Source organism: Bemisia tabaci, chromosome 4, assembly GCF_918797505.1.
Source record: "Bemisia tabaci chromosome 4, PGI_BMITA_v3".
In the NCBI taxonomy this organism is placed as follows: Eukaryota; Metazoa; Arthropoda; class Insecta; order Hemiptera; family Aleyrodidae; genus Bemisia; species Bemisia tabaci.
In genome coordinates this window covers 12,235,662-12,307,750 of record NC_092796.1, presented here as the reverse complement: position 1 = coordinate 12,307,750, position 72,089 = coordinate 12,235,662, and the positions used below count along the sequence as shown (strand labels likewise).

The following is a 72,089-nucleotide window of genomic DNA, read 5'->3' as shown; positions in this document are numbered from 1 at the left end:
AATAAATGGCTATTCGTCGGTACCGCATCGGCGACAGGTGAATTCGTTTCCGCGAGTTGGTGGACCTGAAGTTTTGGCAGTTAGAAAAACAAACAGTTCAAGAAATTCATAACAGTGGCATTCATCAACTAAATCAGTGCAATTGAAGTGGCATTCGCGAAAAATATGCAACAAATGAAGAGAAAGTTTACGTTGCTGCTCCATCTGACGAAAATGTCAGTGCAGAGAGCTTCACGAAGCTAAAATTTAAGAGTAAAGTCATTTCACGAGGGCGACCTAAACTGCCAGCAAGACAACTTTGTTCCTTTATTCGCACCGTTGCCGACCGACAATCTGTGGAAAATCCCCCCGAAAAACGAAAACGAAAGAAAGCACCTGCAAATGAAACTAAAGGCCCCACCACCCGAAAAAAGAAGCGTTCTTGATGATTCTTTTGACAGAGTAGTACATTTCAGTATTATGATGATTCATTTGACAGTGAAGTACATTTCAGTATAATGATTATTTATTTGACAGAGTAGTACATTTCAGTATTATGTGAGAGTATTAAATACATAAATTAAATTTGGAGAATATTTCTTTACAACTCGTGTTGGGTTTTTTTTTCCATCTTTCACCCAATTTTTAGCTCTTAACTTCCACCAAAATATCATTAAGAAATCATATCTTTAATATAATTTACGTACTAAAATCAAAGTACGGTACCGACGAATAGCTATTTATTCATCGGTACGGTACCGACGAATAGCCATTTATTCATCGGTACGGTACCGACGAATAGCCATTTATCCGTCGGTACCGTACCGACGAATAGCCACTTCGATAATTTTAACTTCCGCCGCCGCGCCGCGCTGACCGCACTGTGTTTAGCGCAATGCGTGAAGTATTTCTTCAGTCTTGTAGGCGCTATGCGTTTCACGTCGACCGCTGCTGACCGCACTGTTTTTTACGCAATGCGAAATTGCTGCACTCTCAGGAAATGAGAGATTTTGTCGCCTTTTCTCGTTTGTATTTTTTTCTGAATCCGATTACCTTCATACCTTATGTTAAAACGCAAAATTTGCCGCCATGGGCCGCGGCCCATGTGGCCACCCCCTTAATCCGGCCCTGGCGGTATATCAGCTTGACATTGTGCTTGCACAATTTTCTGATAGACTGCAGACAATTTTTCATAGTTTATTCTTTTTACTCTCGACATTTTTCATATTTATTGTACAATCTTAATTCAATAGTACGCATAGTTTAAGACCACTCTGAGTCGTGCAATCAAGGGATTACACTCCAGAGATCATGAAAAATGTAATTGCGGTTGTTGAAATGCGACATGACAGTCTGTTGATGCGACTATTTTAACTTCTAAGATGTTTTGTTGCCTATACGGCTAACTGAAGGATCAATTGGGCGCCCCATCCGCCTGGCCTGAGTTTGGGCTGCTTCATATTGTAATGATCTACAGTCACGGAGCAAAACAAAAAAAAATGATCGAACCTTCAATGATAGATCAAACCTAAGTACCGAATGTTCTTCAGATGTTTGACCCATAATTTGACCTATATTTTTTGGATACACCATAATTCGACCTATATTTCTTGGATACACCATAATTCGACCTATATTTCTTGGATTTGGAAAACTTCAAAGATCCATATGATCTGAACTTCGGATCCCAAACATGAAATTTTTTTCTCATATTCTCTCTTAAGTTTTTTTGCCTTAACTATGGTACAGAGCCATCGACAAGCAAGTCCATTCTCCGACAAGTCTTGGTTTTTTCAATCCTCTATGGCAGATTGTTGCGCTGATGCTATTTGACACCGGTCATAAATTCACGAGCTCGTAATTCATGAGCTTCGCAGCGAGAGAGAGGCCGAAAACGAAAGAGGGTACGAAGAAAATTGGACGAGAATTAGACGGCAAATATTGCGGCTATGAACGAATTAAGACAGGCTCAAAGTTAAAAGCGAGAACGGGCCCCCGAATAAATCCTTTTAATTAAGCCTCGTTTCGCGACAAGTTCATTTCAGATCGGCGCAAATGAATTATACGCACCGTTGCCAGAATCGCCGTGGTTTCAATTAACATGATGCTTATTTTGAAAGTACGCAGACTATGAAGTCTTACATCGTTTTCGAGTAATTTCGAAGAAAATACCAGATGAGTGATTTGGAGCCAATTTTCGTCCCTTCAAAGGAGAAGAAGTAAATTAAGTAACAAATATTAAAATATTCTGACATCTTCGGAGGCAAATTAAGACTAATTAAATTCAAGACCTAATAAGCACCATCGGGTGTTACAAAGATAAGGCAACTGTTCCTCTTCTTTAACAGGAATCCGGTGACCCGGAGAAAACAGTTTTTGTCACGAAGATAAGAACAAAATGTAAAGAAAATTTCCTCAAATAAATCTATTATATTAGATCAGATTACTCGTATTTTATAGTGATAGACATCTAACACTATGCATAATTTTAGCAACATTTCATTGCGTTTTCTAGCTTTTGACTTTCCTCTCTTCAATTCAATTACACGGATATCAAAATAGTGGTAGGCACTTGACTGACAGTCGCATTTGATCCTCCACGGAAAAAACTGATGTCGCTGATTTAACAATTTCGCACTTAAAACAGACATTTTTCAATGTAGATTTCACAATATCACAAATTCAGCAGTCCTCGCGTGGTCGGGTAGAAAGTGATGCTGGACCACCGGATTATCATAGAGATCATTGGAAACGACTCCTACGTAAGGGATACACTGGCACCTGGAATTTTTAGAGCATTATGTTCCTTATTTTTAGGTCTCTTATCACTACCATTTTATGTAAATTATTCCAGCTCTCTCTCATCATCAACGTTATAGTTCCAATGTGTTGTTCGGTAGGGACTTGGATTTCAATTCACTTTCAACTTCATCTTGCAGTTCTTAAGTCTTTTCACATTCCCAATAGATCGACGAAGTTGCCGATAAGGGACAAAATCGACCCTATCTGAGAATCATAGATTTCCATCCTTACGTCTGCACGGTTTAGTCCAAACTGCATAGGAATATAGGATTGGCATTTTCTGCTCATACACTAAGGAAGTTGTTCCAAAAATTTGAATGAAGAGGAGGATATTAATGAGGGCCCAGAATCCCGAGATCGGTCGATATTTTCCGATTGACGACGAACATAATTTTCTGAAATATTTGGATTTTGGCCATTCTCATATTTTTAAGCCTTAAGAAAGAAAAAAAAAGTTTTCGTCTTTAGGCTGAAAGATGCCAATTGACCATCTAAACATGTCTTATGTCTCAAAAGGTCCTCGAAAACATATCCAAACAGCGCATCAACTGTTATCTTATGATCGAGCATGGAATCTGAAGCGGTGCGCTTGAAAAATCCAATGTTTCACCAATTCCTAAACTTGGACCCGGCGTTCAGGTCCAAGTTTAAGGCGCCGTTTTTAGGCCAAAAACTGCGAGCCGTAACCCAAGTATTTATGAGAGATAAGAGTATTTGTCGTTAGCTGCAAGAGATCTATGAACTACGGGCTTCTGAAAGTGGGCTGACTTTGGCCCTTATTGATACCCACGGACAAATGGATTGCTGATGTAACAATTAAATCGTTGAAAAATATGTCCGAAATGTTTCAACTGTACATTTTACAATAGCGGAGAGCTAATTTAACCTCGCTAATTTTTTATTGTAAAATCTACATTGAAACATACCAGACCATGCAGTGTTCAAAACTCACCTTTTAGTTTTAGGAGCCATGTGGCGCGTCAAGCCCGATTTTTAGGCGCCATTGAAGATTTTTTAGGAGCAAAATTTACTTTTTGCCCATCTATTACGGCGCATTTAGTAAAACTGTAGACGCAAGATGTTTTCGTAAGAGAAATAGTAAGTAGTCGTACCTTTGGGAAGACATAAGCACAAATGATGAAATCGTGAAGAATAGAAAAAGCTTTCACTTGTGGTGCTGAAAATTTCGAATAATCACCTATTATGAAAATTCAGATATTTAGGGGGCAATTTTTAGGGGCCACGTTGGCGCAGAGTCTTCATTTTTTAGGCGCCATGGCCGATTTTTTAGGCGCAATTGGCGCGTTGGCGCCTGTGAGTTTCGAACACTGTGTCAGACTCTTTTTTTAATCCAAAAATTGTTAAATCAGCAATATCATTTTTGTCCGTACCCTCCTCCTCTTTTTTCGAGGAGCCCCTTCAGCGTTCGTGCAGAAAACGGGAATCTTACGCGGTTCGGACCACCGTGCGTAGCTCGAAATACTTAAAAATCTATTTGGGCAGGCTGCGGCTCCGAGCGCGTGCTTGTCAGATCCTCGCCGGTGACACTTCCCGAGACAAATGACTTTCGTTCAGCTCGACCCGCTCCCGTCTTCGGAGCCACCAACTGCGACTCTGTCTTACTTAATTAACCCGCACCACCAAATTAATGACGAATCCCGCACTTAATGGAGAGAGCTTTTCGGGAGCTTTCCGTAATTTCCCCGTACTTTTGCGCCTATTTTTACCCGCGGCTAATCTATGGCGTTCCGCGCCCGGGTTAGGCGTCTCGCGGAGGAGGGCGGACACGATGGGCGTGACTAAATCAACTAATTTGATGAAGCGAGGAGTTAGGAAGGACGCGTTGTTGAACTCAACTCCTCGAATCCTTGATGCTCCTTGATTCAGCCTTGATTCTCCGATTGTCCGCTGAACACAGGCAAAGTATGTGTTGTTAAATCTTCACCTTTCGATCAAAGTATCACAAACGCCATGCTACGTTTCAAAATTTCCGCCGCTATTTTATTTTTTACAAAGAAATTGTTAGTTGAAGCTGTTTGAAAATTTCATCGAAATTTCTCGGCAGCACCAAAAAAATTCCGTGAAATTTTCAAACAGCTTCGTCGAACAATTTCTCTGTAAAAAAATTGCATGGTGGCGGATATTTTGAATACTTCACGCATTGCGTCCAACACAGTGCGTTCAGCAGCGGTCGGCGTGAAACGCATAGCGCCTACAAGACTGTCTGAATGCTTCACGCTTTGCGCCAAACATGGAGGGCCTTGTCCACACAGAGATAGGTTTACGAAACTTAACTTTCGCGCAAAGTTCCGTGAACTTTTGCTAGTAGTGTTGACAGGGCTTTCCCAAAAAATGTGTTCAACACGAGTAAATGCGTCTTATGCACCCCTTCCCCGCTGGCCCTCCAGTTTCAAAACGAATGAGAAGGGGGTGGCAAAATACAGGCGGCCCATGGGCGGCAAGTAGGTGAATCCGGTCCTGAAGGTGACCAAATCCATTTATGCCCTTCGAAAATTACTCGGTGACCGTTGAATGGTAAAACAAGAGTTACTACATTCTGTGAATAGAGAATTTGCAGGTGTCTGAAATTTGATGAATTTTGTATTTAAGTGGAAACTACTGAGTGAACTGAACACGAGGAGACCCTTGGTCCATGAATTGAACGATTATTGGAGAAGATATGACAGAATTATCTAATCCGTTAAAATGCATGTGTATAAATGGGAAATGCCAGGAAACGTCACTTGGCGGTGCATGCATTTTCTCACTTTTAAATCTATTTTTATACCATTTCCCATAGAAAAAAAATTATAAAAAATTCTGTGAAATCAGCCCTTTAAGCACTTACAGATGAAGCAATAAAAAATTTGCATGCAAATTCTACATTGATCCGATTATCAAAGTGGCGGCCTAATAATTGCCCATCGACTCATCGAGGTTTTGGTTTGTTGGCTGGGCGCAGGACCTTAATTTGATATTTATATACATCTACGCTATTTTCAAAATGACGTATTAGTCAGGTAAAATCCACATCTTTTTGTTTAGAATGATACTTTGGATTCACGCGGGAGGACTTTACCGTCCTTTCTGCAAAGTTCAAATAAGTTTTTCGGCTAAGAATTTAATTCCTCTGTCGAGTGGACTTTTTAACGTGCTGATTGCTGAAATTAATGGACAGAGCTATAGACAAAGGAAAACGAAAAGGATATGGGGGGATCCTATTGGCGGAAGCGAGTGGTCGCAATGGACAAATGAGGTAGATAATAGACTAACCAACGGCAACTCACGAGAGACGCTATCGTTATAGTGCATCATTTTCTCCCCTAGTCCATAAGAACCAACCATTTCAACCGTTTTAGGATCGCTCCATACTCCCTACCTCTGCTATGTCTATAGCTTTGTCTGTCAATATCCATAATCATCCCGCCGAGCGAAATGCACGTGGAGATGGGATCGGGACTGCGGAGCAACGGCACACTATGGTCTGGGAGCGCCAAATCGTGGCCAAAAATCCGATTTTTGAAAGTGCGGAAATCTGGCAACCTAGCATGCAGCCCTTATCTACATCCCTTGGCAAGTGTGAAATGACCGATCGAATTTTTTTTAAGTGTTTTTAAGATCGGATATATGGTGGCCAACTTCACAGACTTAGAGGTTAATGAAGAAATGTGAGAATTCGAGGTGAACGTCATCACATATTACCTTGTGCTGTTTTGTTAAAAGTCGGCATAGATCCTCGATCAAATATGGAACAGAAAGCTCGAAGGGAGCACTTTTTGATGGTTTAATCGTTTTTAGTATTAAGATTAATTTTATGACCACCACGAGACTTCAAAGTTTTGTCCTAATTTAGGCAAAAAATGACCTTCACCTTAACTTTTAGTTATTAGTAACAAGAGCTAACACGTTCTTATCGGTGCCAGAATGTAGCTCATATATTCCTCTAACAGGGAATAATAGGTTTTTTTGCGTATTTTTGCGTCTGAGGCCTTTTTCGGTCATTTCAGTGCAGCGGTTTTGTGATTTTGTGAGTAATCCGATTCCGCTGTGCAACAAGATAAGAGAGATGAGGCAAGGTCAGCGTTGGACAAAGGGTGGATCTTATGTAATTTTGGCTGCTGAATCCGAAAATGATGCCCATTTTCTTCCAGCAGTTGCCAGTTTTCTGGAAAATGAAGTTTTTTTGCGGGAAAACGCATTTTTGAGCAAAATGATATTTTCTCCACAGAAGTGATGATGACTGGATAAAACGGAGGTCATTTTTTCATTCTTGAGATTTCATATGCATACACATTTACCAACTCGCCTTCCTGTGGTGTAATGGTTGTAGTGCTAGCCCTATGATCAGAAGATCCCGAGTTTGACTTCCACCCAGGCAACTCGAGCTTGATGATCGCAAGCCATATTACTGGGAGCTTATTGTTGTGAAGGGACTGATGGGGAAAGGAATTCAAGCACGGATATTAGACCTTAATAGCAATTTTAGTTCCGTTTTCTTGTATTTATTTTTTGAAATGGTTCAAGTTTATCATTCACCTAAAACATTTATAATAACATTTGTAACCATAAAAATCAGCGCAGAATGGTTGAACCGCTTCCAAGAAATATAAGAATGTCAAGGCTATTAATTTTTAAGTGTTCTAAAATATGTCCCGAAACTTTTCGTAGCAGGGTCTGGCGATCAAAGAGTTAGGCAATTTAAAAAAAACCGCCAGAAATGAAAATTTTTGGAAGAAAATTTTTGTTCAGGGAGGGGACAACACTCTATACCTAGGCTTAATACCCCCCCCCCCCCATAATATTATCATGCTCTAGTCAGGACCAATAGACTAAAAAACATAATGCTAACTTTATTTAATTACGATAATGTCTTATCTTTTCCAGGGTAAAATACTCATTTTTAAGCCTTTTGCTCTGGTAAACGCTTCATTTTTGCAAAACTGAGTTAGAAAAGTGTAGTCTGGCAACCTTCAAAACACTAAACTGTCATTTAAAATGGCATCCGAATCATAGTTTGAATTTTTTTCTAGTTTTTTGGTTTATAGGTCCGCCGCCATCTTGGATTTGAGAATTTTGTAAAACTAAGGTCAAATTTGAATTCAGCGACCCTAAAAACATAAGCACACCAAATTGCATGATAATCTGACCATTTCCTGATTTATGGCCACAATTCGGCGCCCCCAGACCATAGTGCGGCAGTGGGAACGTGAGCTCGCAAAGGCGCAAAGGGCCAGAGGCTGGGGCTGCGGACTACGGCGCGGCGCGGAGGAAAAGTGGCAGATATCGTTTACAACTCGCGCTAAAGGAGGCTAAAGTCCTCCCTGGGGACTGGCTCACACATGTTCACTCGGTTCATTATAATCGTGTCGCGAGTGGAGCCCTCCTAATTTGCTACTTTGTCCCACCTCGTCATCATCTCGTGTTGGCACCCTCCCCCCTGCCCGACCGCCCTCTATTCTATTATTCCGCCCGGGCTCAAGGGAAATCGAAAACGATCCGATTCCTCGATTCGATAGCTCCACCGCTCCAACCGCCACCCCCTTCCCCCCACCCCCTGATCATCTCGTTACGTTGTTTTCCCGTTTTTAACGCCGCTGCGGCGTCGCCGTTTTTCCTATAGTGCCCACTAAGATTTTTATTCTTTTTTTTTAAAGATCGGCAAATCTAGAGTCCCTTTATACTGAGAGTCAAGACAATGTGAATCCATTTCTGATTGGTTCCCGTATTTTAGGCCTTCACAGTGTCACAAACGGGAATAAAGATTACATTTTCACCGATTGCAAAGATTATCATCTGAAATGGACCGGGGAATTACGGGTTCGGCAAGGAACAAACGGAATGAGAGAAGGAACGGAGAGAGGAATTTGAGAATGGGCCGATCAAAGATCACAAAAAACCAACAAAAAACGTTCAATTTCTGTAATCTTTATTCCCGTTTGTGACTCCATGAGGGGTGTTGTCTTGACTCTCAGTATAAAGGGACTCTAGGCAAATCCATCGGTTGTTCTAAATTGATCGTCGTGTAAGAATGCCGTTGCCTCAGATCCAGAGAAAATAAACTTGGATTATAGTTTGCAATGAAGAACCACTATCTCTGGCGCTTCCATAAACGCATTTTTCTGCAGAGGGAAACCAATGGATGTTGTCCCTAAAATGAGCCAGGAATAATGGTTCCTTAATGCAAAACGTGGTCCATTTGATAGACACCGTGCTGACAGTCCGAGCAATATAATCGTGTGAAGAAAATGATAAATTCGGAGGACAGCGCTACTTTTCGCTTGATGATGAGCGACTTGTTAGAATGAAAAAAAAATTAAAACAATATTGGCTTATGGTGACCGATGAATGTCGGGGTTGCGCACTTTGCCAGGCGCGGCCAGGCGCGTTTTTTACAAAGTAGGTTAGGCCAAGCCATTTGATCAATTATATTTGGCCATCAGTTTAGGCTAAGCCATTTGATCAATTATATTTGGTCATAAGTCATCATTAAGCGAACCTGAGGGTTGATTCCTGAAAGTAGCGTTTATATTTTAGGCAAAATGGCAATGCGGGGTCTGCAAAAATTGGCATCTAGAGGTCAATAGAATTCATGAAAAACAAACCCACAGAATCGGTCGATTAGTTTTCGAGATTGAAGGCAAAAACTTTTCCAGTGGTCACCCCAAAACTCGCCCATTAAAAGCCAGTGAAATTTTGCAACGTTGGTCCCAAAAATCGAAGAAGGGATACTTGCACATCTACAGGTGGGATTCCTACGTTTAAAACAAACCCGAAGTGATTCAGTTGGGTAGTTCCTGAGATTTAAGGCGGAAAAAAAACAAACAAAAAATAAAAAAAAAACAAACAAACCTTAGGATTTTTAAATAATAGTATGGATTTTTTTCGAACTATGGAAGTATTATAAAGATGGGTTTTCAAAAGTTGCAGGAAGTAGTTCTGGATTGATCTAAAATTTTAACATTAAAATAATTATATAGAGTTTGGAACTTGGGCTATTAACTCAGAATTACTATTAGAGATTTAGATTTTTCTCTTGATTATTTTATTTTTTCATTTTACGGTAGCATTCTTTATCTTTAGAGGTAATTACACTGAAGGAACGTTCCGGGCCCCAGAACTATAATTAGGTGTTTTTTTTTTTTTTTGAAAAATATACCGTCTGCATTTTTGGGAAAGCGGTTAAAGTTACAGCTCTTAAGTTGGAGATCCATCGTCACAGACTTTAAGGCCAGGGTGAGGTTACTACCGTGCTACAGAGGAACGATGTATGAGCATTCAAATTTTTCCGAAATTCCCCGAACCAAATTTATATTTATGAAGAAAGTAATACATATTTGTCCTTGCAACATTTCGATACTGTTTATCCAATTGCAAACGGAATTCTCCGAAAAATAGAAAGGAAAGATTCACAGTTTTTTCTGTTTATCGCAGAACGTAACGTCGGGAGGCTCATACACTGAAAAAAAAAATCTCGATCTATTTACTAAGAAAAGGGTAAAATTACCAAGAATTCAGGGTTCTATTTGATCCCAGTTTTTTCTTGGTAAAATTACCATTTATGGAATTGGTAATTTTACCGAGAAATCTCGGTGAAATTGTTGAACATTCTCGGTAATTTTACTGGACCTTGGTAAAAACTCCAATATTTTTTGTCGACTGTGGTAGAATTACCGAGATAAAATGGCAAAGTTACCGAGAATTGATTACCAATAAAAGTGGTATTCTTACCTGAAAAAAACAGTAAAAATACCGGTTTTTAGGTAAGCTTACCAGTCTGTCTTGGTAAAATTACCAATAATTGGTAAAAAAAGTGAGATGGTAAAGGTACCAACGGACCTTGGTAAAAACGCCGAGAATTTTTTTTAGTGTACGGCGTTTTTCTATAGCCCGGCAGAGTAGCTCTACACAGCATGTAATGACAGGAGGCCTCAGACCTGGAGCGTTTATTCAGCGCGCGAAGTAAAAGTCATAATTTTCAAGACCTACCTCATTTCCTTTCAAGCCGACTCACTAGCTCTAATAAACTACATCCGGGACAATAGTCAACACTTGGACGAAAAGAAACAGCGAAAACAAGCGGGAAAAAAGAGCGAAAAAACCGGAGCGAAAACCCCGGGAAAAATTACAGAGCGGAATGAATAGGGGTTGAAGTACTTAAGGTAAATTAAACCGCAAATTGCATCTTTTATTCACCCAGTGAGCCGCGGCGAGCTGATACTCAATTTCCATTAAATATGGCCAGACACCAACAATAGCCGAATATACATATGTATCCGCCGACGTTGCCGGACTGCCCCTCTCTTGGCGGCAACAATGCCGTGCTAGGGAAGAACGCCGTATGAACATTCGAGAGTTGCCAAGTTTCCTTCGATAAAATGTTCATTTTTGAGGAAAGATACGAACATTTTTACTTGAAATTCTCTGGGACTTTAGGTGAAATTGCGAGCAAAACTATCTGAAAAATTGAAAGGAAATTATTCACAAGTTCACCAGAAAACTCGTGTTTCATCGCAGGAAATTTGGCAACGCCTGAAGGTTGATACGGTGTTCTTCCTCAGCACGGCGGAAAGCGAGTGTTTTAAAAGGGCTTTCGGTGTGGAGCTGGCTCAGGGCCGCGGGCGGTGGTCCCGTCGGAGCGTAAGAAAACAATAGGACTCATACGGGGATTTCTTTTATTTGAATTTAAAAACGTTTTATGTCAACACTCGAGAGAGCGCGCGCGCGGCGGCCGAGGCCGGGAGTCCCGCGGGAGGCGGATTCGATAGCTTGTCCCGCATTACGGGGCGTAATGAAGCGGCCGCTCGCTATTATGACGGCAACTCGCCAGGGACCGCCCGGGTCCGAGGCCCGGTAAATAGGGATATTATCGTGGATTATGAATCATTTATAAATTACACCAGCGCGGCAGATACTGCCGCTTTCATTATAAATATTAATCTATCTTGTTTTTTTCGCCTGCGCCGCGGTGCGATGCGGCGCTACAGTCGAATTTTCACGGGGTTCTCCGCGCCGTGGATTCGTTATCGCCCGATTATCCCCTCGGATCCGCCGCGACGCGCAAGAGGTTCACCATAAGATTTGCCCGACTATACTCTCAATTAAATACATAAAAATATTATAAGTAGAGCACATTAAAAAAGTTTAAAGACTGTATTAAAACAACGTGGAAGAGAGGAAATTTCCATCATTTCAAAATCCGATTTTTCAATCCAATTAACAAAAAATTTGCTCGTGAATAAGAAATTTGTCTCCTAGAACTGAAGTTCTCTCTTCTGTAGATGGGCACATCGGCACAAGCCTAATCTGACAAACAATTATTAGTTTGTTGCAGAAAAATTATCCTCCTCTGACACAGGATCCTTCCAAAGTTACCACAAAAATTCAGTCCACTAAAAACATCGAAGAGCATACTAATAGTTGGACGTGTTTATGATAAAAGGAACTTTGTGCATAGGATTTGCGTGCAACATAGTTCCTCTCAGCATACATACGTCCAATTTAGCGATGGATCTCATTTAAATAACTTGTTTATTATTTATTTTTTTTTCACATTATATATAAGTTGATTTTTGTATTCCACACATCGATGGTGAAACTACCGACCCACGTATCTCGGTTTACGACGTTGCAGACTTCCTATCATACTTGATTTTCTAAATAGCATACTACTCAACGTCAGTTCTTAAAAACATCCATGATTTTTCTCCTCTGTGCGAAAAAAAACTATGTGAAAACTTCAAATAATGATGCTGATTTTATTCTCTTTTAAAAAAATAAAATCGGAGTGGCGATTTTTAAACACCGCAAACGAGATGCGCGGTTTGAGTGTTTTACCGTCGACCCGCTCAACGTAACGTTCCACCGGAAATTGTTTTGAGAAAAAATTATGCTCTTTCGCTTTATTTCATTACCATCTGAAGTAGGTCCTGGTATTTTGTTCATTCATTTTTAAATTAAAATTAGATTTGCAACCAGCTAAATCTGCCATTTGCTCTTTGTTGTTGAACTATGTCTGACCTCCAGCCAAAAATTCCCAATCGATTACAATACCCGACGGTGAAACTACCAAACCACGTATCTCGGTTTGCGACGTCGCAGACTTCCTGCCATACTTTATTTTTTAAATGAAAAACTACTTGACATCCAGCCTTGAAAATTTCTGTGATTTTTCCTCTTTGTGCGGAGAAAATTCCGTAAAAATTTCAAGGCATGATATTGATTTGGTCTACTTCAAAAAAATAAAATGTGAGCGTAGATTTTTAAACACCGCAAACGAGATACGTGGTTTCGTAGTTTCACCGTCGAACCGTTCCTAAAAAGCTTGTCTTTGGCCCACCGAGCGGTGCCCGCCGCTTAATTTCTAGTATCGTGCGTCGCTCGTTTGATCCGTTTAAATTACGGCTCATTTTCGCGGTTTATTACTCGCGGTCCTTCGTTTCTTTATAACACTTGTTGGCTATTGTTTCGCTCTTCGCTCCTTATCTGAACCACCCCTCGCCCGGTAGATGGGGAGCGCTACCCGTTTCAGAGTATGGAACATGAAACACTATCTCAGCATTTTCGTCGAAAGGGTTATACACGCTATTATCCGATTGGCTTGGACGGTATATCCTCTCCAAGTTGGTACAGAATTCAGAATGTGTATGACTCTCACGTGCGCAATTCAAAAGGTGTTTTGTACAGTCTTTACCCAAAATTTGATTAGGACTAGTCAAAATCACTGATTCTACGAAATCTCTAATTTCTGATAGTATGCCCACAAATAAGTTTATTTTGAAAAATATATTGTTCACTCTTTCAGGAAAATATTTTAAGGAAACATTTGAAAAATAATTCAAAAGTTTTTAGAAAACAACTGGGGCGTTTGGTTAACCTCAGTGGGTTAACCTCTTTGGGATGATGAAAACCTTGTTTTTTTTAAAATAAAAAATAAAAGTATTTCAAACACGGGTTGTTTCTGGGATGTTGTACTACGCGTATCACGTGACCACAGGGCTATATCTGTAATTGATGGATCTACCCATACTTATCAATTGGTAAGTTATAGTTAAAATCATGGCAGGAATTATTGTTCTCACAGGTTTCTTAATTTAAGAATATCGACGGTGAAAGTCGGCAATCACATAACTCGATTTGCGACGTCGCAGACTTCCTGTCATACTTTATTCTTTAAACGGAAAACTACTCAACGGTAGTTCCTTAAAACTGCCGTGATTTTTCTTCTATGTGCGAGGAAAATTCTGCAAAAACTGCAAGGAATCATGTCCATTTATTCTCCTTTAAAAAAATAACATAGTTGCGGAGATTTTCAGACACCGCAAACGAGTTATGTGATTGCCGACTTGCACCGTCGATATCTCAGTATTTTCTCAGTGCAGGGGCCTGTTACCACTATTACGACACTTGGGAGCGCATGCTGCATACTTCGCGCAATTGAAGGCGGTTGACGCTATTACCAAATGAAGAAAACTTTTCCGATCTAGTAAAACAATCCGTGCTTAATTTGCCTGAAAAATAACTAGTCATATTCAGAAATGCACTGCGGGCTAATTTCAAAGGACTCCAAAACACTCGCTACAGTTGCAACTGATTCAATGGTAGTAGTTGACAAAAAATGCCGATTCCGTCCGTGCCATAAAGTACGAAAAAAACGCGTCTTTAATTCATTGGGTCCAATCTTTTTTGCGTTCAAATTTTTTTCCCTCATTGTGACATGAAAGCACAATATTTACAAGAATTCTTCCGTATTTCATTTCCTTGACGCTCACAAGAATAGGAAACGTCAGACTAAGTTTTCATCAATTAATTTATTAGTCCAAGAACAGATGCATCAGAGTCGATCAAAATGTAAGGATACGATCTCTTCCTTTATTTCAAAAACATTGCTATCAACATGAGCATCTTTTTTGCAGAGTAAGTAGTTTGCGTCGAAACTACTGTATTCAAGCGTCTTACATTTTTTCTGTACGACTGCACATGCTTTATTACTTATTAGTTTTTATTTTTCAAACAGAGGGTACAGCGAATGAAACCGGGACTTTGTGAAAAGATTGAGGTATTAATAATTTTGAGCAAAACCCGTCCAATGGTGTACTCTGGGAACATATCCGAACGGAAGGATTGGTATTTTTACCTCAATATTTCAGTCTACAGTAGTTCATTAGTTACGTATAGTTCCATTTTGATTTTTCAACTTTATTCGCAAATTCCTTGAGATAAAAAGAAAATTAAAAAAAAAACTTTTTCTATATTTTGTATTATAATATCAGTCAAAATATAGGTACTAGTAAAAAACTACGACGGCGACAGTGTGGGATTATGAGATGTGGGTGTATGTATGGACCCTCCTTGGAAGTCCATTCAAGTATCAAATAATAAAATAAAATAAGGCGCTCACGCGAAAGTCTGAGGGTTTTCGGAGAGGGCGAGTGATGATGAAATCAAAATTTGTTTTCTTAAAATTTAGAATTGGGAATGAAGTTCTTAGTATTTCGTTAGCACAGGCGCCATGTATACTACTATTTCGACACTTAGGAGCGTATGCTGCATACTTCGCGCAATTGAAGGCGCACTGAAAAAAAAAAAAAAAATCACAATCTCAACTATACATTTCCACCTGATTTTTGCGCCAGTCATAATTATGAGCAGTTGCACTAGTTAGAAGTGCAAAGGCACCAACCAGCGGTATAGTTAATCCAACCACATTAATGCTGACTGTGAGGACACCAGCTGGAGGTATGGTTGATCCAACTACACTTTCAGTTAACTTAATCATACCTCTGGCTTGCGCAACCACTCTAATATCTGGCGCCAAAATTAGCTAGGAGTATAGTTGGGATTGTGATAGGTACTTTCTTCCCCGCTTACTCCAATTTGCCGTCGTACTTCTACTATAAGTACTTAAACTCTATTTTTTTTTAAAAGTTGTTTAAACCCGAACTACAAATCAAAGGGTTTTTAAGCAGGAATTTTCTCAATTTCATTTTTCAACTAGAATCCTGAAATTTTTGTTTGATGTTATGTTCCATTGCCTTGAACCAAGCGACACATCAAACTGCTATCGAATCCGATCTGTTCAGTTTAAGAATCGAATAGCTCAGGCCATTTGTACTGCCGTGCTAAGGAAGAACGCCGTATGAAAATTCGAACTTTGCCAAGTTTCCTCCGATAAAATGTCCATTTTTGAGAAAAGTTGTGAATATTTTTCCTTTAAATTTTCAGAATCTTTAGGTGAAATCGTGAACTAAGTTATCTGAAAAATTGGAGAAAAAACATTAATAAATTTACCAGGAAATTCGCGCGTATGAAAGGAAATTTGACAACGCCTGAAGGTTCATACGGCGTTTTTCCTTAGCACGGCAGTATAGAGCAGCCATCATCTCCGCTACGACTTAGAAATAAAGACATCATAGATTAGAACCCTCCACTGTTGTTGATTTTATGCTTTCTTCAGCAAATAATTGGCAGACCATCAGCCAATTTGTACAAGCGGTGTTAACAAAGGAAATACGTTAAGGGCTTGTCTGTCGCAACTGTCATCTCAACATACCGAAGAAGTGCCTCACTTAGGCCCTCGTGCCAATATCTGTCAATATTGGTTTCAATTTGTATGCTCTCTAATAAAATATTATGTAAAAAAAAAACAAAAAAAAAAAAAAAGAAGAAGAAGAAAAAAGTATAGAGCACCCAACGTTCGGTTCGCGAAAAAGAACTTTTCTTGTCAACGCAACCGACAAAAGCGACTGTGAGTACCAAGAAAAGAACCAGGGACGAGGGGAACTCACACTCCGGCGGATGGAAAGAGGCGAGGGGGGCGGGAGAAAGGCGGAGAAATAAAAACGACGGCACGAAGGTGCGACGGGGCCGGGACGCCTCGTAGGGATCCCATAATTAAACTATTTAAGAGGAAATTATCAACCAAAACTCGCGCGCGGATGAATGGAGCGAATAAAACGGGAAACGGGAGAGCAGGAAATCAACACCCCGCTAAGTGGCGGCGGGAGGGATGGCTGGCAGGGGGAGGAGGGGCGGCTCCTCCCGCGGCCCAATGAGGAGTCGCCGAGCCTCCGCGGAGCAGCCAATCGCGGATTAGACGCGCCTCCGCCCTCCCGCCCGCCGGATATCGCCGCGATTCCGAATAATATTTTCGTTCCGACTGGTCCCGCTCTTTAGTTAAACGTTCCGTTGCCGCTGCCATTCGCTCGAATCAGTTCGCCCGCGGTCCTTTCGCCGAATCAGCGTCCGAGACCTACTCGCATGGTCATCTTGTGCCTCATGGATGCTTAAACACGTGACGAACAGGTTCACAAAGTTCAAGCCGGTTTCCTATCCGAGGAATTGACGTTCGATTGTGGGATTGATTCAAACCAACAAGGAATGCTGGGAATCTGTGCGTGTGTAATCATGTACGGTTGAATGCCTGACATTAACATTTTCGTTCAAAATGCGTGATGAAGTGCTCGTTCAGTTCTAAAAAATCAACGGAATGTTTTTTAGAACAGCGTTAGTCTCGTGGAATGTTTTCACTCGCGGATGTGTTTGCAACGTGCCTACGTTTTGAATAAAAAAAGGTTTTTTTGAACGCGTTATCCCAGTGCAATAAAGGAAGTTTAATTGTTCAGTAAGTGAAATGTAAGGAATGAAAACTTGAATTCAAGCGTGTAAAAATGCATTTTAAGCGCCGTTCAAGTTTATGCGTGGTAGGTTCTTGACTCTTCAAAGTGACATTTCGGTGTAACATAATTTGACGCTTGAATAATTACCGGATATTATTTTGACTTCAGGGAATGCTATCTTATCAATGTTCAAACCGTGATAAAATCGCGTTTAACGAGGAAAAAAATGTGTGCAATCGGTTCTGGGTCATAAGGTTTATCTCAAACCCTTAAAGGTCTTAACTGTTGTTTTTATTTTATCTGCTCTAAACGATTTTGTCAAGAATTTGTGAGTAATTTGGTGCAATTACAAAATGCTGCCTGTAATTTTCGGAAAATACTCGAGCTGATTGAAAGACAATCTTGTGCAGATCAAAAACCGCAAGACGGATGTTAAAAATGCTTTCCACCGACTTTGATAGTACACCGAAGCCATCGGTAAGAATGCCCGCGTGATTATAATGCCTGAAATTTCCTCCCAGAGCCTGCGAAACGACCCTCAAGAATGACGATGATGATGATGCAGCGATTACTTCAAGAAAGTAACGACCACGCGGAGGCGGACCTCGCCAAGTACTCGTACCCGGAGCCCAAAGGCCTGGAGCCCCCGGTGCCCCCGGTGCCCCCCTCGAAAACCCCCCGGGGGGAGAAAGCCCCCGAGCAGAAGCGCGGCCTGAACCACCACCCGAGCTCGGCCTTCCTCAAACCGGTCCCCGCCAACGACTCAACGCTCAACTCACCGATGACCGAGAACCCGGCGGAGGGTCATCCGGACGATGAGGAGATGGCCTGCGACGATGTCAACGGCGACATCGAGGTGGGCTCACCGGTGGATCTGACGAAGGGGTCCTCGTTGGCGGTGCGGCTGACGCTGGGATCACCGGTTCGGTCGTCGGCGGAGGACTTCTCGGCGGACGACTCGTGTCCGATCGCGTCTTCGGACGAGGAGGCGGCCCGCGACCACGAGACGTTCCTGAAGAACCAGAGTTCGGGGTCGAGCGAGCGGCGCCCGGGCGAGAGGCGGCTCGCGTTCTCCGTGGAGAACATCCTGGACCCGAACAAGTTCACCGGGCCCAAGCAGGAGGGACCGGACGCCTTCATCCACCGCTTCCAGAACCCCTGCCACTGGCGACCCCACTTGGATCACATCGGCTCCGAGTTCAGTCACTCAGGTTAGTATCATTGCTCCATCATTATCAACTTGGGGGCTACCCTCTCTGACCGCTTTGTGGTCCAGCCGCCTAGAAAATTCGCGCCGCTATGGGAGAAGCGTGTGAACTAGTACGGGGAGGAACCGGCACTTAAAAAAAGTCGTGGGCTATATGGACATACCGACCGTTCCGGGTCCAGAGGCCGAGAACTCCGGGTGCTGTAGCCATAGCTTCGACTGCTCCGGGTGCCAAGCCCGGAACTTTCGGTCTCTGAGCCCGAAACACGGAAGGTATGTCCAATTGTCCATATAGCCCTCAAGTACGGCTTCCACGGCCGGAGTTTTGTTTCAGTATAGCGGGACACCCTCAGTCCTCAGTGTGACCAGCTACCCTTACGATTTAATATTCTATTCATAATTCCGATTTATAATTCGATTTATAATACGATGTATAATTCCGAAAGGAACTATCGAGCACGAAAATCCTTTGCACTCAATACCTTTTGACATATTTCATTTTCACATGCATGGTTTCTTTTTGCATAAACCGTCCAATTCATCTTTTCCGTTCCGGTGTTGTTTGATAAAAGGCAGTTTGCTCGACGTGGATACCTTCTGATAGACAGAAGACTGGTAAGTACTCTAAATGTTGAGTCATATGCACCGCTAGGAACACGCACACGCCTCTGTTGGTACGTGACTCAATGTTATAGGATACTTTTAGGGTAATTTTTCAAAAATGCAAAGAGAGAGAACTCATCCATATGTTATTTACCTGCTAATTGCCATAGCAATAATTATGAAAATCGGCCCAGTAGATCACAAGAAAGATTATGACAAGAAACGAATATTTTCGGGGTCAGATCGGCCTTATCGATGGCTAAAGTGGAAAATCACGTATCTCTATTTCGGTGTTTCAAAATCTCTGCCCCTCATTTTTCGAATAGAAACAAGTCAACTCTGTTATTTGAAATGTGTATAGAATATTTTACTGATGGAGAAGGAATATCATTAAGGGTGTTTTCAAGAAATTTAGTTGACCAGTTTTTCAACGGAATAATATGGCCGGAAGTCTGCAACGCAGCATCGCAAGCTGAAATACGTGGTTCCACATTTTAGCCATTGTCATTTATTTGATATGATAATGGTGATATTTGTTGGAAAAAAGACGCAGAAAAACACACAGGTTAATCCCTATGAACGTTAGCCCGGCCCCTTCCAACACAACTTCCAGCGTGCACTTTCCGTTTCCCAGGGATCGCATAGCGGCAATAAAATCCCGGGTCATAACTCACAAATTTTCATTTCTCTTTTCTGCCTTTTTTTGCTTCTTTATTAAGTTTCAAAAATCTTCAGTTATTCCTAAATAATGGAAATTTACCGAAATTTTCTCCAAATATTTTGAGAGAAAAAATATTCACAGAAATTGTTGAGACAAACTTTTGGTAAGATTTCTCAAAAAAAAAAAAAAAAAAAAAAAAAAAAAAAAAAGTTGATACTGAATACTTCTTAAATAATATTTTCTCGCTTAAAATTTTAATGGGACAGCACCAGAAATTTTATCACATTTTCAGAATAAAAAAGAAGAATGCAAAAGAACATTGGTATCATTGTTCAACAAGGTATCATTGACTATATTTTGGCGTCCATCAATTTTTGGTTTGAAAAAGTTTCGTTCTTAACGACTTCAAACTTACTGACACATTTCTGTGCATATAGCTGCGGAATTTCATAAGTTTCTGTTTTGAAAACACACTAGTTATTTAAGATTGTGAGTCGTTATCAAGTTTATAAACAAAATTTAAACGCATACATCTTTAAAATATTTGTTTATAACTTTATTTTGGCAGTGCTCATCGTTTCTTTTTGAGGTTATTTCAATTTTTTTTACTGAAAAGCTTTTAAATCGTTAATAGATGTAGGGGCTCACACAAGAGATTTACCTCTTGTCCAAATCATTAAAATGAATACTAGACTATGTTCGGACCTCTACGACAGCAGTATTGTGATGAGTGAAAATCTTGTGATGGACGCCAAATCTGTATCTTTTCATTATATTTTCATTCCAAAATAAACTGAACGAAAGAAATAACAAGGATGGAGTTATAAAAAAGATGTTTAGCTCGTATTTAAATTCATAATTTCCAACATCATTCCTCATAAAACAGTCAATGGTTAAGATTATTATATGAATAATTTGCCAGCAAAAAAAATAAGATTTGTTTCCTTTCATATTCGTGTCGATATACAATTTTCTTATATTTTTAATGTAGACAAGGCCGCAGACCTAGGAGCTTGCTTGAGTTGATCAAAATAATAATTTAAAATGAATCAATAAATTGTATAAATAAATTAATGGGTACCTCTGAGACTTTATGTAAGTTAGACAAAAATCTGCTAATTTGAATTATAGGGCCTCGGATATTGGCAGCATTCGATTAACGAATAAAATAATTTAGCACTGGAAATACTTGAGTTGGATTGCATTTTGCAAAAAGGAACCAAGAGCATTCCAGTGTTGCTAAGATTGTGCAACCATTTTTACCTTGCAAGTATAAAATGATCATCTAAACAAGTACTAACTTTATTCCCAAAAAATTATAAATTCACGACGAAAATTCCCCTAATAAATTTAATTTTTTGCATGATACAGACATTTTATTGCAAATAATGTAAGTTGCACAATCGTAGCAACATTGGAATGCTCTTGGTTCCTTTTTGCAAAATGCAAGCCAGGTTATCTGCAGTTAGTTTTAGCTCATAAACTTTTAGTGTTTGACCGTTTTTAGCTGTTAAACAGTTTATTTTAACCTAATTTTTGGGTTTTGAGCGAGGCGTATTCTGAGAGGCAGCAGCGGTCGGAGACATGACGGCGTCTGTTGGGCGGCGCTCTAATAATCACAGAAGTTCTAACTCTCCGAGGTCGAATGAGCCGTTTCCAGACTGGATGAATGATTACCGCTTGTATTTAATTTTTACACAAGAGGCGCTAGCAGCCGCCTCATTAGTCTTTTAAGGTGATAGGTCCTTTTGTCGGTCTTTTTTTTTGGACAGGGAGAGGAAGAAGGATGCAATGTGACGCACACATAACATCAATAGGATTGTCCCGTCCCACTATTAAAATTGTGTCTATTAGGAATATTCCCACTAAGATAACAATTTTTTCAATCATTTTTCTGGCGATTTTTTTATCAAATGAAGAGAGTGAGAAAAATAAAATAAAAATGGATCTTAGTATATGGATAGCTCAAGTCGAAAACTATGTCCCTCTATACTGCGACATTTAAATATCTCCGTTTTTGTTTTATTCATTTATTTTTATATTTAAAACATAACCAAAATATGCCCATAAACTTTTCTAAGAATATTTTTAGGTGACAGAAAAAATTCAAATCGAATTTTAATAAAGTACCGTAGGTTGCTTTTCAGTTTGCTTATGGTCAGTTTCGAGTGAAAAATAAGTGAGGCATCACAACGTCGCAATCGGAGGTGTGCACTTTTTTACTATATCCATCGATATATTTTTTCGTTGTTCAGCAATATGGAGGAAATATATCGCACTCCTGAAACGGTGGATGGTATTTCAGCAGGTTATAATTTTCATGTCCTTATAATTTATATCCTTGTAATCGGTGAGATTTAACTACCTATATAATCCGCTACAATCTTGACGGTGTATATCTATCGGTCAACGAAGGTGCATTAGAACTCCAGTTTGCAAAATCATTCAGTTTCTATTTGCGATGTCTACATATACCGGCGTCACCTTCCGGTCAAAGTATCACAAGCACCATGCGACGTTTAAAAATTTCCGCCACAATTTCATTTTTTACGCAGAGAAACTGTTGATTGAATCTGTTTGAAAATTTCTCTGATATTTATCGGCAACACAAAAACATTCTGTGAAATTTTCGGACAGCTTCGTTGAGCAATTTCTTAAAAATAAAACGGCGGCGGAAATTTTGAAACTTTTCATGGCGCTTGTGATACTTTGGCCGGAAGTTGACGATTTCGCGGCAATTGACGGAGTCATTTTTCGGCTGTTTTTCCCCTGTTTTTGGCGACTGTGCGCTGTGCTTGTGCGGCGATGATGATAAAAACAAAAACAAAAAAAAAACCCCGGTGTATTTGCGGTGCGAAAAGGCGGTGCCGCGGCCGATGCAGATGTCCGGGGCGGCAACGGCGTGTGTCCGGGGCCAATTACCACTGGATGATTGATTTTGTCGTCATCAAACAGCGATTCCGAATGCTCTGACACAGCGCCTTTAACTGACGTTGCTTCCCAGCATCCCGCTGTTGCGCAATCAATCCCAGCTAAAAAAATATCCTTCTCCTCAAGCAATTGTTGTCAGCCTTGTTATTTATTTTATTTTTTTTTTTTTTTTTTAAAATGATTAACTAAAATTAAAAAATGCTCTATCAATGGCACTTACATCAATATCGATGCTAGGAATTCGCACAGCATCAATTGCAGCTGTTAGGAATAAGGATACCTACACATGCAGTTACAAAAATCGTCATTAGGCAGGCAAAGGAACGTTACTCCATTCCTATGTTGCAAAATCAACTTTAAAATTCAATATTTAACAAGACTATGCGACTTGTCATCATGTATGTCTAAAACTGTGCTCGTTTTTTGTACTATCAGAGAAACTATCATTGAAACTTTAATTTAGAAACGTCCAGTAGTTTTCCAGTAAAAAAAAAAAAAAAAAAAAAAAAAGATTTGAAAGTAAAAATTTAGTCTTTGAAATGTATAGTTACGTTCTTAGAAGAATGAAATTGTATGAGAATGAAAATGACAGGAAGAAAGAAAAAGAGGAGAAGAAGAAAGGAAGATGATAAAGGAGATATGAAGAGGAAGCAAAAATAAGAAAATCAAGAAAAAAAGGAAGAAAAGGAACAAGAATAATGAAAGGATAGGAAGAAGACTGGGAAGGGGGCAAAGATTATAAGAATAAGAAGAACAACAGGAAGAAGGAGAGAATCGAATTCCTTGGTTTATCGAAATCGATCAGTATATCTGAAGATCCATCGATATAATCGACGTGTTGACCTCAATACACTCATTTCCGATTGCATCCTTCTTCTTTGCTAAACTTGATAGACCAACGTGCGGAGTCTTTACGTCGATTATTCAAAAAAGGAATCCAGTGCTCAAAAAATAAACAGGAGTGATTATTAAAATTATTCGCTCTAAAAACTGTTCACACATGACTCTCCAATCCGGAAATGCAGGGAGCATTCGTCGGAGTCATTCAGAAATCATTTTGAGGAACATTTCGGTGAGTCGCGCTTGAGTTATACGCCGGGCCCCGCCTGGGAGCGTATTCAACAAGAGAAGCGAAGCGATAAATAACTTTTTAAACGGGCGAGGGCCTAAGCCGGAAGCTGCGGTGGGACCCCCAAACTCGGCGGAAAGAAAAATGGTTGCCGGGAAAGCTCTCGGGAGGGCGGAGCGCTCGGCTGCAATAAGTCGGTGAAAAATTCAAAGGCAGCGATATCGCGGCGCGTCTACACCTTTTTGGAAGATTATTGAATGCTCTATTATTCAAGGGACGGGTTTCGCGGCCCGTCGATTTCGCCTTAAAATAACTCCGAGCCGCGGTTAATTTCCCGGATTCCCGCGGCACCTCGCGTGTGCCGCCGTTTTCTCTCTCGCTCCAACAATGGTGATTTCGATTCTTTGCACCACACCTTGAACTCTCTGTGCACGTGAACTCTTTCAGTCGTTAGTTCGTTACGTTATTTCTTGCTGCAGCCAGGCAGCGACGATATATTTTAGAGATCTCGCGATAAAAAGTCAAGTAATGCACGGAGAAAAAAATTTCGTGCGTGGGACCCGAAGTTTAGGTCATATGGATCTCTGAAGTTTTCGAATTGAGCATCTGAACACTTTAGGTCCAGCTGCTGAGGTTTGGGTCACACATCTGAAACTTCAGTTCTTACATCTGAGGTACTTTGTTTTTCAAATCCGAAAAACTTCGGTTCTCACATCTGAAGTACTTCAGATGTAAGAACTGAAGTTTCAGATGTGTGATCTGAACCTCGACAGCTAGACCTAAAGTGTTCAGATGCTCAATTCCGAAAACTTCAAAGATCCATATGACCTAAACTTCGGGTCCCACGCACGAGGTTTTTGTCTCCGTGTGTAATGGAGTCGGGCAAAAGTAAATTCGGAGATTACTGCTTTTTCTCGCCAAATGATGATTGATTAGAAACTTGTTGAACCCAAAACCAAATAAAATTTGTCTAATGATTATTACTGAATGTCGGGTCCAGGACTTTTCTGGACAAGTTCATGCAAATTAGGTTGGGATTGCTAAATTAATTGCTCAACTCTTCTGATCATCAGTTCCTATTATTTGGCGAATTTGAGCGTTGACCTACAAATGTAACTATTGCAATAAAGGGAAGATAGCAAAGCGAGGACTTTGAAATGTTGTGCCTCTGCGGCCAAGTCTTTTTTTGGTTCCAAAAAAAGATAACCTGTCATCGTCAAAATTGCCTTCTCTTTTATTTTGCTGCTAGTACATTTCGCGTAGTTTGGAGTCTTGGAAGTGGATACCGGAGTTCACGCCACTCCCTGAGCCATGATACTAAAGAAAACCGTCGCGCCTTCATTTTTTTACGTATGCAAGACATATATTTACCGAGAGGGTTTAGTTGCATCAAGTTAGTTGTCCGTGTCAAATTCCACTTTTCACTCTAGGAATCGCTAATTATTTCAACTTTGAAATTTGTACGAAACTGAAAAGCAGAGGGTATTTAAGTACTGCACTATCACGTCACAAAATTTGAGATTTTATCGAACGCTGCTGGAACGTCTATTAAAGCTCATCCAATTGAGTTTTTATCGGTAATGAAGTTTGAAGCTCATTAAACATGCTGTCCTTCTTTCAAGCAAAATCTAAAAATAATGTAAATAGTGTAAAAGATGTGTAGCAAAATTATGAAAGCTTTACTCCTCGATCATTTCAAGGGGGTCGAACCCTCAAGCATCAGATTTATTCAAGCAGTAGTTTTCCCCGTCAGAAAAAGGCAACTTCCCTACGTCGGAACGTGGACAATTAAGGCTGCCACACAGTAGATGGAGTCAATAGGAGAGGTTCGACAAAATATGAGAACTTTAAACGCCTATAACTCCGTTTATACAAAAATTTGAGGTTCTAGAAATGATTCCATCGGTTTCCTCGTCAAATTTTCTTCTGGCAACACCCTTTGAACTTTAAAATGTGACGCAGTTTTGACAAAAATTCATGCCAGACCTCTCCAATTGACTCGATCCACTGTGTGCCGTATCGGAGGCTTACACGCTGAGCGTTCCTCAAAGCCGGTCATCAGAAAACACTGATCTGGAAACTCCGGCGGAAAATCGGGGCGGCCCACTCTCCTGTGAACCCAAGTCGCTCGGTCAAGGAGCCATTTACGTCCGACGTGCACTAACGGATGAGGGCAAGTGGGCGATAAAATCGAAACATATAAATCTGTTTAACTAACTTTGATGGGACGGGGAAGCGTGGAGGACGGGCGGACACGGGGGAGGAGGGAGGGGTCCTCGGAGCCGCAATCGCTTTGAAGTAATCCAATTGAAAATTCCGCCGTAGGGGAGAGCTGAGTGGGGGCGGGGAGGGGGACGCCTAAGCCCCGTGGATCAGAAAACAATTGGTAGCAGTTTAAATGTCGTGTTCTCAGCCTTTCCTCAATTTTCCCACCCCAGCCCGACCCGACCGACCCGTTGCTCGTGCCTTGGCTTGGCCCCATTTCCTCATCCTGGTCCCTGCCCTGCGCGTGGAAGCCCCTTCCGCTGTTTCAAATTCGACGGTTTTCTCCCGACATTGATCGCAAGAAATTATTGTTGCTTACTGAGTATGGATATAGGGGCACTAGTGTCATTTGGACTGCGTTAAGCAGGAAGGAACCAAGCCACATCAACTGGGCAGTTTAATTTTTTAGAAGGGAACGTTTGTGTGGATTCCTTTGAAAATTTTGACGATTTGCCTCACACGATGCAGAAAATTCACTGCTTGCAAAAAAAAAAAAAAAAAAAAAAAAAAAAAAAGAAATCCGCACAACTGTTTTCATGTAAAATATTAAATTGCCCAATTTAATTTGGCAATAGCTGATGTGACTTGGTTCTCTTCTGCTTGACGCGGTTTATTTCGACTGATTTCAGTATAAAAAATCCGTGCCGCTTCCTGATTGGACTGAGAGCCTTCATGGAGTTCAATGAACTTGATGTAAACAAGCATGCAAGTGCAAGTTTCAGACTTGATGAGAAATATGTAATTACCAGCTTTCGTAATGAGTTCTGCACAACCCTCGATGAATATTTGTGCCAAGAATTACAATTGTCTTGAAGTTACAATTCATCTCTCTCTGTGAAATATGAATTCACTTTGCATGGGCTCGCTGAGGTTGGGGTCCAAGAGTCCCACGAAGGTGAATCATAGCCACTTTCTGATAGTGATATGATAGGCCACACTCTGTGGGGACAATCTCGGATTTTCCGTCGGAGTTGTAGTGTGGCACCAATCTCTGTGGGGCGAATCAGCGTAGCCACTACCGACAATTTACGGGGCTCAAAGAGCTTAATTTACTTGAATCCGATCTGGCGGATTTTGCATCCTCTTTGGCGTAATGAATAATACTACCGAAAACCAGTTGTTCTCGACAAAAATCTGTATTAACTTTTTTAGGCCTTCGAAAGCAAAAAGAAAAATACGAGCGGTTATACAATTTTGTCAAAATTATGTTAGTTGTCTGTTTACATTAAGTTTTAAGAGCTTTACGGAAGCTTGAAGCTCTTGAGCCTGGAACCGATCAGAAACAGAGGCGGATTCAGCAATTAGGCAACACCGGATTTCCTCCATTTAAACCTATGCTAAATAATCGATTCTTGTCTGAGCACTTGACCCCTCCAAGTATCGATACATTTCCATAGGTTTAAATGGAGACGGACATTGTGGCGCATTTGCTGGATCCGCAAATGATCGGAAAGCAGCGATTTTTTTCTGCGCTGCATGGATTGAAATCGCATTTCGAGAATGCGTAGTCGAACGATTGTAATGCATCTGCCAAAAATTCAAGATCCCCGAAATTGAAATGAAGTGCACCATTCTCTCTGCAAGTGAGAAAAGAGAAGAGAAAAATATGATTGTTTCCCATTCGTGGCAATTGATTTGAGACATCCTACGTAACACACTTTAAAGTGGACTGTGTTCAAAATCCGAGATTTTGAATTATAAATTTTTGCAACATCAAATTATCCATACGCGGTTTTCTTTCCAACATAGCTGTCATTTGCCTGTAGTGTACTGAAATAAATAAGGAGCCTTGAAAGTTCTATTGATCGAAGTTGTAGGTTTAGTATGTACGAATTCGGGATTTGGGCGCCTTCAATGCGAGTGATACTTCCAGCTTTTCCGGAGAGTTAGTTTAGTTGCGTGACCTAACTTAACCCAACCAGACTCTAATACTCTATTGCGATCGGTTCCTGAGCTTTGTGACCGATCAGTCGGATAAAATAACTGCAGAGAAACAATTCCCTCAGACGTCCGGAAACACTTGCCATCTTTTATTTTTTACAAGGAAACTCCTCAAATTGTTTTTCTCGAGGTTATCTGTGCGCTTTTGTCACTTTGTAGGTTCGGCAGGTAAATGCTCTCCCGGTTTCTATTCGATTGATTCTTTTGTGACTTCATCAAAGGCGGTTTATTTTTTACGGGATAATCGATTTTTCAGTTGAAACTATGCATGTTTCTTTTTTTCTTACATCCTAAAATTTCCCATCGATGAAATGGACGCACACTAACTTTTTGAGACAAAAAATAAAATAAACGTGTAGTTGTTGCTATTACAATCAATGACAGTTTAACTTATGTTATGAAAAAAATGTGTGTAAAACAGGATCTCGCATACAAAATAATAAAAAAAACAAGCCGGTTTATTATCGATTCTCTAAAACCGCTCATGATATCTTAGGAGCAAAATAATGAGATAGTAAAATCAATCAATCAGTCATTATTTTGTAAGTTACCGTTTTTTAAAATAATAAATCAAGTTTACAACCCGATTATCAAAAATTAGCACTCCTCCATAAAAATATGAAACAATATTATTCCCAAGAACAGCTTAAGAACAGCACAACCCTTAAAAGAGATCCTCCATTTTCCACCAGTATCATTCAATGAGAACAAAATGGCCATTGAAGAAGCGATACCCCCTCACCAAGGGGGCTCTCAATCCATTTTTTTTTTCAATGAACCTGTCACGGCACAATATTTCAACGGAGTGTGATTGTAGCGAATGCCCACTCAGCCTCTGATTCCGGGGCGCGATAACCCCCCCCCCCCCTCCTCGGCCCACCCCGGGTCATAAATTGCCGCGGAGAGGAGAGGGATCGCGGTTTTCGACTCGGTATAAATCGTTTAACCGCGGCTGAGTGATCGTGAATAATTGAGGCGTGTAAGTTAAAGAAACTTGGCTCGTACATCATCCCGGCCGGGAACTTTTTCACTCCTTTCCGCCGTGCCCCCCCCCGCCCCCCCCCCCGCCCCCCCCCCCCCCCCCCCGCCCCCCGGACCGCCGTCGCCGACACCGCACCCCCGAAATTCGCGCTTTCAGTGGTTGCGCCGCCGTGTAAAGCCGCGAAACTCGGGATGGAAAAAGTGCCGAGGTTGAGCGATGAACGTATACGCGTACACGCTCGCCTTCATTGTATCAAGTAGGCAACTTGGTTCTTTCGAGTGTCGAAATAGTGGTATATAGCGCCGCACAGATGTAGCAGATTTTAAAGCCATAGATACAAATTTTTACGCAGCAGCCCGTTTTCATGTCGATGCTTTTAAGAATCTGAACTTCAGATCCAAGTGACTTTTTTCCAGTGAACGCCTCAATGGAGATGTTGCATGTGTGAGGAATCTGCAATTTGACTGTTGATTCTTATGCAAAAGTTCGCGAGAAACATGATGGTGCCACTGGTTTCCTCTGAAATCAACTCCCAAGCTCAAAAAAAGCTCTCAAGTTGAGGCCAAAATGGAGGGGATATCCCAGGCTACCCTGAGAGTCCACCTCTACATTAAGACAAACTCTCCATGCAAAGATAGGGAGCAAATACATTAGCAGGGTTGCCGTGTTTTCAGTTTTGGAGTCCCCAAATAAAGTGGCAGCTCTGTCAATGTATTTGCTCCCTATCTTTGCACGGAGAGTTTGTCTTGATGTAGAGGTGGACTCTCAGGGTAGCGTGGGATATCCCCTCCATTTTGGCCTCAACTTGAGAGCTTTTTTTGAGCTTGGGAGTTAATTTCAGAGAAAACCAGTGGCATCATCGTGTTTCTCGCGAACTTTTGCACAAGAATCAACAGTCAAATCGCAAATTCCACACACATGCAACATCTTAATTGTTCCTGTTAAATTTTGCTTTCGTGGAGGAGGGTCCACTTTTCCGTCGACGGTAACGTATTTCCGTGGAAACTTGCTTTAATGTGGTAACACATCCGGGCCCCTTCTTCGTAGAAGCTGCATTTTTACTTCATCAAAGGGAAGCTCGCCGTCGAGATGAGGCGGAGCCTGGAGTTTTTCGGCGGACGAGTGCCTTCGGAAGATCAAAAAACTCCTCGCTCCGGCCGGAGCCTCAGATCAATAACGGTGGTCGAATGAGGCAGCGAGCGCCCAAAAGAAGCCATTTACTCCGTTCAGACACGGCCCTTCCAACCCCTGCCCGCCGCAGTTATGCTGTCAAAAATTAATAATGTAATACACATCCGCAGCCCGCCGGGGGACGAGGGGAGCGGCGGGAGGGGGCGGCGAGGGGTAGCGGGAGAGTTTATTTAATAGCACGGCGCCGATTGGCTGGTGGGTGGGAGTTAGTAACTATGACGACCGCATTTAACGCCACAATCGTTTTGACTTGTTGACGTAGCCCCCCCATTGTTCTTAACAAGGGTGTTTTCATCCCTCCGCGCTGCGCCGTTTTCCGGGCCCCCACCCTCCCTTTCCACCCCTCGACCGCTGATGAAGGTAGCACCGGATGGCTCATCCTCATTGTTTTGTCCTCCTCTTTCGTCTGTTTCATTCTGCTACTTTTTCCGTCACTTAATTTTCTCACTCTCTCGGCGGTCCTCCTCTCCGCCGTAATTACATTTTCTTTTCTCCCTTTTCAACCTGCCCGTTTTCGCTCCTTCCATTGGCGGCCTTGCGAAAAAAAAATCGCTCACTTTTCCTAATTAGCTTCTTCTCTTTGCTCTGGATTATCGAAACAGCACTATTCCAAGTTGTAGTCTTTGAGGTAATCTACCTCTTATTTAAACTGTGCTTGTACTGGTACTCATTAGAGCTCAAGTATTTTGACTCTATATGAAATTTTTGGAACTTTTGGGCTTTGATTTCCCTGCAAAATAGTATGGGCCCAGCACCACTTCATCACCTTGTTACATACAGTTCGGATTAGTGTGATTTTCCCCCACTTATTTAAAGGGGTGTCATGGCGTATTTTGAGAATACTCGTTGCTTAATTTCTGGGGTGAACTCTATCAAGAAAAAAAGGATATGGTTAAAAGTCAAAATAATAGCTTTTCCTATTTTTGATTCCGAACAAAATTAATGATGTGCCAAAACTGGGTTTCTAAACTTGCTGCTCAACATTCTGTCTTGCACACAGGAAGCAATATGTCGTATGATAAACCCACGTATTTATTGATGCTACTTTTCAGTGATACTTGAGTTGAAAATACTGATGATAATTGTAGATAAAATTGCAATAATACTGGTATCAGCTGGTGTCTTTATGACGATTGATTTTTCATACTGGGGACAGGACAAAACCGAGATTCATGATTATATAAATTCGGATAAAATCGCCTGAAGGTTGATAATGGAGATGTCGCACGTGTGAGGAATTTGCGATTTTACTGATGATTTTTATGTAAAAGTTCGCGAGAAACACGATGGTGGCACTGGTTTTCTCTGAAATCAACTTCCAAGCTCAAAAAAAATACTACACACAGAGTCACAGACTTGATTTATTTTGTGCCGGATGTTTTAGTATGAGTATGAAACTATAAATGCCATCGGAAACCCACTTGGATCCCATTTAGCAATAAGGAACCAGTGAGATTACAATGTTTTCAAAATCGTGCAACTTCCTCTTTCCTTTTAAAAATACTCAATATATGCACAGTTTCAAAATTTAAACAATTATTTTCCTTTAAAATTAACAATTTTTTGATGGAAAGCAAAAACTTTTTGCTATTCTCAGAGATCTTTTAGACAAAAATGAAGAAGCAAAATTTTTACAACACTGTCATTGCGCTGGTTCCTTTTTGCTAAATGCGATCCACGTATCAATCACCCTTTGAAATAGTGATAAAATTCCTCCGGGTTATTTCACGCTTCCCTCAGAAAATTATGATACTTTCATTTACCTCTCTCAATCCCTTCCATCTCACTTCAACTCTTTCCCTCTTCTCTCCTTTCCGTTTACTCTCTTCGTCCCAGCCTGGCGACCTTCCTCCACGTAAAAAAAAAAAAAAAAAAAAAAAAAAAAAAAAAAAAAAAAAACCCGATAGCCTTGTCTCAACTTAAGAGCCCCTTCTTGCTCTCTCTTCTCTCTGTTCTCCACCCCTCGCCTTCAGCTGATGGAAGGGAGGGAAGCGACTCCAGGGATCTGTACCCCTGTTTACCTTTATGTCGGTATAATGATTTGTTCCCCCGCCATCTCTTCTCGTGCGGCAACGCGGCGAACTTTTATCAGCTACTCCTTTCTAGTCCTTTTCGCTTGGAATGCTTCGTTCATCCCCTGGAGCGATATTGAATTAGTTATTCGCCGTCTCATTAAGAGCTCGTCATTAACGATTTAACGAGACTGTGCGATGGGGTCCTGTCACGGCTTATTTCGAGTCGATCATGCCTAATGGTTGATGAGATTAGAAAAACAATGATACGCGCCAATTTGCAGCTCGTTTTTATTTTCTTGGTATCACATGGAAATCTCGTCACTTTTGCTGACAATATACACCGGTGCACTGCAGTGGCGTGGCGTGAATGAGCGATTATCGATATTTTCCTATTTGAATCCGTAGTAAAGAGTGGATTATTAAGGTGTTCGTTGCAAACACTATGTTAATCGATCCTTTTCCGTAGGTTTAAGTGACAGATCAATCGATATATCGCAAAGCAGGCCATGCCACTGGTGCACTGAAAATAAAACTTCGGCCGTGGAAGCCGTACTTATACGGGCTATTTAGATATACCGTCCGCAATCCGGCCTCTAAACCTGGAACAGTCGAAATTTCGACTCCAGAACCCGGAACTTTCGACCTCAGAGCCCAGAACGGAGGGAATGTCTAAATAGCCCGTAACTTTGTTTTCAGTGCGACGTATCTAAACAAAAGGAGGCATCACTATTTTACACCTACAATTTTCGAGGTAGGCCACAAAACGTCCTACGTGCAGCTATATGGAATCTACAGTTAAGAATTTGTGTATTTTACGAAGGCATTAAGAAACAAAGAAGATTTGAACCTAGAGGAACAGGAATTTTTGAATTTTTTGTCTTATTTTAAAATATTAGGTGTAAAAGATTCTCTTAATTACGTTGGTTTAATCGAGCTATAGTGATTCTAGCTCAATTTTTCTCTTCAGAATAAGAAAGATTTCTCTTCAGATAAAGAAATTACATCAAAATAAAGATTGCCTCTCAAAAATTTCCCAGAAAGTAGCTCCTTCAAACCGACTTTCAAACCGATATCACTGCCCACTGCCTCCTAATTTTTTTACGATAACCCAACAGAAAATCGTTTAGGTGAAATTTACGATTTGGTTCCCTCCTTAGCCACCCTGTAGCTGACCGTGCGGATTTTACACCAGTTCAAAAATGGACCGATGACGTTCTCTTGCTGATGAAGAATGCCAACAATTTTCATTTCAACGTCTGGGGCTTCAATGTTTCTACTTTCCTTTTTTTATCGCAATATTTATTTAAAACATCAATTTATTTTTATTTTTCTTACATTTCGGCTGGGGTTTTCCTGTTAAATACTTTTTACCTTTTGGATTAAATTATACTAGCAATTAAACCTTAACGACACGTTTCTACATGTGCAACGTGTCAAATAATTCCTGATTTTAATCTATGTTTTGATGGATGAGAAACTATACTGAACATTTCTCAAAAAATTCCATGATTCTTCTGTTTTGCGTGAATAATATTGATCTATAAGAGGCGAAACTGATAAATTGCGTCTTTCAAGTTTTTCTTTTTAAGAAATAGCAGCCCTGGTAAAAATTGGCGATACGAGCTGCGTTTCAAAATACCATAGGAGTTCTTATAGCCGACTAAAGAAGGCTATTGAAAATCATATAGCTGGCTGTAGAAAGCGGAGCAAATCATATAGCCGGGCTATACGAATCTATAAAAAAGTATACGGTCGGGCTATTAGTTCCTATCGCCGGGCTTTACACTTTATCGCCATTGGCTATAAAAGGCTATAAGAAATCGTGTAGAAATCCGTGTGCTTTGGAAATCATTAAATTTGATACGGAACTACCTTAATATTTACAAAACACACATTATATTTTCCTCTAAAACATATTTTTTTTTCATCAATTAAAATGAGATGGTCCATACAGCGTGTGCAAATATTTCAAAATCATGAGTTGAAAAACGCTGACTCCGCGAGATTAAATATTAGAGCCTAACACAAAGCGGAGCGGCGACGCATTGGCGCCTACGAACCTAACAGGGATACTTCACGCATTGCGCGGCGACTCACTGGCGCCTACAAACCTAACAGGGATACTTCACGCATTGCGCGGCGACTCACTGGCGCCTACAAACCTAACAGGGATACTTCACGCATTGCGCAATGCGTAAAGTATCCCTGTTAGGTTTGTGGGCGCCAATGCGCGTTTCGCGCTCTCTGCCCGCCCGCCGCGCCGCAGCGTGCCACGGCGTCTGAAGCAACTATTTCACACCAATGGTATTACATAGTATCATAAGAAATTTAAGGCGCTCCAATATATTAAGAATGACAGGCACCCTTCAAAAGTAAGGAGCTTTCCTCGCAAAATAAATCAAGATACTATGGAACAAAACGAGAGCGGTAGTCCAAAAACTAACCAAGTCCTAGTGTCCGTATATAGTAACGTTTAGCATAAACTTTATCGTCTGGCTGTTGCTTAATCGCCATCGGCTTTAAAAGGCTATAAGAAATTGTGCAGCCGGCTATAGGTCTATAGTATTTTGGAACACACATCCTACCGCCAATTTTTACCAGGGAGTGTTGGAACATTTTTGGTAGAGTAGTACCGCATGCTAAAATGATTAGAAAAGAGAGAAGAATCTTGGTACTAAGTGTTAGTGCTAAGATTCTTCTTCTTTTTCCAATCATTTTAAATAGCAGTGTGGTTCAAATTTTCGGATATTTTAGTCCCACGATTCCAAAGTTTAGTCGTGAGTTACCTGAGACTTCATCTAGCCGAGATTAAGATCCAACCGCGAATCCTTAAGCTAATGTTCCACCGAACAAATGTTTATCGTCAACAACGATCGTGTACATTGTCCATTACACAAACTGAGACCGAGAAAGAAAAAAAGGGCACACCCTTGTCTAAACTCCCCTTCTCCGCCCCCTCTCATCCGAAGTGCTCCTGCACGCAAAGGAGCAGCCATCCATCGAGTGAATCTGAGACGCGCTTCGAGATCGAGGAGGGGAAGGGGGAGGCGAAATTAGCTGCAGAGCAAAATAGTTTAAATAAGCGCAAGCATCAAGCTTTCCAAGTTTAAACAAGGCAAATTTATTATTAATTACCGCTTTCCCCCTCTCTCCGCACCTCCACCTCGCGACTCTCCTCCGTCCGCCTCCACCTCCGGGCGGTGGGAGGCCGCTCCGCCAGACGCCCCGCCCCCGCCACCACTTCTCCCGGCAACTTAGCGGCGGATCTAAGGAGCTAAGAGGTCCCGAGTTCGTTGTTTAACACGCGGAATGAACACGGTTGCCGCTCACAGCGGAATTTCAAAGTCACGAGGAGCACTGAAAAAAAGTTACGGGCTGTAGTGCCTTGCTAAGGAAGAACGCCGTATGAACATTTGAGAGTTGCAAAATTTCCTTCGATGAAATGTTCATTTTTGAGGAAAGATATAAACATTTTTCCTAGAAATTTTCAGGGACTTTAGGTAAAGTTGCGAACAAAAGTATCTGAAAAATGGGAAGAAAAATATTCATAACTTTACCAGGAAATTCGTGTTTTATCAAAAGAAATTTGGCAACGCCTGAAGGCTCATACGGTGTTCTTCCTTATCACGGCAGTATGTAGACATACCGTCGTTCTGGGCTCAGCGGCTGAAAGTTCCAGGTGCTGGAGCCGTAGCTCCGACAGTCCCGGGTGCTGCGTCCGAAAATTTCGGCCTCTCAGCCCGGAACGCGGACGGTATGTCTATGTAGCCCGTAAGTACGGCTTCCACGGCCGGAGTTTTTTTATTCAGCGAGGAAGAGACACTTTGGTTAATTCTGGTTCGGATGACGAAAGTTTCGGTGACCTAAGTCCTTCATGCCTCAATACTTATTTTAAAGTAATTTTAGGGTAACAAAATTGGCCACTAAGCAACTAGGTGTGATTAAAGCATAACGCAAAATGTTTTCTTTTTTCAAGTTTTGAGGAAAAAGGAACTGGAGATTAACTGATGAACAAGATATAAGAGTTTACAGTAAATATTGGCTAGGTAAATTAAGTACATAGGATCACGAAAAAAAAATAGGATAAGTCGTCACGACCAGCGGCTGGTTGAAAATGCGCCAACTACCGTGCAGTATGGGACACAACTAACCCGGTAGTTGTTGCAACTACCGCCCGGTAGCTGGCGCATTTTCAACCAGTGGCTGGTTGTTACGACTATCCTAGTTTTTTTTTCGTAATACAAGGTGAAAACATGTGATGTTTTTTCACAATAACCTCCTAAGGTGGCGCCAAAATAATCTAATCGTAAGCTTGAAACGTTTGGATTTAATGCCACCAAAGTGGATGTCTGCAACTCAAATAAAATACCCAGCCGAGAAAATAATTTAGAACCGCGAGATAAAATTCTCCTTATTCGGCAAATAAGACCTAAGAAGAGCAACCGTGTTGGAAAGCTCTATTTTACCGTTGATTTGCAACCATAGTCGCTTGTATGTGTGTGGGTCTGTATAATTGTGCGCGGGGCCGAATCATATGCTGCGATAGACATCCTAATGAGGTCGGTTTTGACAATATCAATACCCACCCCCTCTACCTCCAAACTCTATCCTAACTTCAGACGACATCGACTTTCAAAAGTTTAAATGCTTCGAGTTTCTAATCGGAGCAAGGATACAATCTCCATTGTTGGAGTCACTTCCTTCCCATGTTGTCATAGTAAGTCAATAAATGAATGCCCATCCTCAAACACTGTCACATGCACATCGTGGCATAATTTATGACGAGTTGCTATGGGAAAGAGTCTTTTAGTTGAATATGAATGGTATTAAATGAATGTCCATCCCTAAACACTGTCACATGCACATAGTGACACAATTTATGACGAATTGCTATTGAAAAGTGTCTATAAGTTGAATATGAATGGTATTAAATGAATTTCCATCCCCAAACACTGTCACGTGCACACAATGACACAATTTATGTCGAATTGCTATAGAGAAGTGTTTAAAAGTTGAATATAAACGGTTTAGTTTGTGTTTTGCTCATATTCAGTACGGATGTTTTTGTTACATCTATTTTCCAAAGATTAAGTCACATGAAAGTTAGGTAATATTTTATGGCGAATGGCTTAAAAGTGCTTTTCACCTATCGCGTCTTGTGCACCATAGCAATTTGACAATGAAACCTCCAAACAACAAATCTAGATCACGGTGTTTAAAATGTTTTATTTTTTCAAGAAATTACTGGTCGACATTTTTGGGCAGCATTTTCGAAAAATATAATAGAAAGTACGTCGGGCAATTCAACGATATTTTGGAAAAAAACCACGATCAGCATGGAAAAAATAAACCATTTTCACAAGGAATATTGTGTTTTTCACAAAAGAGCGAATAAGACATGAAGTTGAACCCATGACAAAAATTCATTACTTCGACAATAATTTTTCTCGTCATGAATATCCTTTTTTTGTAGTAAAAAGGAAAACATGCATATAGAACTCATTTTCGTGTGACAACAAAAAACTATCATCATGATAAGAATTTTTTGTTGAGATAATGGCTTTTTATGATGGGTTTAAATGTCCCTCTACTCTTTTGTGACGAGGGCGATTTTTCCTGCATGCGATTGTATTTTATTTTATCGGGTCAAAATTTCTAAACCATCACGCGGAACATCGCGAGATAAGTTATTTTAGCAGTCTCATCATCGATTCAACAGATTCGTTTTGAAAATTTTACTATAATCGGTGAAAGCTCGCTAAGTCGAACTGTGTGGGGACCGAAAACAAATTCGACTTAAGCAGCAATTCGTCCTAACCGATTCTCCATTTAACTTATGGACGTGTCTAGGGGCCGAAAAAAAATTCGACTTAATCGGCATTTCGTCTTCACCGTATTCCGACTTAGCGAGCTTTTACCGTACCACACTGGGGAAAAAAACACATGGGATCTAGAGTCCAGACTCTTGAAATCATTGACAAGAAAAAATACTCTTGATTCAATCGGATTTTCGCTTGAATCAAAACGAAATCCGCTTAAATTAAGCGGCTTGGTTCTTGATTTAAGCTAGATTCTGATTGAATCAAGAGTACTTTTTCTTGTCGATGTTTTTAAGAGTCTGGACTCTAGATCCAATGTGTTTTTTTCCAGTGTTTTACTGTCATGTGATTTAGACCCCCTGAATAATGCGAAGTTATGGATAAAGAAGGAGGTGACAGCCCTGTCGGGGCCACACCTCATCGATCTCGTAGCAATGGTTGCGGCGACGGTTTCTTGTATTGTGGGGAAGACGTTCCGCGCGTGTGAATTGATGTTTCAATGCGCGATGGAAGTTTGCGGCGGAGAGATTTCACGCGACAAACGTAACGAGCGAAAAGTTCCGAAGTTCCATCATTAGCCGATGCAGAGACGTCACCCGGAGTCGGAATGATCGAGTCTTTGAAAGTTCTCTCTCCATGCCCTCCGCGGGTACCGCTTTGATATAAGTTTCAACTTTTCACCTTCGGCTTAACCGCTACTCAAGTTGTCTCCTTCAGCTCGTCATCCTCCTGCATGTCGTCATAGAATGAGTGAGGCAGTGGCGTGGCGTGGCGTGCTTTGCGATATATCGATTGTTATGCCATTTAAACCTATGGAACACAGGAACAGGATCGATAAACAGGGTGTTCGCAGCGATCACCTTAATAATCGATTCTTTACCGTAGGTTTAATGACATTACAATCGATAAATCGCAATTCACGCCGCGCCACTGGAGTGAGAGGAGTCATCGGATTTGTTGTATGGACGGACAATTTGATTAAGGAGCACATGCTAAGAGACAATTTATTTTATCGAACAATACAAATATTAATATTTTTTTAAAAAATGCGTTTTTGAAAAATAAATTTTAATTTAGAAAACGATAAACTGAGTAAGAGATATACTATCACATCATGACTTAAATTATATTGCACTTTATTCTGAGGAGTTGGTGCAAAATATCCTTTAACAGGGCAGGAAATTCATCACCGAAATATATATTCCTAACTTCCTACATTAAAATTGAATGGAAAGCACGATGAACATATTGAAAATTTCCAAATTCAATCGAGTGAAAAATTAGCAATTGAAATTTTGCAAGTATTTATACTTCATAATCTAGGGTCAATGAAAAAATTAAACACTAAGAAGTGGCCCGAACTGTATATAACAAGGTGGAGAAATGGTGCTGGGTCCACACCATTTCGCGGGGAAACAAAGCCAAGAAAATACCAATAATTAAAATTCGAGTCAAAATTAAATTTTTTGAACTCTAATGCGCACCAGTACGTCCTAAACCTAACCGTACCAAACCTAATCTTCATTTCGCAGAGAGTTTAAAGGCATTACGTAATTTAGCTCTCTGTTCAAAAAATTAAACATGATAGGAAATTGGGAAGCGTGCAATGGAGTAACGCTGTTTCCGTTGAAATCCGTCTATTTAATAAAAATATGGGAAGGAGAAGGAAAAAAACGATCAAACTCTTAGACTTTTGAGTTATGCATAAGTACAGTCAAAGCAAGGTTACGCGAATTGACTTCTCTTCTAGTGTAAAGCAGAAATGTCAAATTACAAGGAAAATGGATCAGATTTTTTGAGGATTCTCCATATGTGGATGGTTATGATTGAGCGTTAATGAATCGAACTTGATCGCATATCGATGCGTAACATATCAGGGCTTTGCACGAGAGCGGGCGGAGTGCGCCGGGAAATCTTCCTAAGCTTTCAAATTGTTACGATAGAATTAGCATACTAATAGCATTACGCTAAGCGACGGGGAGGGAAGGCGAAGGGTGTATATTATTTTCCGCACTCAGCGATAGCATTTGAGCAAAGGAAAGGGCCCCCCTGCCAACTCTCCGGATATTCTCTCAAATTGTTTAATTCCCCTTTGATGAAAGTGTTTTAATTGATTCTTTCCATCGGAGTGTTTTTCCTGAAAATCGCCTTTTCCCGGCTGAGTAAGTTGTCGTTACCTTCCGGCCAAAGTATCACAAGCACTATGCGACGTTTCAAAGGCGGCAGAAACTTTGAAACGTCGCATGGTGCTATCAAATTATAATAAATATAAATAAAATTATTTTTTTTTCAAAGACATTTCTCAACGAAGCTGTCCGAAAATTTCAGTGAATTTTCTTTGTGATGCCGATAAAATTCCGGGACATTTTCGAACAGCTTCAACCAACAATTTCTCCTTAAAAAAATAAAATGGCGGCGAAATTTTTTAATGTCGCATGGCGCTTGTGATACTTTGTCCAGAAGGTGACGATATATCGACGGTGAAACTACTAGACCACGTATCTTGGTTTGAACGTCATAGATTACCTGCCATTCTTTATTTTTTAGATGGAAAATTACTCAAAGTAATTTCTTGCAGTTTCCCTGATTTTTCTTCTCTGTATGAAAAAAAACCTGTGAAGTTTTAGGCAGGATTGCCGATTTTTGAATTTCCTCCCCTTTTACACAAAAGGCCTAGTTTTTACCATGACTTTGCTTAAGTACAATCATTGTAGGGGGTACTATGTAATATTCCACTGAGATAAAATAGCACAGTTTTATACATCGACCACACTATTCAACTCGTGTAATCGCACTCCCGGGACTAGAAACCGTATTCTTGGCTCATACAGCCGAGTTTTCAAACTAATAAGGTAAACGATAGAAAAAAAGCTGTGTCGAATGGACTGAGGAAAGGTTCCTAAAACCTGGAGTACGATTATATGAACGTATTTCTGTCAAACAGAACTATGTGCATTAAGACATGAGCCCTTAGACCCATAAGAATATATGCATAACAGGGCTCACGTTATAATGCACATAGTTCCGTTTCGCAGAAATACATCCATATATGAACCGAACGGTACGGCATATATAAAACACCGTGCTTACGGTTCACATGATTGACAACTTTTGTCAATACACATATTGATAGAGAATGGCGCAATGAATGAAATTAAAATCCATAGATCGACTATATTCTCTAGATCAAAATAATTATTCAGGAGTCTTCAGTAGGAAGCCCCTCCCCTTTTCGCTAATTGTTATTTGCCGGCAACGGTGTGAAAAGTGTCAAGTCCGGAACATGGAGAGGGATTGGGTGAGGAGGAGAGCACAATTACATAGTTGACTAAGCTAACACCAGGGGCGCTAATTAATTGCGAGCTCCTTGCTACCCCTGTCACCCCTAAGCGTTCGTTCAAAAGATTAAAAGATTACCTGGCCTTTGTTTCTGTTGTCTCTCTCCCAAAACTATTCCGCTTCAGGTTTGTTTTGATGAACTCCAAATGCAGGGCACTTATCAGCATTTTGCAAAAATGGAGATCGTTAACGATCCTCCGGTTTCCACAATCATTGCCCTTCCCCTCTACTCACCCTGAAAAATAATTGGTATTTATTATGATTAATTTTCTCAGGAAACTGTTTCGTGACCGGTGAAAACCGAAGCAGATTGCATTTGCTTACCAACGTGATCACAGTGATCATCCATTTTCTTTAATAAGCAGCTCTTGTATTTGCTGTAACCGAAGTTTGCAACAGCTCTGCTAGCCTACCCCCACCTCCATCCCTTATTTTCCTAATCAAGGTCTTATCCGACCATCAGAGTTATTTTCAGTCGAAAATTAAATTAAATTAAAAAAATATCGAAGAAAAACCTGAGGTCACATGCTAGTTTTTGTTTTCCTCAAATCTCGGCCACCAACATGTAGCTCTCAGGCTTTTTATTCGATATGCTTTAATTTTTCATTTATTTTCCGACTGAAAATGACTCAGTTTTGAGTCAAAACGTCTCGCCTTGGGAAAAAATACACATTAGATCTAGAGTCCAGATTCTTAAAAACATCGACAAGAAAAAAAAAAAAAAAACTCTTGATTCAATCAGATTTAAGCCTAAATCAAGAAGCAAGTCTCTTAATTTGAGCGGATTTCCTTTTGATTTAAGCTGAAATCTTATTGAATCAAGAGTCCTTTTTCTTGTCAATGTTTTCAAGAGTCTGGACTCTAGATCCAATGTGGTTTTTTCTCTCTTGAATTTTTAACGTATTTTTCGACTGAAAATGACTCAGTTTTGTGTCAAAACGTCTCGGGTTTTTAGTGTTGAATTATTAGCATTGCTTCCCGTTTTACCCCCACTGGTAAAAAAACACATTGGATCTAGAGACCAGACTCTTAAAAACATCGACAAGAAAAAATACTCTTGATTCAATGAGAATCCAGCTTAAATCAAGAACCAAGCCTCTTATTTTAAGCGGATTTCGTTTTGATTCAAGCAAAAATCCGATTGAATCAAGAGTATTTTTTCTTGTCAATGTTTTCAAGAGTCTGGACTCTAGATCAAATGTATTTTTTTTTCCAGTGCACTTTTTTCATGTTACCATTGTCTTATAGGCTGCTTCGTAAAAATTTGTATGAATCACTCTTTGACCGGATGAATTTGAGTGTTTCAGGCGGGGACATCTCGCGGCCTTTCTCGGACTCGCTGGTGGACGACGAGGAGGAGTCCCTGGGCGACGGCGGGCTCTCGGACGGGAGCGAGGAGCGGGAGGGTGGAGGACACCCAGACACGCCCGGGAGCGGGGGTGGGAAGCCGAAGAAGAAGTCGCCCTCGCACAAGGGCGGGGGTGGCGCGTCCGGGCCGGGCGACTCCAAGGGCTCCAGCGGCGGGAAGCCCCGGCGCGCCCGCACCGCCTTCACCTACGAGCAGCTCGTCGCCCTCGAGAACAAGTTCAAGACCACCCGATACCTCTCCGTCTGCGAGAGGCTCAACCTCGCCCTCAGCCTCAGCCTCACAGAGACACAGGTGAGATTTAGAATAGAGAAATCATGAAATTATGATTCATGCCTCAAGCACTCATCAAAAAAAATGTTGCATTATTGCCGGAGCAAAAAAAAAAAAAAAAAAGAAAAAACCTAAGAGACGGGGCCCAAACTAGGTAGGAATGTTTGGTAGAAATACGTATAAACTGTTGACTGCATGATAGCTTCGAAGGCGTTGTCACCCCTACATTGTCAGAACGCAGGGTATTTTTTGTACTTCGATAATATTCCCAAAAGTTCAGGAAACAATAAAAAGTTTTCATTGTGAGATCATATAGTACCAATAAATTGTATACCTATATGGTTAGGTAAATTCTTGGTGAGATTTCCGATAGAGGGAGAATTCAGAAAATATGGCACTGCCGCAGGGGACTAAGCGACTGTTGGCCGTTTAAAAGATGTCTTGTCAACCTCTGGTTACCAAGCCAGTGGTCAGACTCTGACCAACAGTCAATCTGCTAATCAGCCTAACTACTGGTTTGCGAGAGAGAACTAAGGCTTACTGGGACTTGACCTGACAAAACCGGGAGTCATACACTCCTACCTCTAGTCAAGCTCTGGTCAGCTCAAACCACCACTTTGACAAGCACCTGACCAGAGGTCTTACAATCGGCCCTAATCAGCCTAACTACTGGTTTGCGATAGAGAACAAGAGCTGATCGGGATTTGACCTGAAGAAAACTGGGAGTGTTATACTCTGGTCAACCTCTGGTCAGCTCAAACCAATCATTTAACAAGCACCTGACTAGAGGTCTTACAATCGGCTCTGAGTAAGTGGAACCGTCATGAGGTGGCCTCTTTTCCAAAAGTTCCGCCCAAGAAACCAAACCATTTTTTTTAAGCCTTTAATCAAAACAGTTCCGATACCGTCTCGCTGATGATCGTGTTGGTTGTGCAGGTGAAAATCTGGTTCCAGAACCGGCGGACCAAGTGGAAGAAGCAGAACCCGGGGATGGACGTGAACAGCCCGACGGTGGCGCCCTCTCAGTCGACGACGGGGCCTCCTTTCTTCCACCCGCTGGCCTACTCGGCGGCCCACCACTACCCCTCGTCGGCCTCCTTCGCGGCTGCCGCCTCCGCCAACCAGACCTACGGCGCGGTCGCCGCCGCCGCCTACTTCCACCACCTGGGCGCCCACCACTCCAGTCTCGGCCACGGACACTCCTCTTGAAACTGAAACAGGAAGGAGAAGTTGGAGACTTCCATCAAGGTCCCTTATGGTCAATCATGGTCCCTTTTAATCAAGGGCTAGGTTGCTGCTCCTTAATAAAAGGTCACACATTTGGACCACGTGAAGCAGAGAGGAACCAAGCCACAAAAGCTATTGCCCAGTTTAATCGGGCAATTTGATATTTTACATGAAAACGGTTGTGCCGATTTTTTTTTGCAAATTTTAGTGAATTAGCAATGTTATTTTGCAAGTTATAGCAAATTCCTTAAATTTTCAAATGAATCCGCACAAAAGTTTGCTTGTAAAAAATTAAACTACCCGCTTAACTTTGGCACTAGCTGACGTGGCTTGGTTCCTCTCTGCTAAACGTGGTCCATTTATAGATGGGCATTTCTATACAGCCGTGCTAAGGAAAAACGCCGTATGAGCCTTCAGGCGTTGCCAAATTTCCGTTGGTAAATCATTAATGTTTGGGAAAATTTGTAAAAAAATTTCTTCCAATTTTGCAGGTAATTTTCCTCGCAATTTTATCTTAAGTTCTTGAAAATTTCTCGGAAAAATATTCACAACTATCCTCAAGAATAAAGATTTTATAGAAGAAAATTTGGCAATTCTCGAATGTTCATACGGCGCTTTTCTTTAGCACGGCAGTATAGGTACGAGGCTAAACAGAAAATATGCCTGGTAGTGACTATACCAGATGTCTAACCGCGGATGCTTATCAGAAAATCTAGTAGCCAGTGCCCGGAGATTTACCAGATGCGTGGTTATCACCACCAGAAAATCTAGCACCGGCTCCTAGAAGCGTATAAGGCCGGTCCGTCAAGTTTTCTATTTCCCACCCTGTCAGGAGCGGTGTAATCAAGGGATCATCTGAATTTTTAAATAAACTTATACCCTTCTAATAAAAACCTATGACTATTGGAAATTCAGCAAAATTCTTCTCATATCGTTTATAACCGATGTTGTAAATATAATCATCATTTGCCTCTCTCGAAATCAATCCGCAAAGTAAGTTCTCCTTCAAAAAAGACCCGAATTTCAAAGAAAAAATGGTTATTGAGGTTCCAAAAATTATTCTGGTAATAATAAAAAATAATGTGGTGCATGAGTTATTTTCCTCATTTATTCCTAAGATGTGTGAATTGTTTGGATTCAAAAGCTAATTATTGATTATGAATGCTCAAATTAAAGGAACTTGAAAAGAATACCAACAAAAGCTGCACCATAGATAAGAGAAACTTATGAGAGTCTATAATTTTTTTACGCTATACGAATCTTTTGAATACACTTCGTCAAATAAAAAAGCTTTCGTGGCACAGATTTCACGCGGTCAGTCACTGGACAATGGACATAGACCGAGAAAATGACTATTTCGGGACAAAATGGTTTGACTTTGAAAAATACAAACGCTCTATATATTACTAGGTAACAGTATAGTGTAGCTTGATTTCTTCCGGACCATTGAATAAGAAATTGAGGTGATAAAATGCTTTATGGATTGATTATGTATTTGGCTCGCTTTCATAATAATTGTATATATTTTATATAAATTATTGAATCAATGTAGATAGGTTATTCACTTTTTACTGCGCGTTTTAAACATCTCTCCCCGGAAAAACCGTCAAATCTTTTTCTGTCACTCTTTCAACCTTCTAGAATAAACGCTTAATTGTTGGAGCAAATTTTCTGAAACATTTTATATTTTAAAGAAAAATTTTAGTTCCACACGTTGTGGGCCTCTCTTTTTCCGAAAATCATCTGAAGCGATTATTTAACATACTGCAGCTGGTGATCAAGCCTATTGATATGAATTGAGGGGCAAAAACGAATAATAGCTCAATTGGTGATTTTAGTCCATCAATGTTGAGGCAAAGATGCTTAGTTTCGTATATTTTGAGATGCCTCGGGCAAATTTTCTCGTTGAACGTGCTCAATTGGCAATTTATTCGCATTTAAAGTGCTCAACAATTTTCCTTAATATTTGGACACTAACGAGAGTTTTCGAAGTGAGAGTTAGCGGAGCTTTTATTGGAGGAGTCTCACAGTTTCACTAAATTCTGATATCACAACAAGAGCTCTGAAGAGCCCGGTTTACCTATCCTGTCAAAATGAAGGCGAAATGGATTTCATTTCATCGCACGAAGGTGCAGAATGATTACGCCGATAAATGGTATCTCACAGAGTAGAGACTTCTTTGAACTACACAGTTTTTCTCTCTCGCTCTCTCTCCCCCTCTTTTCTTTTTTCTCTCTTGCCTGTGAAATGATAATAAAATAATGTAAAATCTACGAATTTTCCGTGCTTGTGCAATAATTTTTGTTTCACCGAAGAAATTCAATCATTACACATGATTCATCCATTTCTTCTCATGCGCTCTAATTATTGATTCATTTCTCATAAATTCTATATTGATTATTCTGGAATGCTGAGATCTTCGTCTCCAAATTCTAGTCGATTAGACCATTGGATATTTCGTTATTTCTCTGAAAAAAATTGCAATTTTACTCCAGACACCTGTTATTGATTTTTTATTTATGAAATGTTATTGATTTTATTTAAAACGAAACCTATGTTAATTGATACACAAAAACTGTAAATGAAAGATTGTAAATTAAACCATGTAGTTAAGAAACTGTAAAAATGTAAAAAAAACCATCTAGATTAATTGCACTCGAAAATCAGTTAACACGAATTAAAACAAACGGATTGTTGTATTCATTATTTATTCCTTTGCTGACAGCCGCACAATGGATCGAGTCAATCAGAGAAGTTGGACATACAATTTTTAACTAAAATTGTAGGTTTTGATGTTTATTTTGTCACGTTTCAACTTTTAACGGGTGCTTCTTCAGGAAGATTTCACGGAAAAACCAATGGAACCACTTATACAACCTCAAAGTTTTGTATATACGGAGTTTTAAGTTTTTGAAGATTCCGAATTTTGTCCGACCTCTCCTATTGACTAGATCCGTGTGCGCCGGGCTAGAGAGCTCCAATCATAGACTTTGTCAATAGAGTAATGCATCATCTCGTGTCATTTCACCTGATTTCTGAAAAGTTGGACTATACGCATCGGAGCGAAATTCTCCTATATGATCACAAAAAGTCGATACAAGTGCGGTAATCAGATATGTTACTAATGTGAAAATTTGGGGTGGATTTTTTACCGATATGTCCCTTGGATTCTTAGGGTATCGAATTATAGTCAAAATTGCCGTAAGCAATATAGGCCAAAGTCAAAGCACCGCTGTGATGAAAATATTACTTCAATTTTTTGAATCTATTTGGACTGAGTGATGAGACAATATCTACATCGCCTAAGGGATCAACGTTAAGCTTGCCCTCGTTTTAATTTTCTGCGGCGTTGTCACATTAGCGTCTTATTCGTTAAACAATAATGGGAATTATACCCATGCAAGTATTTGTTCACACTCTGGTAACAGTGTTTTACAATGGTGGAGTGAGGGTAACATGAGGTATAAAATCACTCCTTTCGATGGAAACGTAATACGTGATCCAACCATACTACACACAATCTTCGGGCTTAGTTATGAACGAATAATGGCCCAGCTCCTTTCCTTCCCGGAAATAACTTCCTTTAATTCCAGAAAGCCATCGGCAGTTTCCGATCAGGTATCAGAGCTAATTCGGTTTCCTGAGTTTTAAGACCCCTCGAAGATCGTGGAAAATACTTACGACATGGGTTTGATTATACATAGGAATAATATATGTATATATTGCCAAGAAAATTGATCCTGTGGGTTTTTTGTTTCAATTTCATTCAGGAATGAATTAAATTAAATTAATTCGTGGTGCGGTAACTTGATTAATTGACATGGTGACAATGATTCCATTTTTTTTACACAATCGTATCGAGGTAACTAAATGTTTTCCGCGATCGTCGACTGCAATGTCCGTACATATCGCTGGAAGACCATCATAATTATGTATATTCCAGATGAATTGCGCACTAGACTTACTTTACAATACTGGACAAGTTTCCTTAATGTGCTGATTTTTTTTTCTTAAAATCTTCACGAACAAGAAGTATTGGGAGAGAGCGGAATATTTGGAAAAACTTGTCTTGAGAGTTTAATCACTTATAACCTCACACACACAATGAAAAGGAATTCACATTTAAATCTTGACACTAGTAGATATTTGTGCGTAGGGAAAACAATATATAGTTTTATCTGCCAGAGCCAACAACTCATAGCCATGTACAAAGAGAAGATATTATTAGCCGGTTAAAAATGGTATTTGGGAATTTTCTGTAATAAGTTTGCAATAATTGCAAAACAAAACCTAACCCTCTTGCGATAATTCAACGTCAGTCTTTTCGTGGAAAATGTTCATGCCGATCAGTATTATTGACGTAGGGTTCCAAGTACAAAACATCAGTATTACTATCAAAGCAGCTACCGTGGATCGGAGTTTTTTTGGGTAGATTTTTTCAATCAAATATCATGCGCTTTTTTCAAATGAAATTCATCTAATACGAACTTTCCAAACTTATCAGTTGAGTCAAAGATATATAAATGTTGTTTGCTGCTGTTTGAGCAACGATTGCAACGATTCAATGTGCATTCACCTCGGGAGGTCCATTAAAAAATTGGGAATATGACTCGAACTGATTCTAATCATAAAAATCAGAACCGCCTCAGTAAGGAATCCCGTGTTGAGTTTACACCGGCTAGTGTTAGCTATCATATTCCACCGCAAAATGTTAATCTACCAACGGTTGACAGTTGCGTTGAATACCCATTTAAAACGCTAGCTTTGCATGCCATGAATGGGAACTGAAAATAATATAGGAATCATCGATGCATCTCTTGAATGATTCCATGAAGTTCTTGGCAAATTGCGTTATTTCCAGAAATTGACGCGTTAGGTATACAACAGCTGTATTAGTTTGTCCGATTGTGAATTATGCTGGTAAGTACAAAATTGGATGAACCAAATACCTCGAATTTACGAAATCGTGACTGTGCCGCTGTGCTACGGAAAAAGAAGAGTAAGTGCATTCTGGGATGAGCCCCGAGACGCATGGAGTATATCGACGGTGAAACTACCAAACCACGTACCTCGGTTTGCGGCGTCGCAAACTTCCTGTCATACTTTATTTTTTAAAGAGGAAACTTCTCAATGTTGATTCTTGAAAACTTCTGTAATTTTTCCACTCAGTGCGAAGAAAATTCTGTGAAAATTTCAAGTAATAATATTGAATCGTTCTTCTTAAAAAAAATAAAATGAGAGTGGAGATTTTTAAACACCGCAAACGAGATACGTGGTCTGGTAGTTTCACCGTCGATATGCTAACCACGGCTCATAAATAAATGCATTAAATGCGTAACGCGGCAGTAAGTAGAATGACGTCATACATCGTGTTTTTCGAAGGGTGATATCTCTGTTAAATTAGGAATAGGAGTCCGGCAGATCTGATTAATTTTTAGTGATATGTAAGGTTATTCATCTGGATTTTTGGTGTGGTCGAATTTGAATGCGATACACCCCATCGCTCAAAAAAATCTGTGCAGAGTTTTTATTCTTGGCGGAAAAAAGACGACTGCTTCGGTGCACGAGCCTAAAAAATCAGTTTAGATAAAAAAAAAAAATTGGCAAAAGTCAAATAAATTAAAGCAGGGCTCTGTTTGGAAAAAAAACCTCGCATTCGATACAGAAATCGATAACTCGTCGTTTCTCTGACGCTAGGACGTATCTCGATTTATTCATGAGCCCCAGAAAGCATTGATTCGTATATAAAACAGAGCTCACCCGGACAAAGAGATGCGCCCTTATGTTAGAAGGGCTACGAACTGTATCGTACGCGAGGTTTTTTCGCAAACAGGATCCTGCTATCACTCTGGATTTTGCCAAATGTTTTGTTTAGTATGATTCCTTATAGGCTCATGCGCAGACCCTTTTGTTCATTTCTTGGCTATACATTCAAAATTTGCCGACATTTTTCACTCAATTGATGCGATATATCGAACGCCAGTTTGACCTCGCCAGAAACCGTTTAAAAAATCAAAACTAGAATCTGTGGCTATCAACTGACTCATCAGTGGCGAAACGTGAATGGTCGACTATCGATACTTCCCCACTTGCAGCTATGCTAAAGAATCGATTATTAAGGTGTTCGTCGCGAACACCCTGTTTATCGATCCTTTTCCATAGGTTTAAATGGCAGATAAATCGATATATCACAAAGCACGCCACTCCACTGTGACCCATACTACCAGTGGCGTGGCGTGTTTTGCGATATATCGATTGTTATGCCATTTAAACCTATGGAAAAGGATCGATAAACAGGGTGTTTGCAGCGAACGTCTTAATAATCGATTCTTTACCATAGGTTTAAATCACAGAACAATCGATAAATCGCAAAGCACGCCACGCCACTGCATACTACCCTCGTATGGGTACTCGAGTTGCGCGTCCGTCCCGGATGCAATAAAATCGTCACGAAAATTGGCAGCGCGGCTCGGAGCCGGTGATGTCATTAATCGCGTAAGAATCAGTTTGCAACGCTTCGAGCTCAGTTAGATGTAGCACGCACGAATGCACCCGGGATGCTCGGGTGGTTCGGCGCCCAATTAACCTTCCGCCCCTCCCGCCGCGGCCGCGAGAGTCCGAGGGGCGCGGCGAGGGATGAGGGAAGGGCGCTCGTCATCTATATGGTAATTATTATCGGAAAGTCACCCGCCGCGCCGCTGCCTCGAGAGCCGAGATTTCTCGCGCCGCCGAAAAATTACAATATGAATGCCGCGCTCGAATCCGGATAAAGTTGCGCAAATTAGATATCCCAAACAGACTCGCCCCCACCACCCCCGCCCACCCATCTATACGATCGGCTCGCTCCATCGGTGCCAGGTTTGGGGTTGACTGCCCCTTGCACTACCGCACAATTAGATCTTCGAATAGCCTCTCGGTGGCAGGTGGAGACTTGCATTTACCGGGGCTCTATTAGTGTAGACTAGGGACTAGGGGACCCACTGACCACTTCGTGGTCTAACCCCCGGAAGTGCCTCGCGTCTCAGGCGTTATGTCGTCATTTTCCGGTCAAAGTATCCCCAGCGCGGTGCGACGTTTCAAAATTTCCGCTGCTTTTATATTTTTTTACAGAGAAATCGTTGGTTGAATCTGTTCGAACATGTCACTGAATTTTATTGGCAGCACAAAGAAAATTCAGTGAAATTTTCGGACAGCTTCGTTGAGCAATTTCTCTGTAACAAAATAAAATGGCGGCGGAAATTTTGAAACGTGGCATGGTGCTTGCGATACTTTGGCTGGAAGGTGACGATATGCGTTGCCCGTCGCGTGTTACTCCCATGATCTTATATTACAGAGTATAATTTTGCGGGTGGGTCCCAATTTCTGGGTAGATCCGATCCGCCTAAGTTTTTTCGGCAATCTGAGTACCTGAGACTGAAAGGTAAGTGCCTGACCAATAACTGTAACCCTCCCACAGTTCTAGGATTTTAGCTGATTTTTGAGGATTCTGAAGTATACAAAATCTTCCATGGAACTGAGAAAGAGAGAGAGGAGAAAAATCGACGTACCGGAGCCCGAAAATAATGCATTATTAGAGGGTACGCCCCTGGACCACTGCGTGGTCCTACCTTCTCAAGCGCTTCGCGCCTCAGGCGTTATGCGTTACGCTTTACTCTTATGATTTTTTATTATACATCATTATAGTAAGATAAGAACACTAAACAAGTGCCTTCTCAATATATTGCCGTGCAAAACCTAACGGATGATAGTTGATCACGAATTGGACTACATTTTGCAATTTGGACCTATAAATTCCGGCCCAGTTTTAAAACAACGTATGTGCCATTAGTTTCCCTATGCACATAAGTGTTTTTTCAGATGAGCCAGAATTTATAGGTCCAAATTGCAAAATGCAGTCCAATTGGCATCCAGAAATCTTACTCTATAATAGAAAATCATAAGAGTAACGCGTAGCGCCTGAGGAGCGAAGCACTACGTAGGGATAGACCGCGAAGCTGCCCGGGGGTGGACCCCTAATCTATGGTGATTTGACAAGGCCCAGGGTGGCGCCATCGCGTAAGATCGCACAAACAGGCAAGTGCGATTGAAACCAGTGCGCCTTCAAGATTTTGTCATGCAACGCGCACAATCGTCGAGCGCGAATAGTGGCATCCAAAAGTTAAGCTGCATGCTAGAGCTTAGAGCACAGCGCACATAAGAATGAGCGCAATGGAAGCTAGCCAAACAACATTGAGACTTCAATATTTTGAACAATTCTGTAGTAAAACGAAGAACCGTTGAAAATCAGTATATTATGTTGGCTGAAAAAAAGCTTAATTTGAGCGATGCTAGATTTTGGCCATTCCAAGTGCTGCAACAAAATGCTTTCCTCATCTTGACGTTGATCTGTCAAAGGGTGACGCACGCAACACCTTGGCCGTCATCATGGAAGAAACATCGGACAACATGTGCAAGTTAAGTACCATATGGGCATCATATCAGCTCATGTAGAAAATCAATTTCGGGATTGCAAAGAATGTTGTTTGACTCCTTCTGATGTACCTAATACTTAAATCTCAAATTTTGTTTCTTAAATCAACCCTCTAAGCTCAAAGAACCTTTGAAAGTTGAAGATGAACATCGCGTCAGCGCTAGATGGCCCCTTTCATGTTCAGTAAAATCCTCCTAACTCAGTGGTCCATACAAAGCGTTGCAACTCCACGTAAAGGCTACAAGCGTGGAGACTTTCAGTATAAGCAGGAAGATGGCTTTCAGTCTGTGGACAAGCTAAAGATGATTTTTACTAACAGACATGGGAATCTTACTATAAATTTCAACCTCATTTTCTGCCACAGAAAATTTTGACTCGCGGACTCTTTTGTACTGATGCCGGCTGGAGGTAGAGTACCTTTTCAGGGAGAGGGCGGCCACTGGGCCCCATGGAGGGGCTTAGGACCCAAAAATGGCGGTAGCTTTTTTTGTTTTGAAGATGTGAGAGGGGGGTCATTGCCTACTTTTGACGGTTTTCACCAACCGCACTTGCTGCCAACCTTACACTGGAAAAAAAAAACACACACATTGGATCTAGAGTCCAGACTCTTGAAAACATTGACAAGAAGAAGGACTCTTGATTCAATCAGATTTAAGCTTAAATCAAAAGGAAATCCGCTCAAATTAAGAGGCTTGGTCCTTGATTTAAGCTTAAATCTGATTGAATCAAGAGTATTTTTTCTTGTCGATGTTTTTAAGAGTCTGGACTCTAGATCCAATGTGTTTTTTTTCCCACTGTACTACACCCAAGATGATTTTTCTTGAAATGCACGATTAACCGTAAAACTATGTAAATACGTCGCAATGGTGCATCTGATTAACATTCTCGGTGTGATATGCAAATGAAACTACATTTTCAGACATTTTGTATTTACATTCACTTACACCGTCCGGCAGTTTTGGGTCTTAGAAGGCTCCATTCAGCAGAAGATTGCTGAGCCAATCAGAGGTGGACATGGCAGTGACCATACTCTCCCTATTAAGGTACACTAGCTGGAGGTCGAAAATGTGCATTTTCGTTGTAATGTTTAAAAATCTCTGATTGAGCTCGGACGATATACGGCAAGCAACTATTACTGCTCCCAAGCCGCTCACTTTGTCTACTCGAGTTTTGAAGGCGAAACAATCCCGAAATTGACTTATGATTACTTTCTCTTACACTGGAAAAAAAACACATTGGGTCTAGAGTCCAGACTATTAAAAACATCGTCAAGAAAAAGTACTCTTGATTCAATCAGAATCTAGCTTAAATCAAGAACCAAGCCTCTTAATTTAAGCGGATTTCGTTTTGATTCAAGCAAAAATCCGATTGAATCAAGAGTATTTTTTCTTGTCAATGTTTTCAAGAGTCTGGACTCTAGATCGAATGTGTTTTTTTTCCAGTGTCTGCCAGTTTTGGGTCCTATAGAAGGCTCCATTTAGCCTAAGATGGCTGAGCCAATCAGAGGTGGACACCGCAGCGACCATATTCTCCCTATTAAGATACAAGCTGGAGGTCGAAAATGTGCATTTTCGTTGTAATGTTTTAAAATCTCTGATCGAACTCGGACGGTATACGGCAAGCAACTATAACCACTCCCAAGCCGCTCACTTTGTCTACTCGAGTTTTGAAGGCGAAATAATCCCGAAATCGACTTATGATTACATTCTCTTACATTGTTAGCACGGGGTGTTTAAAATACATTGTTCCTGTTACGACAGCGGAAACGGCAACAACGGAGCTTGTTCATCCCCTTCCGTGGCCGGAGCGCGAGGCGCGGTGGAACTAACACGAATCATAATCGCCGCGCGCCACGACTCATATTTGCGTCATTATTGGCCGCGACCACTTCAAAGCCGTTAAATCGTTTCATGCCATTTCGCCAAGCATCTGTCAACAATATACCACCGGCCCCTGCCACCCATTAAACGTTTAATTTCCCAAGTTCAAGCGTCTAGATCCAATCTCCCTCCGCGGATCGCCCGTTGACCTTCCGCGCTGCGCTATCGTTCGCAATCTAATCGCATTTGAAATACATTGTCTCAAGAGTGATCAAACGGAAGCTAGTTGCGGTTATACTAAACAAATATCTATTGAGAGGAAGATTAAATAGAAATGGATACACAAATTAAAGTAGGGATAAAGTAGCTTTAAGAAATCAAAGCACGAAACGTTTATACGACGACGCACCCTGCTGCATCTGACCCGGAAACAGGCAAACCGCACATTTCGACGGCGTGAGTCCGCAATCACGTATCCCACTTTGCGATGCTGCAGACTTCCTGTCATACTTTATTTTTTGAATGGAAAACAACGAAACGGCAATTTTTATAAACTGAAATATTTTTCCGTCTTATGGCGCATGACCCAGCCAATGCAACGCGTGTGGTGTGAAATGTCTAAAAAATTAACCCGAATTTTTCTCGAGCTGTTTTCTCAAGCTGTTTCCTCAGCGATTTCTTGATTTTTTTGAAAATGGTGGGGGGTGTCAGGCCAGCGTTACGTAATTCAAAAGGGGATGGCGTAGGGCTGCATCGCGGGTGCGTTACAAGGTATGAGGGGGGAGGGGGGAGTAAAAAATTGGAAAAAGTGCGTTACGTAATACTTTAACGGCCCCTAACGTATATATATAATATATATACCTAACGGCTTTTACGGGCTATATGATTTATTTGCGCATACGTTATTTTTTACGTCCATTTTACAGCAATTTTGAAGTTAGACGCAACAAAATAGTCTATGTTCATTTTATATGTCCTTCACGAATTCGTGCCGAATGTTGGTCAAAACGGAAACTTAGCCCTTTCTCCCTGGTCCTCCGCCTCCATAAATGTTACCCCAGCGCGGGGTAGAGTCAATTAAAAGGGGTGGCGGAGGGGAAGAGTGTCAATTGCAGTTTTAATCACCTCCCGCTGCGAACAAGTGTTCGCGATTGTAGAAGGGTTAACGAAACGCGATTTTTGATAGCTACTCCTTCTCTCATGGCGCGGCGCGCGGCGCTCTTCTCACCTACCCCCGCCCCCGACTTCGAAACTCTCCTCGAAATGTTTTCGGAGCCCTCCTCATCCATCTTTATCGGAGGATTATATCATCTTACAGGCTTAATTTCGCGGATTTCATGAAGCCGGTGGTTTTTATCAACGAGATTTAAACCCTTCCTCGTTGCGAACTGCAAAAAGCTGCTTCCTGAAACTTTCCCTCGGGATTTGTTCCGCTTATCTCGGTCTTTATTAAATACAACCATCCGTGATGCATAAGATTTGTTATTCGTATTGTAACTGAGAGGTCTTTTAGAAAGTCACAATATTATTGCAAAACTTTTAAATGTGAACGTTCACAGGGAAAGGAGACTTCGTTCGAAATGAATAAACAAGCAGGAAGCTCCAACGCATTGGCGTCGGAGAGCGGCTCTGGGGGCAGTAGTTGTAGTCAAGAATGAGGGCCTAGACACATTTTGTCATTGATGTACAATCCGACAACTGTCGATTCATGTTTTGTAACTTAGCAGATTTACGTAGCCGGTGTATAAATGTGTATTGGGCTTTGATATGGCGAATACATGGCATTATCACTTGTTGTATACTTTTAATTTTGAAAGCTCTTTGGAGGTCCGCTTCCTAAAAAATCTCTGGTTGATAAGTCGTTTAGCGAGGCTGCAAAAAATTTGCATTTTTATATCTGAAAGTGTAGGTATTGGTTTTTTGTATAATTGTTTTTTTGGATTGCTGGAAAAGTAACGCATACTTCTATAATTTAGGACTGAGTCAGGGAAATATAAGGTTCGTTAAATAGTAAATATTCCTAGTACCGTGTGACACTATTGTTAACGAAAAGTTTTTGCAACTTGTCAAAGAGGTTGTTGAATGATCTTCGAATAACTTTTGATGAGCTAGAGGTAATGGTTCTATCTGCAGCTCGTGGACTTCTGTACGATATTGTCCAGAATCATCTAAATTTTCAAAAAGTGTCCGCTTGTTCGATACCCAATTTGCTCATTCATGCATACAAGGAGAAGCGCATGAAAGCTTTAGCAGACATTTTGGAGATGAATCAAGAATTAGATGAAGAATTTATGACTTAAATCACGGCACCTTAATCACGGGATGGCCTTAATTACGGCAACTATTTATTGTCCATGAGATGCAGATGGTTCCATTTCCCTAGCTCATCAAAAGGTATTCGAAGATCAATTTCATCAGCCACCCGTACGAACCACGTTTCTAGTGACCCGTACTTGCTTCGCACGTATGAAACATACAATCAGAGAAAACAGAATTCATCTTACAATAATCAATAATCAGTAGGACATGAATCGTTGCGATGTATAATACGACATTATAATGCGGCATTACTATTGTAATTCATTTTAATGTTTAGGGGCATTATAAATCATTATTGCCACGTCGGAATGAAATGTTGTAGACTGAATTGAAAAGCATGTTGGCAAAATTTATTATAAAAATAGTATAACATGTAGGTACATAACATAAAGGTAATACAAATTAAATGATTAGAGCGTGTATATTTCATTACATTATAGGTATATTACAATCATTTTTGTCATTGTTGGAAATTTTGATAGTTTGAATTTTGATAGTTGATAGTTGATAGTTTGAGAGTTGAAAATTTGGTTATTTTATTTAGTTAAGGTGATTCGATAGACGCCATATTTTGTGTCAGAATGGCATGCGACTTTTCCATCAATTGGTTCCATTTTTTCATTTACTCATCATTTTTCTCCAATTTTAAGTTTCGCAATTCTGTTTTCAGGAGACTAAAGCACTCACTTATCAATTTGTATATTTATATTGAGTTAAGGGTAGAGACGTATTCCTCACCGGAATTGAGGAATGGAGGTGTTACTGTAAAATTGGATAAGAGTTTCTGATATGATAGAAGAACAACTCTGCCGTGCTAAAGAAGAACGCCGTATGAGCCTTCAGACGTTGCCAAGTTTCTTTCGATAAAACCCAAATTTACTGGGAAAATAGTGAATATTTTTTTCCAAAATTTTCAGACAATTTTGTACGCAAATCAATCTTAAATGTCTGAAAATTTCAAGGAAAAATATGCTTGAATGCCGTCAAAAATATGCTTCATCAACGGAAATTTGGCAACTCCCAAATATTCATACGGCGTTCTTCCTTAGCACGGCAGAACTGCTGTTCACAGTTTAAATCGTTCAGATAGGATTTCTCGCTAAATTCCCGGCAATTTGGCAGCGATCGAATGAAGAGACACTTGTGGTCGGTTACTCAATCCTCCCACGAGAGATTGTCTTCGAGCTCTGATTCTTTCACCGGGACTTTTTCCTGGGTCATACCCCCCACCCCCTCTCTATTGCGCCCTCCCAAGTTAATGCCTCAGTTTGCAATAACGATCGTTATTTTGAATATTTAAGCGGGCAAGGAAGGTCTTTCACATATAGCTTTTCATCTTTATAACCCATTGAAGAGTTGTTATTCCGTCTATAAAACTCACTTTTTCTGCACGATGAAGCTCAGTGACTCTGAAGTCACACGGAGAAAAAAAAAATTATGGTCATTCTACGTTACGCGGTCTATATGTTACACAGGGATCCACAATGTAGTGAGCCGTCGATTTTGTTGATTTTTTTGGTCGGGGGAATAAAATGAAAAATAAAAAATATTAAGTTTACCGTAATGTTACTGTGAGAAAGGTGATGCTACATAATGGCAATGCCACAGTACTTGTTAATAAATTTACCAAAAAAAAAAAAAAAAACATTGCACGTAACTGAGGACTCCAGCGGTGTGACTTTCGGACCGAGTAACTATAGAATAACGACAGTACTATTTTGATAGAATGGTAAACCGTGTTGGGTACATACTATTCTAGGGAAAGATCAAGGCCAGGGTCGGACTGGCTCGCATCTGAGGGCGTAGACCCTTGGCTGGTTAAAGGAGCGTAATGTAATATTTCCTGATGAGGCATCCCCTTCGTGGAGAGGGGTTCAGAAAATTTTGGCAAAGCAGCACAAGTTTACGCTATTTTCAGGTTCAAAGTTTATTAATCGTACAGAGTAAAAATTGTAAAATTGAACTTATTAGAATAACCGACAGACTTCTGAAATTAAAGAAAATAAGACAAATTAAAGCCATTGGACGCATCCAAGCACCATTATTTCCACAAGAACCGTGTCAGTGCTGCGGTTACACGAGCTTGAGACGTGGGTCTAAAAATCCATCCTAAAAAAGAATCAGGCAAGAACCTGAAAAAAGAGGAAAGAACGAGTATCAACACAGCCGACGACAAGAAAGACGTATTCGGGCCTCTTTTTTAACTTTTCTCCCGAATCTGAGCGACACCTCATTGGCAGCACATAGCAAAGCATTGAGAACTCACGCTTCGCGGCATCGCGCCTTCAATTTTTCAGATGCAACACGGACGTCCATCAAGTACGAATAGTTGTGTCTCTGCGCCGTCGTTAACGCGCATCTTTCCCTCGCTCTATTTCCATGTTGTGTTTGTTTCCGTTTGTCTTATGTGTAATGTTGCTTTACTCTAGAGCAGAGCATTGCGTGTTCACGACTCACGCCATCGCGTCTTATATTTCTGTAATTTTGTAAATTTGTGCAATGTGGACATCCATCTTGCGAGAATAGTTGTATCGCGTTTACACTTTAGATGTCTCTTACTTTTGAATTTCGAAATAAATTAAAGTTGAGTTTGCCTGGGATATGCTATGATATGTCCAAATCAATAGTCATTTTGAAAAGGAAGAAATATGTTTAAAGGTTTCTCATGAGGTCTATTAAGTGTGCGTATGTCTAAAAATCGAACCGGTTATCGTTTCTACGGGAGTTACACATAGAGAATGAAGGAGGAGGACGATAAAGCGCCTGTATGTCAATAAAAAGGTGGCAATTTCACAGAAAAGTGTTTACGCTTCAGAAAGTAGTTCTTGGACCTCTGTTCACCACTATGCGTAAAAGCACCTCTCTTCACTCCTAACTCTCTCTTTTTCCGTTCATTTAAGAAATTTTCCGGATATATTCTCGGTCATAATTTTTTTTCTCTTCTTATTTTGCTATCGTCAGAAGGGCGCGTTTTTAGCGCGCCAAGGGGGCGTATCTGCCAATGGCAGATTGGCCTTATGGCCAGTCTGAGCCTGATCAAGGCCAAAAAATTTCAAAAATTTTATTAGGAGATTATACGATTCGAACTCTAATTATACGTACGTATGCTTATGTGAAAGCGTACAAAAATCACCAAAGATAAATATCAAATACGTCTACAATACACTCAAATGTGCACAATTTGCGTCTCTGCGTCACGCATTTTCTATACTACCGCCTCCGTGGTCACTTTTTCCTTCGTAACCGATAAAATATTTTACCCATAGTGAGAGATTTAAAATATAGAACATAAACCTGAGAACTTAAAGCAAGCAAATTTTCAAACTTTTTGAGCACTTTCAGATAACTTTTCTATTTTCCGTGTGCGTTGAGCTGGAATACTGTAGTCCATGCATACAGAGCAAAAAGAAAAATGGTCTTAAAAACGGGATCTATCAATCTGTTTCAGATACTGTTTATATTGTTTCCAAAAGATTGTCCCCACTATATTTAAAAAAAATTGAAGCAAGGGATAAAATGCAGAAAATGCTTTCAAACGATTAAAATCATGCTTGAGTGTGATTCGCAACGGTTTGCGAGATTTTTATATTTTTTTTTGCAGTAATCGACGGATGTTAACGTATTTTAAAGGACCCTTTTCCTTTGAGTATGTCCCACATAATGACTTGAAAACACTCCAAACTACACTGGCAACTCATATTCATTTTTCTGCAAAATCACTTAGGTATACCTTGGACCATGAACCTTCTATACAGCTATATGTGACGTGCACATCGATACCACAATCCGCAGCTATTGATCAGTCTAAAAAGGGGGAGAAGATTTATACGATCATGATATGATAATTTTCATTGTAAATGTGGCAACGTTGTTGGTAGCGACACGCTGGCTGGTCGTAACCTCCGGAAATCCTCTCTAGCATCGTTTGGCGCTATGCTGTAGATGAAGAACATCCAAATTTGCTTAATGTTTGACACATGTTTGATAGGAAATCCTAACACCAACGTTTATCTAGACCCACCCACTCCAGCTATTTTTATAATGTTTTAATTTTCGCATTTTTTTCCAGCTCTTACTTCCTCCGTGCAAACCCCGCTACACACTGAGGAAGGGTCTTGGCTACTCCGATTTTATAAATTTGTATCCAGTGGCTCGATTATCGATTCTTTATCGAACGACCTGTTCGATATACGTATCCTTATCCCAATAATTATCTATCGATCTTGTCAGGAAAATCATAGTTTTCCGAGAATTTTGGCGAGTAATGGCGATTATGGAAAATAACTCACGAAAACTCATAAAAATGAGCCTTTTAGTAGAATATATAGCGGCGAATTCACCCGCCATGGTCCCACAAATATAGAAAACTGATGGGCCGTTAAAGTGGGATTTTAAGGGGTTCGAGAAGGAACCAAGTTTTTTAAATTGGTAGATTAGAGGTCCCATAAAATCCTCCTTCAACTCAATCTTCCGATATTTTTGAGGCCATGCGTTAACTCAAAGCTAAAAGTTTCGGGGATGTGCCATAGACATACCATTCGTTGCGGGCCCGGCAGCCAAAGCAATCGAGGCTATGGCTCCAGCACCCGGAACGATGCCCCCCTCTGAGCCTGGAACGAACGGTATGTCTAGAAAGCTCCGTAAATTTTTTTTCAGTGTTTAATTATGAAATTTCATTTAATGAAGTTTCGTGATACTTATCAACCCCAACCCTGACGGACTGTCGTCAAAAATCACTAACAGATTTGACTTATAAACTTGACAACGGCGATATCGGTCTATGGAGCCGAGTTAGCGGAGCGCCCCAGCTTGGCGCAGCGGGGTCCCGCCCTCCCCTCGTAATCGTATCACGCGTCCGTAAGTGATGACACAAAAATCCCGCCGACCACGTGTCCTCATCATCCACATTAAAGTACGGAGCCCGCTATTTGTTATACATATGTTGGTTTTTCGTTTATTTTTACACCCGACACAAACCCTCCGGTCCGGATAAGTCCTTCCGTTCTAGCCCCTCCGAACCTAACATTGACCCTGATTCTTCCATCGGACCTTCTCACTGCCGTGAAAATATATCTTCGTCGGTCCGACCGTCATCCTTGAAATTCGACTGCTTTATTAGTTCATTTTGACGTACCTGTGTGAAATAAACGATGTGCAAGTGGGAAGATAGGGTGTGCTCGTTAGTGCTCGGGCCATAAGATTAAATGGGAATTTAAAAGCGCCAGTGACGTCAGTGACAACTACGTAGAGCCACGACGGGGAGATGGGTGGCGGGGGCGGGACTCTTTAACTCATGAGCCCTGTGCACAAGGTTCTTGTCACATGTCCACGGCTCACGAGTTAGCGCTCAGTTCCTTCTGATTTAATTGAAAATCCCGCTTTTCAGTTTTCTCAAACGGGCAAACGCCAGGCGTCAGACAAAGAGGCTTGCGGGCTGAATATTTCAATGGATCGTTAGTGATTCGATGTATTGTTTGGTTCATAACAATAGAACATAACCTCAAACCAAAATGTTAGGATATTATTTATCAGAAAAGTTGAAAATAAGAAATTTCGCAGCAATTTTACTACTTTCGGCCGATTAGTGCTCACACGAATAAAAAATCTATCACAAAAAAACCCGTTCCGTCCGATTACTCAATTAACTTTTGAGGCTATGTTTATGTTTTGAACCAATCGATATCGATACAATCTCACCCGTTCTATGTATCGAATACGATTTATTAATAGACGGAGCGATTGACAAAGAAAACGAAGGGAAAATGGAGCACTCCTATTGGTTATCGGGTGTTTGTTATATCGTTTAGGGGGGAAACGATGGGCAAACTATAGAATAGGGTCTTTCCTCTCCCCCTACCCCTTATGACATTTTTTTGACTTAAATCCCTATCCTTTACCACTTAAAAACAAAATGGCGTAACGCTCTCCCCTCCCCCCTCACCCCAGAGCGTTACGTAATTTAAGGACGGTCCCTAACCATGAACACGGCCATTATTCACTGTGCATACATTCAATTTTTTTTTAGTTTTGAGCTTTAAATGAAGCTCCACGAACTTGTGCGTGAGCAAGCGTATCTGCGAGTCTCAGTTTCCACGGACTAACCAGCGGCCTTCGCCCGAATAAATTACTCATCATCTTAGCAACTACTTGCCGCCCTGATAATTGGTTACGTTGTGGTGGGGCGTCCTTACGAATAAAGGGAGGGGACGAAGGGGTGTAAAGAGGAGCTGCCTCTTGGATGGTTTAATGACCACCCTTGGGACACTCTCTCTCCTGGATCGCGGGCTCAAATGGCTCCATTACAGGCAGCAAAAGCGACAAAATTGCCTCATTAAACTACGGCTCAACTTCGCCCTCCATCTCCCCCTTCCCGCGGAACGCTCATAAGTCTTTCCTAGCCGCGATTCCTCAGAGTGTCAAATCTTAATATCGATGGCCGAAGTGCAAAACCACGTATCTTCATTGCAATTTTTCAAAATTTCACCAATTTATTTTTGCAAAAAGAAACATACCATTTTGTATTCAGAACATTTTCATTAGTTTAGTTGAGAGAGAAACCAAACACGCAATTTGCACGGAGAAAAAAAACTCGTGCGTGGGACCCGAAGTTTAGGTCATATGGATCTCTGAAGTTTTCAGATTGAGCATCTGAACACTTTAGGTCTAGCTGCCGAGGTTCGGATCATACATCTGAAACTTCAGTTCTTACATCTGAAGTACTTCAAATGTGAGAACCGAAGTACTTCGGATGTGAGAACCGAAGTACTTTGGATGTGAGAACCGAAGTACTTCAGATGTAAGAACTGAAGTTTCAGATGTGTGATCCGAACCTCGGCAGCTAGACCTAAAGTGTTCAGATGCTCAATCTGAAAACTTCAGAGATCCATATGACCTAAACTTCGGGTCCCACGCACGAGTTTTTTTTCTCCGCGTGTGGACTGGAGCAGCGCGGCGCAGAGTGCAACGATGACGAGGACTTAAGATGGAAAGGAGAAGCCCTCGGCGCGCCGGTCAGCATAAATCACATATTAGCGCCTACAAGACTCCATGAATACTTCACGCATTGCGTCAAACGTAATGCGGTCAGCAACGGTTGGCGTGAAACTCATAGCGCCTACAAGACTGCATGAATACTTCACGCATTGCGTCAAAAACAGTGCGGTGAGCAGCGATCGAAACATACTTCGAGATCACTTAAACATTCCTCTGGCTTGTGCAACTACTCCAATATCTGGCGCCAAAAACAGCTAAGAGTATAGTTGGGATTGTGATACTATTTTCTGTGCAATTTTTCCAACCGACTCGACAGAACTCACTCAACCAACTAAAATTCCTACTTCCATAGGCTTAGACCATTTTTCCAGTAAACGGTCACATCAAACGCCCACTTCCGTTTATAGGCTGATTTAGCGATACCACTATCCGGGCATTTAGGAGTTAATGTTTCATAATAAGGCGAAAATTTTTCCAAATGCTAAATTTTATAGGCGGCATCAACACATCCGACGACTAAAAATACATTCGTTAATCTCTTCTCATTACTTATGTTATCCCATGCATTTATTATTTTAGCACGTACGAGCCTCCAATTCGCGTGATCGGTAGCGGGCGGTGTAATGAATTAATAGCGGCCGGATGGGTGGGCGCCAAATCGCCGTGCGGAAACTCGCTCGAACGTAATTACTACCAAGTGCTCGGCGAGTCGGGACTTCTTGCCGTTCCGTTTTCAGGGTCTATTTGCAAGGGGCGCGTAATGCCAAACATGTGCTCTGATCGCCGGGGGAGGCGGAGGGGTCCGCCGTATCAGTTGTCACTGCTCACGGCGAAAAACGCAGCGTGCAGCGCAGCGCGCCGCGGAAAATTGAAAAAGATGGTGTTTGCGCGCCTCTGGCTCTGCCTCTCCTCTTCCAATTTCGTCGCCCTCCTAACGTAAGGGCGTACCTCGGTTTCCTGGTGAGCCCTGTTGTCCATATAACTTCATGCTCTCCAGGGCTTATGTCGAAATCGAGATTCGCGACCTTACGTCGGAGGAGCGATGATCTCTCCCAAGGGATATGCATGGATGAAATCGCTGGTTCTCCGCACGCGACTCGATAGGGTATTTTTCGGGGAGTGATAATTTAGGGCGGGTTAATACGACTGTCCACACGGAAAAAAGACCCTTGACGGTTACAATGTAACCAAATATATCTGTTTCTATGGTGCGTACCATAAACCGAGCGAATCCAAAGGTGCATTCTGTAGTTTTTAGTCATTGACTTTTCGTTCCGCAAAAATAAGACAAAAGAATCGTATTTTCCCAAAAAGATCCCAGATGTTAAGATTAAAAATTTTTCCTCTACTTTCTGATCTCCATACCATCCTTTCAAAGTATTTTCATGAAATCCCTGTCTATTCAAACGAATTAATCTCCAAATTTAATGTATTCTTCCCTTGTCCTAACTTTTAATTTTGCACTACCTTTTTGTGACCCCTACCTTTTAAATTTTTAAATTCTGTACTATATTATGATCTCTCCTCTAAGGTGTTAATGGCTCAATTGTTAAAAGCACCAAATAAACGTACAACCAACAATAACAACCAACCAATGTCAGTGCCAGATGTCCGATGTCAGCTGATGATGGTGGCCCGGGTAGCCACCGAAACGCGTCCAACATATAATCTCTCAGTGAAAGCGTTTTTTTAAAAATATTTTAAAGTTTTAATATAACAGCTTTAATGTTTTTTTTTAAAAAATTCGATCGTTTTATTAAAATTAAAGATCCCAGATCCTTAACATCCTAATAGCTAGCCAAAACCTCAAAAAATATACCCTAAGTTTTTTGAAAAACCTGATAAATTATTAGCGTTCCGAAGGTCTCCAATGATGGTTAAACGCCTGTAGAACAAAATGGTCTTTACATTGAAATCTACTTGGGACTTTACTAGGGGTTTCTTCTAATAATACAAATAGCTGACATGAAGTTATACTTAAGTTTGAGGATAAGTGGGACAGCATTTTTTCAAGGAGCCTCTATTTCTCGCTCACTGAGAAAAAGCACATGACATTTCAGTTCCTCTATGTAACGAAGAATAAAAACATGGGTAAAACAATGCTAAAATATTGACACACTAAAAAACAGGATGTTTTACCCATTTTTAATCGTCATGTTCATATTTTCGGGTTATTCAATCTGTGTACTCTCATATCTCAATGCTGCAGATGTCCTTAACGATGAGCCAAAAAGAATGGTTCCTAATTTCAAACTGTTGTCCAAGTGTTCCATTTGCATGATTTTATAGAACAGGAAAGGTAGGGTTACTTGGTGGAAGCTTTCAAGCTTCCGTTGACTCGTGAATTTTTGTTAAACAGAAGGATGTATTTACAAATGAATCGAATAAATAAAGAAATTGTGTGCAAAAGATTTGCAGGCTGCATTCATAGTTCCATTAGTTCCCTCTGATCTATTTTATTTGTATAAAGTTCCTTTTAACACGAAAATGCTCATCATATGTCTATCCACAACGCTAAGGTGTTAAAATGGAAAGCGATGTCGAAAAAACATTGCCTCTAGAAAGTATATCTGAAAAATAGCAAATGGTGGAAAGTGTAGGATACCGGAGCAGCGACGGATAAACTTAGGAGACCAACAGGAGTAAATTATGTTTATAGCCCATTTCCGGTAACTACATCAAAAAGGTTGAGGTCTCTGAAAGCTTTTATTAGATTGTATTCAGCGAGCAGATTATGAGCGGAAATAAAAAGGCGAAAAACCGCGCTTAACGAGGCAATCGTCCCCGCAGCCTCTTGTAACACAGTTAATTCAAGATTTTTTAAAAACTTCCCCGCCTCTCGACTCGTCCTCTGACAAAGTATGTTCGCAATTTTCAGAACCGGTGCTTCCATTTCTTTTACTACCGCTCCTTAATTTCAGCTCGCCGCTTTCGATCTTTAAGTGCGGTTCGGAGACCTTTTACCGAGATATTATCAAACTTTTCTCGTAAAAATGATGCAACGTAATTCCGGTTCGTGAACGTAACGGGGCGCAGTGATTACATTAGTTTAAAATTAGGTGTGAAGAAAATTAAGTTCCTGCCATTTGTCGCGTTTCCATGCGGTCATGAAGAAAGACTCACCTTAAAATATCAAGCAGATGCAGACTCGACAAAAATTAATCTATAAATTTGAAAATTTCAATTTGTTTTTGCAAAAGAACTTATTTACCGAGTAATATTGCAGTCCTCAAAACGTATCGTCGTGCTCAATGATTATGGATAAGCGTATACTGAAAAAAAAAATAAATAAAATAAAAATAAAAAATAAATATTGTTACCGCAACCATCAACTGGTGAGAAAGGCGCCAGCTACACTGCCACAGTGCGTTAGTTATGATAACCACTGTGATAGACGACTCAACTATCCTGTTGGTTACAACAACTATCGAGGTAGTTCTCTATTTTAAATTGATTGTGGTAGTTCCGCAAATCAAGTTGGGGTAGTATCGCAACATTTGGGATAGTATAACCCAATTTATTGTGGTACTACCACAGCTCATTGGAAATGCCCATATTGTTCAACAACCCCGTGCTCTTCCTTCTGTGAAGAGGAAAAATTAACCGGGAACTGAGAAAATTCTTCGAATGCAAGACCAATAAGTAACGACAAAATAAAGCTCAACATTTATGTTCTCCATGATGGTTTCCTGTGAAAAAAACTAAATAGTTAAGCGATCTTTTCTTCGTTCAAAATTTGAGGCAACTTTCATCGGACATCTTGGCGTTGAAGTTTGTGCGGCATCAATACACCGTGCCGCAGCACTACTAGTATGCTATTAGCAGGCTGAAAGCAAGAAGCGCTCGATGTCACCTGATCGATTAAAACGAGGCTAGAGAACTTAAGCTTATTTGGACATATTTCTATCAAACAGACCTAAGCGCCATAGGGTGAGGAAGGTAGAGGGGGGGTTGGATTGGCGGCGGAATCGGGCGTCCGGCTTATTCCGCCCTATATTAGCAATGCTTTTCCATGGCGCTTAGGTCGTTCGACAGAACGCGCTATCCGGGATTCTAAATTCCTCAAAAGGAACTCAAATGGGCGCTTAGTTCCGCTTGATAGAAATACATCCATTTTAAAATAATCGAAACCTCAAATACCCATTTCGGCGGGCTGATTGTTGATATTGATAGAGAAAGCGATTGACAAAGAAAACAAAATGGAAATTGAGGGATCCTATTGGTGGAAGCGGGTAGTTACAATGGATGGAGGACGTAGGTAATAGACTAACTAACGGCAACCTACGAGAGACCAAATAGTTATAGTTCATCATTTTTCATTTACCTCCTTAATAGATTAGAACTACCCATTTCAACCAATACGATCGCTCCATACTCCCTTTGTCTTCGTTGTCTATAGCTTTGTCTAATTCGAACAATCAGACCGCAGCATAGCCGCAGAAAATAATCTCCATTACGATGGTGGTCTTACGGGCAATGCGAGTCGAAGACACTTGCTCGATAATGCACGGCACGGAAGCCAGGGCCGGGACGGGACCCCGAGAACGGCGGCAGCTGTAAAGGGTGTAGGCCGCTTACTCGAAGGCGCATTTAAGCAACGCGACGGTAGGCGGATAGCGATTCCAGGGGAGGGGGAGGGAGGACCCTGCAGGGTCGTCCAAATCACCGTCAGCTGATAAATTGTTAATTGGTTTTCAATTGTTTCCTAATCTCCTTTAGCTTCCGTTCCCGGGCGTCACTGCCGGCGGCGCACCCGCCGGATCGTCACCCCCGACACCTTCCACCCCTCGCAAAACCTAAAATTAATCGCCAAATCCGACAACGATGTCGCGCAACGCTGCCGAGCATCGGTGATGGATTGCGGACATCCGTCCCGCCGCACAGTGAACATGAGAGGTCGGACAAAATTTGAAAACTTCAAACGCTGTTAACTCCGTTCAGAGACAACTTTGAGGTTTTAAAAGTAGTTTCATTGGTTTTCTTGTAAAATTCTCTTTCAGAAACACCCCTTAAAGTTTAAAATGTGACGAAATAAACATTAAAACTTGCAGTTTTAGTCAAAAATTTCATGTCCAGACTCTCTAATTGACTCGATCTACTGTGCGCCGGTGCGGTATTGGTGCACGATGGGGCAACGTCGCAAGGTTCAGCTCCTCGCGCGATGTTGTCGATTTTCGTTTTAAATAGTTTTTTGGATTATGGTCGAGGGGAGCGTTTCAGGGTTGGTGGCAACGCGGGTTGCACACCCTTTTAATACGGGCGCCTTTTTAGCGCCCTCCCCTGTCGGCTCGCTTTGCAGTCACACAATAACACCCAGGAAAACATTCTATCTAATCTTATAAACTCCGAGTCTTAACTCTGCCGACTGTCCTACCCCCTTCCCGATGAGGCCCGCCAATTTCCCACAGTTGCCAAATAATGGCACACCATAGCTGGACGCTATTAAGGTGGATCCAGAACAGAGGTGAGAATTTAAGAAAATGGGGTTTGTTAATCTATTTTACCAACCTAAATTGAACGCATTTCTGCCAAACGGAACTATGTGCATTAAGACGCATAAGACGCATAAGAATGCATGCATAACAAGGGTCCCGTTGTAACCCACAAAGTTTCGTTTGGCAGACATACGTCCAATTAAAGCCAAAAGTATCGGAGCACAAATATTAATCGTTCAATTGAGCGAATCGAATTGTGTATCTTCCTTATTATCGAAGTACTCCGCGTTCTGACATTTTCAGCTTTTTTAAAAAGTTTTCAAGGATGAGATTTTTTGGGAACAAACAACTAAAATATGCCTCTAGACGCAACAGATCAGTTTTAACCACAAAGACTGGGAAAAACTGATATTATAGGAAAATTCATCCGTTATCGTAATGTTTGTCAACTCATGGTACAATCCACCTGAATAAACCCTTAAATGCCCATGACTCTATTTTACGCAAAGTTTCAAAGCGGGTCAAATCGACCAGTTTTTAATTCATCGATTTTGATGTTTTTGAAGTATTTTCTATGTTATTTCAATGTTTTTGAAGATATACTCATTCAAAAGAAAGAAAAAAAGAAGAAAAAAGGTCACCTTTTTGGTAACATATTGGCTTTTTTTTGCCCCCTGCCCCTGCTTCTCATCCGCTATATTAACTTTTTCAGAGGAGGGACTCGGGTCAATTTGACCAGGCTTGATATTTTTAAAGGTATTCATAAAAAAAAGAAAAGAAAAGAAAAAAAAACCTTATACACGGCACAACTTCCCTCAAAATACCGATTATTTGCCGCGCACCCTTTAAGGCGCTTGGGTGACCGCCAAACATTTTTTTTTTCAAAATGATAATTGATTTGGACACATCATAGTATACACTAAGCAAACGTAACCACAACTTTTCTCAAATTTCACAAATTAGAGACATCTCAACGCACGCTGATAACAGCGCAGAGGTACAACTATTCGTGCTTGATGAAATGCCATCATCCATCAAGCACGGAGCAGAGCGAAGGAAAAGAGGCGTCTTGTTGACGGCGCAGAGATACAACTATTCGTGCTTGATGGATGTCCGCATTGCGTCTACAAATTTGTAGGCGCGACAGCGCTAGGCGTGAACTAGCATTTCTCAACTCCATGCAGTCAATGAGTTGTCGATCAAATTCGGGAGAAAAGTTAAAAAATAAGGCCCGAATAGGTCTCTCCTTTCTTCGGTTGTGTTCATGACTACTGTGCCGTGCCCCATTATGCTTTTGATTGATTGCGTTAAGAAACTTCTAGGTCCTTGCTGAATTATCTATTCCTCAACCATGATCCTAGTTTGCATAGGAAAATTTGCTCAATATTTGGCAAAAGTTCGCATTTTTGACAGAACTTCAGTCCATCCAACTGGTTTAAATTACAATACCATTTTATCCGCTTCACATCACACCATTTCATCAAGACAATTAGAGATGGAAACAATCGAAAATCTTTGATATGAGGATATTAGGAAGTGCTCAGCAATTAGAGGAGTTTTGAGGTGAAAAACGTGCACATTTTTTTCAACTAGTAAGTGTTATGAGGGAGGCAATTAAAAATCCAAGACGTAATAACTCTCAAATCGTCAATCAATCAGAGAATCAATAGGAGAAGTCAGACATAAGCTGAAAAGTTTGAAAGCGTATATCTTCGAAAATTTGAAACGAGGCAGTTAAAGAGTGGTTTTATTGTTTTTTTCGTGAAATATTCTCTCATAAACACCCTTTGGTCGAAAACAAAAAGCGCTCCCGCCTAGCCGAGCGTTTAACATCCTTAAAAGTTCAAAATATTAACATTTTTAATGATTTGACCGATTGGGCCGGATTAAAGTTTTGCCTTTGAAAGAGGATGGGAGGAGAGGGGTTGGAGGGCATACGATGTTTTAAAATACCGAGAATGAATCGACTGATGGGCTGTCATTAAACCATCAATACAAACCGATTATCAAATGTTTGGATAATCTCTCCGGGGGTCGAGCCACCAAAAATTACGGGAATTTAAACAGCTGAACGATCAGTTAATTTATTCGACTTTTTCCCTCCGATTCATCCGAATCAGTCGGAAGGGCTTTTGTCTCTAATCATATTCGGTTCCGAAAAAAAAAAAGCTTGGACTAGTCCCGCGAGCTGGCATAGAGGCTACGCGCGGAACGGCTAGGGACCAATCACGACCAATGGCAGGGCAAAATTATAAAGCTGTGTTTATTCATTCGATAATTTACATTTATTTAACGGAGCTAATATGATTTTAATGAAATGAAAACAGTGTAATCTACAACCCGACCGGGCCGTCAGCCGACGAGCAAGAGATCCAGCGGCTGCGAGGGGTGGATGTTGGGATAAAAGACAGCGTTGCCATATGAGGCGAATTACGACATACTGGTCTCTGTTGTCTTTGTCCAATTCGCTCGTGTGTATGAAGCTCTCACAAAATGTTGGAGGGGCTACGATAAGGGAGCTGCTTCTTATTTGTTCAAAAATCACGGTGACCAGCACGTCACCATTTAGAATTGTCGCTCAATAAGTAAGATCGCCTGCAATATGGACTAAATTGTTTAATTGATACATCGAAAAGTACGCCACGCTATTGCTCTATGCATTTATGTGTATTTATGCTAAAAAGAACTATGTGCATAGGGTTTGTGATGGACATAGTTCCTTTTGGCATAAATACGTTCAATTGGACCGCGTTAAACAGAAAGGAAC

At 40.9% G+C, this 72,089-nt stretch overlaps 1 protein-coding gene across 1 annotated transcript; it reads left to right on the top strand.

Annotated features, from left to right (window-relative positions):
- Positions 1-16,916: 16,916 nt before the first annotated feature.
- slou (homeodomain transcription factor slouch) lies at positions 16,917-44,408 on the top strand. Its single transcript, XM_019046024.2, has 3 exons — positions 16,917-18,607; positions 42,727-43,079; positions 43,995-44,408. Exons 1-3 carry the CDS (start codon positions 17,941-17,943, stop codon positions 44,265-44,267), a joined length of 1,293 nt encoding a protein of 430 aa, XP_018901569.2. The 5' UTR covers positions 16,917-17,940; the 3' UTR covers positions 44,268-44,408.
- Positions 44,409-72,089: the final 27,681 nt, after the last annotated feature.

Bases quoted from the DNA above. Each gene is read 5' to 3' on its own strand.
- slou (XM_019046024.2), top strand. From the start codon at position 17,941: ATGACGATGATGATGATGCAGCGATTACTTCAAGAAAGTAACGACCAC. The intron at 18,608-42,726 runs GTTAGTATCATT...TGAGTGTTTCAG, and splicing joins CTCCGAGTTCAGTCACTCAG to GCGGGGACATCTCGCGGCCT. The intron at 43,080-43,994 runs GTGAGATTTAGA...TTGGTTGTGCAG, and splicing joins TCAGCCTCACAGAGACACAG to GTGAAAATCTGGTTCCAGAA.